This window comes from Theobroma cacao, chromosome 8 (assembly GCF_000208745.1).
Source record: "Theobroma cacao cultivar B97-61/B2 chromosome 8, Criollo_cocoa_genome_V2, whole genome shotgun sequence".
NCBI lineage: Eukaryota > Viridiplantae > Streptophyta > Magnoliopsida > Malvales > Malvaceae > Theobroma > Theobroma cacao.
In genome coordinates this window covers 18,543,735-18,608,045 of record NC_030857.1, presented here as the reverse complement: position 1 = coordinate 18,608,045, position 64,311 = coordinate 18,543,735, and the positions used below count along the sequence as shown (strand labels likewise).

Sequence of the window (64,311 nt, the reverse complement as noted above, 5' to 3'; positions counted from 1 at the left end):
AAAGCCTAATAGAATAATCTAAAAATGGTACCGTTCATGGAACGGGTGTCCCGGGGGTGCTAATCCTTCCCCGGGCGTAACCGTACTCCTAAACTTAGATCTAAAAAATGTAAACCAGTTTAAGGTTCTTTTCGGTGGGCTTAAAATTAATTTAAGGCTTCATCGATTAGAATCGAGTCAATAGGTGGCCAATCGCACCTAGTAAAAAAGATTGGTGGTGACTCCTAGTTTTTAGAGTTTTCATCACGTCTGGCGGTCAAGTTCACGGACCCGCACGTTACGACAAAGAGGATGAATATTCTAATATATATATATATATATATATATATATATATATTAATTCATATATTGAAATTGTTGGGTTTTCATATGTCATTTGTTAAAAGGCAAAGTATTAAACAATTATTCTATTTATTTTCTGATGAGTTATGCTTTTTTTTTTCCATTGGCAATACTTATTTTTGTAACATATTATTACTATAAACCCCAAAAAAAGAGGGTATAACTTATAAAATGAAATGGGGAAAGAACTAATTGATTCTTTTTTTACTATTTAGTACTTATTGCCTTTTACCTCTATACAATTTCATTTAAATAAAGTCGATAACCTAAAAGAAAAAATCATTAATCAAATTAATAAATAGTTGAAAAATAAAATCAAGATAAAAAGACTCACAAAGATCCATGATGTGATTCCTACAAAAAAAATTTTGCATAGATAAACACCGTGGTTCCTTTCTGTCCCTTTTCATGGGATATTCTTTCAACTGCATATGTGCCAGAAATGTAAAACAAAAACTTTATAAGACAAGGAAGAAAAGAGGAAAATGGAAATGATGAATATTTAATAAAATATATAAAAAAATGTTCCTAACAAAACACAAAGCCATATAAACATATATAGTTAATGGGGAGCTATTATTTGTTTTGCCTTATTGCAATCAAGAACAGGGGTTGCAATTTGTTCTTTCTTTGTCCTTTCACCTTGCTTTTATCTACGACAATAACAACATTCATAAAAAAAAAAATAAAACAAAAAAAATATTAATTCCAATATACAGTGGAGTACATAGTAAAAGTAAATTGGGGAAGGGTTAGGGTTTGGTACCCCAGGCGAAGACGTCCTCCATCACCATAGAATCAACTTGCAAAAATCAACAAACTCAATGCAACAGTCCTAGACTCCTGGATCAGTTTTCAAATAAATCTCAGCAAGACAAAGGTGATAAAATCAAAATCAGAAGCAAAGCTTGCAACCAAAAACAACCAAACACAGTCGCCAATCAAAATAAAAACAAAAAAAAAAAGGAAATCGAGACAATCAGAGATAAAAAATCCAATAAAAACAGCATCAATAAAAAGGATGGAGCAGAATGCCGTTCATTTCAAAAAAGGATCAAGGCACCATCGAATAGGCCACAACAAAAAACAAAGGGAACTTTTAGTAACATGATTGAAAGACAAAATCAGCAGAGAAAGAATTAAGGCAAAACCATCAGCAGATCTTCAGTCTTGCCTACACCTTCTTTGGCAAGCATATCGACAATACCATTCCTAGATCTTGGGTAGTGAACAATTTTCCATTTCTGAATAATCAATCCAACTTTGAATAATATAATATTGTTTGTAGTTTAGAAATACAATCAAAGAAAACCAAAAAAACAAAGTAATTAAATTCCATTAATCTAAGTTAAAGAGAATGATTAAAGAACATATTTTGTAGATTAATCCATCTTTCAAAATTGAATACTTGAATAAGATAGATTTTGCTATAAATTTAGTAATGGGTAAAAATAGGTACAAATTGTTGTGGGAAACGATACTTGACTTACCTTTATATTACTTGTAGGATCACGTGCACTTGTGTGTATTAAATCGATAATAATGCCTTACTGTTATTTTCTTTTCTCTTGATTGTCAAGTACAAGATTCACAAACATGAAAGATTATTGGGACGAGCTGCAAGGTAGGAAGATTGCTTGAGTTTGTCTCCCTTCATCTCCCTATGAAACATGCGTCATTACATCTAGTTCTTCTTTTGTACAAGTGACACTAGATCTAGCAATTCATGTTTTCCTGTCTTAATCATGTCGACACGAAATACAGTAAGACTAAATACAAATGTTATTCGTATTAGTATCTGAAATACATATATATATATATATATATATATATATATATATACGTATACATAATTNATACGACACGATTAATACGTTTATTAAACGTATTAAAATTTTTTATATGACACAATATGATTATTATTTTATACAAACAATGATCACGGTCGTCTTTTATTTTATTTTTTTAATTTACAAAAAAAATAATGTTTTTGAATAAGTAGGCAAGCAATTTATTTATGCAGTAATTCTCTTGGGCTTTTTCTTTTATAGCTTTTTGGCCTTTAAGACTTTTTGGGCCTTTGAGCTCGGCCTCGTTATCTCAACCCTTCACCATTCATTTTCTCCATGACAAATGGTCTAAGTAGACAAGCTTTGTGATCAACCACAAGTGCTTGGAAAAATTGGGGTTAATTAAACCCAAAACCGAAATCCCATAATTACTAGCCCTCCTGCCTTATGCTTTTCTTTACTTTGTTTTTAGCCATTTACTTTCTTACTTTTTGAAAAATGTTATAATAAAACAAAAATAAAAGCAACAAAAACAAAGTCATAATTGTTTCTTTAATATAAACCCATTAGTTTTAAATTTGTAAAAACCAATATTTTATAACATACTTATATTATATAAAAGTAAAAAGTTATGCATTTTGTTATCTGAAAAAAAATCATATTATTTATCTATAATCTCTTAAAATATTATTTGCTTTTATATTTAAAGACACTTTTTGTTTATTTATTCCGTAAAAGTAAAAAGCAAACAAGTAACGAAAGCATTAACTGCACGAAATTTAAATTAAAATTTTTTCCATTAAATAAGATTAATATATATATCTATATATAACATTACAACAATTAAGCTTGATTTTGTTTAATTTTATTTTTGCTAAAAGAGTTTGATTTTAATTAACTCAAATAAAGCTTCAATTGTTCACTTTTGCTCCTTTTTCATGTGATGCTTAGGTTTCATAATTTCATATCTCATAAAACTCCTACAATAAAAAATGCTAAAGAAGTATATGTGTTTTTTCATAATATTTAATAAATTTTTGAATTATTTTTAAAAAATTGAAATAAATATATATTATTTTATTTCATTTAGTTAAATTATTATATTTTTATTTTAAATTAAATAAATCTTTATTATTAATAATTAACTATTTATTAATTTTAAAAAAATAATTAACTACTTATTATTAATTAAATTTTATATTCATGTAACATTAGTATAATATTGATATAAAAGGTGAAAATATTATCATTATATTAACAAATCACGTCATTATTATTATAACATGTTTGTATGTAATGTTATCATCTCATGATCTAAAATAATAAATTATATTTTAATTAAAAATAATTAATTATAAAAACATACTTGATTTAAAATAAAAATTTTAAAAATACAATTAAACATAATAAAATAATAAAAATTTATTTAAATAATTTAAATTTTATTTTAAATATTTTATTTTTTCCTTTTAATGTTATAATGAAATTACTATCCCTACTTCACATGCATCAATCCATTAGCCCTAGGATTGATGTACACTGAGACATTTGTACACGGGGAAGTATCCTATGAAAACCCAATATAGGAGGAAAGCAGCCGTGATAATCTCCGAACTTCTATAAGTTAAAAAAAAAAAATTCCCGAAAGCAGAAAAAAGAAAATCATGAAATCCCAGATTTTCTTTCCATCCAAACAACCCTTTCTCTTTTAGGGTTTTATTTCATTACTTCTTTTAATATTTTTATAATTATAATTTTCTTCCTCAAGAATCTCTTCCCAAAATTTCTCACTTTCCCGGCAAACAAACACACCTTTTGTAATCCCTTCCACTAACAGAGGTATGCTTTTTCAGTTATTTATGTATCTCATTTAAGCTCCCAAGAACGCTCTCCATTATTTCAGGGTTTCGACTTTGCTTATTTATTTGTCTCTAGCTGTTCAAAGAATGTTATCTGTTATGAACAACGATGCTGGATTCGATCAAAGTTCGGATAAAATCGAAGAGAAAGCTAGGGTTTCTAGCGATGATGCTATTGATAGCTCAAATGAAGAGAATAGATTGAGTTTTGGAGTCTCTAACGATGAAGCTAGGGTTTCTTCGATGGAACTCGATTTGAAAGATGTTAGGGTTTCAGAGAATGAGAGATCTGGCGATGTTAGGGAGAGTGATTGTAGTGTAGATAAAGGAATAGGAGCTGAATCTAGGGTTTATGATGTAACAGATCGAATTGATGAACAAGATGATAGAGTAAATGATGATGAGAATGATAGAATAGAGAATGTGGAGGAGGTGGAGGAGGATAGTGGTTCAGAGTACAAGTCGTTGTTATCTGAGTTTGATGATTATGTAGCCAATGATAGAATTGGTGGAGGGACTTCCAGGGCATTGAGTTATGGGTTTGAAGTGGGTGATATGGTTTGGGGAAAGGTGAAGTCTCATCCATGGTGGCCGGGGCATATATTTAATGAAGCTTTTGCATCTCCCTCTGTACGCCGCACAAGGAGGGAAGGACATGTGTTGGTTGCTTTCTTTGGGGATAGTAGTTATGGATGGTTCGACCCAGCTGAGCTTATCCCTTTTGATCGTCATTTTATGGAGAAATCGCAGCAGACAAATTCGAGGACTTTTGTGAAGGCTGTGGAAGAGGCGATGGATGAGGCTAGTCGGAGGCATGGTCTTGGTTTGGCTTGCAAATGTAGGAACCCTTATAATTTTCGTCCCACAAATGTCCAAGGGTACTTTGCAGTTGATGTGCCTGATTATGAGCCAAATGGGGTTTATTCAGTAAATCAGATTAGGACTGCAAGAAATAATTTTAAGCCTAGTGAGATCCTTTCATTTGTGAAACAATTGGCATCAGCCCCTGGAGCTTGTGACCAGCAAAGCATTGAGTTCTTTAAAAATAAGGCTACTGTTTTCTCTTTTCGGAAGGCGGTGTTTGAGGAGTTTGATGAGACGTATGCCCAGGCATTTGGCGTGCAGCCAGCACGGCCTTCTAATGCTTCAGATGATAAATCAAATCAGCCTGTTAAGCAGCCACCTCGAGGTACGTGTGTCTACATGCTTTATGCTGATTTTGGAAACTGTTTCAGGTTTTGATTCAATGTAATTCTCTACTATCAGTTCTTTCTTTTGTGGTATTATATAAATTTCAAATGTTGTGTGGTTTTTAAACATTGCAAGTTTCACATGGTTAAATGTGGTATTCGCATGACATTTCTTGGCTTTTAGTGCATACTTTGTTGAATTTGTATGGTTTGCCTCCCATTTTTGTTTGACTGAATAATGCATGGTTAGACTAGATGTAAGCTTTTAACAAGTGTATTGCATTACTAGTGGTATTGAATACTTGCAAATTTTAGGCAAGTATGATATTATATGTTTCTTTATACAATCATGAAATGAGTTTGTTTAATAACTTTGATCTCTCCGAAACTGTGTTTTTAACTGTTGTAAAGATAATGTTTCATCAAAATATTTCTTGTTTTATATTGAATCTTCTGGAAATGGTCTCTACTGCTCTTCATTGGAAGGGTCATCTTAGGACACAATAATTATATACTGGTTTCCTTATGATCTTGGTGCTGCAACAGCTTTTCTTTGGATTTTTAGCCTTGTGATTGATGTGTAGGTCTCTTTTTTACACCGTATCTATGATGGTCTTTTGTTAATGAACAACTGCCAAAGAAACAAAAAGTTGTGCATGAGGTTTGTAATACTTTATGGTTTATTCATCATTAACTATGTTTATTGATATTATACAAGAGTGATCTGTGAAGTCTTCATGTCCCTCTACATCCAGCTATCCAATTATGATATTTGCTGGGATAAACCTCTGGTTATTTTTGTTTAGCTGTGAACACTGCCATGTCTCTGTTCTTATGAGAGTTTGCTTTTTTTTTTTGCGATTTCCAGCTCCTTTGAGTGGTCCACTGGTGATCGCAGAAGCCTTGGGTGGTGGGAAGAGTTCTAAAAAGCCGATGAAAGTTAAGGACCATTCAAAGAAAGACAGATACCTATTCAAGCGCAGAGATGAAACGAGTGACTTGCAAGTCCCTCAAATTGGCCAAGGGCAAGCTAGTTCCCTGATACAATTGACTTTCAGAGAGGGATCACCAACATTTCTAGCCGGAGATTATGTTTTGCAGAAGAGGGCTCCCATGTCTCAGATTCCACTAAAACAAGAGCAGACTGTCTTTATGAGCAGGGATGGTGCAAATTCGAGTGGAGATTTCTCTGGCAATGAAGTTGTAACTGTAAACCAGACTTCAGCAAACTGTGCTGCTGTAGATGGAAAGCTATCTCTGAATAAAATTGATGGTGCGTTGGCGTCTTTTCAGCGGGAAGGTGATGCTATGTATGATCTTAAACCTGAGGAGGGTGGAAAGTTATCCAGATTGTCTGAAGGTGCTCAGAAACCTGATCTGGGCTTCACGGCAAAACTGGAAGGAGGCCAGGGATTAGATCAATTTCAAGATGGTTACACTGGTGGGCATCCTGTCCTGGTTGATGTAAAGCGCTCTGGTGCTATGAGTTCTGAGGGTGGGGTGAAGAAAGTGAAAAAACGCCCATCGGTGGATATAGGTTCTGACAATTCTGCTTTGGGGGAGAAAAAGAAGAAGAAAAAGAAGAAAGAGGCTGGCCCAGAAACAAACTCTGATCATCCACAGAAGCCTTTTGTCCTTGGGAAAGGTGGGGCGAAAGCTGCCCAGATCAGTTTGGGTCCTAGAGAAGAGTCTCAGGTGAACCATCAGAAGAAAGATGTTGGTCCTGCAAATTCCTCATTCAATTCTGTTGGGGCTTCCACGACAATTGGTTTGGGAAATTCTGGGCTTGAACTTGCGCAATTACTTAGTGATTTGCATTCCCTGGCTCTTGATCCCTTTCATGCTGTGGAAAGGAATAGTCCAACCATTATTCGGCAGTTCTTTTTGCGATTCCGAGCACTTGTTTATCAAAAAAGCTTGGTTCTGTCGCCACCATCTGAGATGGAGCCTGCTGAAGTTCGTGGCACTAAACCTCCTCCTTTTGTTGGAGCCTCTGACAACCTTCCTAATGAGAATGTTAGAGACTCGACTCCTTCAAAACCAGTGAGACCCCTTGTCAGACCTGATGATCCAACAAAAGCTGGACGGAAACGTCTCCCATCTGATCGTCAAGAAGAAATTGCTGCAAAGAGGTTGAAAAAAATTAGTCAGTTGAAATCATTAGCTGCAGAGAAGAAGGCCAATCTGAGGACAATGGAAGCTCCAAAAGTCGAGGGAAAAGAACAACCAACTGCAGGGCCCCCAGCAAGACCACTCAAAAAACCAGATTCTGCAAGGAAAACAGAGCCTCCACCGAGGGCTGTTGAGCCTACAATGCTGGTAATGAAGTTCCCTCCACAGGTATCACTTCCGTCAGTTGCAGAACTGAAGGCAAGATTTGGTCGATTTGGGTCGTTAGATCAGTCTGCTATCCGTGTGTTTTGGAAGTCCTCAACATGCCGTGTTGTGTTCAGACACAAGCTTGATGCACAGGCTGCATATAGATATGCTAATGGAAATAATTCCCTATTTGGCAATGTGAATGTGAGATACCATGTTCGAAGTGTGGAAGCTCCTGCAGTTGAAGTACCAGATTTTGATAAGGCACGGGGAGATGATACTGCTAGTGAAACCATGCGAGTTAAGGATCCTGCAGTTGAAAGATCAGCACCAATACTTCCACACCAGCCTCTTCCGCAATCAACAGTCCTGCTCAAGTCCTGTTTGAAGAAGCCAACAGCTGATGAGGCAGGGCAGGGAAGTGGTGGTAATGGAGGTAGAGGGACAGCCCGTGTAAAATTCATGTTGGGTGGGGAGGAAACTAGTAGGGGAGAGCAATTGATGGTTGGTAATAGAAACAACTTCAACAACAATGCTAGTTTTGCTGATGGTGGTGCAACTTCTATTGCAATGGAATTTAATAGTAAGAACTTTCAAAAGGTCGTTCCTCCATCTTCGTCCCCCTCTCCAATCCACCCCATTCCCCAATATGGGAAAGCCCCAGCTAATAATTTGCATCACACAGAAGTAGCTCCCAGAAATTCTCACAATCTTAATACTCAAACCATTCCACCCGGTACAGCAAGCATAGATATCTCACAGCAGATGCTAAGCCTTCTGACAAGGTGCAATGATGTTGTGACCAACGTAACGGGCTTGTTGGGCTATGTGCCTTACCATCCTCTCTAAAAATTAATGCTTTGATCCAAAGGAGATGATAGATATCATTTACCCAAAGCTGCAATGAATGAATGCGTGGCATTTTGCTGCAAAATGGAGCAGAAAGAGAGAGGCCTGGGGGTCTTGCATTCTTTTTGTTTCTTCGAAGAGCTGTTGAAGAGAGAGAGAGAGAGAGAGAGGGCGATGGAGAAAACTCATGATGTACTACTACTCTTTGCATACTTCCCAGTTGTGTACTGGTTTCCATAGTGCATGCCCATGTCCCCCTTTTTAATCTTTACTCATTGATCTGCTTCTTGTGTTGATGTGATGAATAGTGAAATGGTAAAGTAGGTGTATCGTTCATGTATTTAATTTGGTAGTAAGAAACACTCACAAACAAGGGCATACTGATATTTGCTTTGTCCTTGGGTCCACACGTCTTGGCACGTTCTATGATCTATGGTTCAAACAGACTCGTTTTGTTGAACAAATCCAAACACATGGATCATGGATGTAGACCGACGGTAGGAGTTAAAAGCCATTAGGATGTCAGGTCTATTACCCATAACCACACCAGACAAGTTAACCAATGCTTATCTCCATCCCTTTCCTCGCGCCCGCCCGGTATCTACCGCAGAGCATCTCTTAATATAGCGCTCGATGTCTACCGTACAGCATCTCTCAATTCACGCTAGTTTAGTTAATGTGTTTCTTTTATCAAATTCTTCATAGTAAATAAATAAAGTAATAAAAATAAACAACAAAGAGATCGAAGAAGATAATTTTGGTGAGATGAGCTTTGGGGTTTATTGTATTTATTTATTGAATATTTTAATTATTTTATAAAACTTGTTAATACGTTTGAGGTTCCAAGATGAAGTGTTCATTCTCAATATTAATAGATCAAAAGTGAATTATAATATAAACTTAAAGTTAATGGCGATTTATCCAAATAAACAACCAAAACCTAAGAGTAGTAGTGATTTATCCAAATAAACATTTGCATATTCATGGCAAGTAGAGTTTGCACCGAGTTTAACAACACAATTTCTTGTATATGCTTGGAATAAAGTGAGCGGGAAAATAAATAAGAAAACATACAAAATTGGGTAAGCAAACTTTTATTAATTTATTGCCTGCCTGGAAAAAAGGAGTACATTTTTCCTAGCAGACCACATGTTCAAGTGATACTAGTAAGTGAGGTAGGGTTTGGTGGTGGCATGAAGGCAGGCAGTTGGGGTGGGGGGGTTCTTAAGGAAGACGACAACGGTGAGTACGTTCACAAGTGATAGAATCCGAACACCTCCTTGTATAGAGTCTATCGAACTTTTTGGATTCGCACAGCCTGTTGCATGTTTCACTGTTGCAATGCGGTTCCATGAGCATATCGAATTTGTCATAGCAAATCCCATGATGCCCATAAAACCCTTTGTAGCTCTCCATACCTGCCAAAACCCACCAACATGAAATCAATTCACACCCTAGTCATGCCAGGAGGAATGCAGTCGGCGGTTATGCAAACGCTGTCATTTTGACCATGGACATGGGGACTAAGTACCGTTCCTTGTAAACACAAAATGCAAATGCAAAGGCAGTCAAGAAAGAGACAGAGGAAGAGAAAGGGACCTAAAGGCAAGGTTAGTGAGAGGATAACCAGGAGAGACAGCAGAGCAAGAGCCTTCCTCATCTTCCAACACAAAAACCCTTTGTTCAGAAGATTGAGAGAGATGGTGATGGCATTCAATAATGAATAATAAGCATTATAGATAGACAGTGTCCTTTTGAGTCTCTTAAAGTAACTCCCAAAGCTTGCAGTCCAGTCTGGAGTGGACCCACTCAAGCGTATAAGACAATGAAATATGCATCTACCTGGGTTTCACCTACCTGGAGCCGACCTACTTCGTCCTTACACTTGCTGTGCCTGTGGCGGCATGTAACTTCCTATCTGCCTTTTTTTATCCTGAGATTACTTGCATTTGTAGGTGTGGGAATTGTAATGGCTATCAAACCATTCTCAGCTTGCATTACATAGAGAAGAACAAACCATGGACGAGAGGGCTAGTTAACCGTTTAGCACTATTATGCTCCAAATAATTGCAAGATATTTTTACTAGTGTAGAATGTTGATATTACAAAATGTCATAGTCAATGGAAGCTGGCTAGGATTACTATTCAGATTTCACTTAATAATAGACATTTTTGAATTGGAACTATGAGTTCGTGATCAATGAACTTACTCAACTCTTTATTAATATGTGAAACTTTCAATCCAGATCGAAGTAAATCTAAATCAAAATTAGTTTCCTTCTTTTAAAAGTAAAAAAATCAATAAAACAAAACCGATACATAAAATTAACTGAGACAGAATACCATAAATCTCATACCAGTAAAAGATATATAAAATTTGAACTTATAAGTAAGAGCATTCCTCCAATGTAAGTTAAAAATGCAGACTCATAACATGTTATGAATCCCGCATCACTAAAAAATGCAAAGAGTCTCAAACTTATAAATAAAAACCTGCCACGCTATAAAAATCTATACAAGTGTAAAAGTATATTGGCCTACATACAAGTAACAATTCCTCTCACGGCAAGAATACAAATTATACTAGTTTGTACCCCCATAAGGATTTTGGAAGCTTATTTTCATTAATGGAAATCTCTAATCTCAAATACACGTGCAGTGCCGTCAATGGAAACAGAAACAAGAAACTCCAGATTGGAAGATACAGACACAGATTGGATGGCATGTTCGTGTCCTTTCAAGGTTTCTACACATTCCCCCGAAAGACAATTCCACAGGCGTATTCTCCCATCACAACACCCTGTAGCCAAGAATTTGGATGCTCCGAGCCAAGCCAAGCATGTTACTCCCTCCTGCACAAGCATGAAGCTCTTTTTGTTTCACCAGATGATAAAACCTTACCGAATTAACCATGGGTAATTCTAACCATGACGCATAGGCCAATTACTAGTGTGTAAAATATTGGTACGAGTTTCATTTTTGAAACAAGTCTACTAACCTCGTGGTTACATATGAAACGCGGGGATGAGTGTTGTACATCCCAGATGGTAAGGTTTCCATCCATGCCACCAGAAACAGCCCAGGGGAAGCTGCCATGTATAATTTTAACACAAGGTCAAACCAATCATGCAAACAGAAAATTTTTACATGGTGCAATAAGGAGGCATGGGCCATTTTGTGTGGTTTATGTGCTATCTTCTCTGAGACAAGAAACAGTACAGACAAAGACATCCATGCAACACTTTCATATTTGCATGCTTCCCTATTTTATGTTTGAGCCATAAGAATGTTAAGAATGTGCTTGTTAAGAGTTCTTTTACCTCACCAATGAACTTTTTAAGGTTTAGTTATTTTTCTCTCTGTTTTCCAAGTAGGCTCGGGGCATTTGATCAGATTGATTGATAGTGTAATTGTGATAAAATCACAACATTCACCAAAATTTTTAAAACAATAAATCTCTAACGAAAACCAGGCTACTATATTCAAAATGGTAAAAGACCCACTATTGGGATTTGACAAATTAGACTTTCTCTTCAAATTAACCATTTTATATGGAGAACATATTTCACATTCATCATAGAAAACTGTGTCTCATTACCCCAAAAAAAGGTGGTCTTTCTCATTTCTTAAATTGCCAGCTCATAACTAATTGATTATCTTTTGAGACCTTCCACTCGATAATATTATTTTCTCCTCAGAGTGGGGAGTATCAACAGCATTTGTTATCTTTTTTCAATGCTCTAATTCAGTTATCAACAAATTTCATGATCTGAATTCAAACTTATGTAACAAATAGAAATTCTCTTGTCAAAGCATGCATGCGCATGCACACACACAGAGATTATCTACATACTTTGGTGAAAATGAAACGCATTCAATTGACTCTGGATCCCCTTCAGTTGAACTTGATTGAGAAGGCCAAGAACTAACAACCTGTGTTGGTGACAACATTTGCAAGCATATTAAACAAATGCAACAAAATACTATAAAACTTAATCTAGTTATAGGTCAAGACAGCCACATACTACAAGGTTCCTATCATCACTCTTTACACGCATTCCCTCAAAAGGAAAAGGTGAAGAAATGGGGCATAAATTTTGCACTCATGCATCAAAGCAGCTAACTAATTGAACAAAAGAAGTTGATAGCTTATTTTTATTTAAAACTACCTTTAAAATAGAGTAGTTAGAGGAAGAATTAAAATGTTACAGTTCAAATTCAATGCCAGCAACGCAAGCATCACATAATTCCGTATTAAACAATTAACTTTTACTAGTACTTATCTTTGGCTAGTAACTGTTAAGAAATATTAAATCATATAGCATCACTTAAATTATATTTTTGGTTGTTGTAGTTGGGGAAAAGAAGGGGTTGCGCATATATATATATATCCATTGCAAGATGGAAATTAAGTAGAAAAATAAGATGCTAAAAAACAAATTCCAGAAAATCCAAAAATTATTGCCTTTATTTGGTGTTAGGCTATCTATTTTCTTTAAGTTGCATCAGGAAGTCATACCTTCCCAGTTGTGATATTCACAATGTGAACAGAACCATCCTTCGAACCAGTAACAGCAAAAGTTGAATCTGAACTTATAGACAAGCATGTCAGTCCTTCAGTATGATATGGATGACCTATAGAGAAAAAGATTTATTATCAACAATATGAAAGAAAACTGTGACAAGTAGTGCAAAAAAAATAATATTAACTCCTTTTACAAATTAAATGAAACTGGTCAACAGAAAAGTGCTGCTAATAAATCTCTTCTAACCAGATTTTATAACATTTGAACTAAAACATTCTAGTACTACAGGTTGTGTTTGCAAACTTGAAAAAGAAATGTATTAATAAAATGGATATGTAGTGATAATATAGAATAGTTTTTATTGCGTGTCAGCATGTGTAAAAAGCAGTTTAAATTGAGCCAAATTGTTACCAGTGGCAACAGCCCTATTTGTCCAAAAATTTACAGAAAGTGAAATAAACACTTTCCGAGAAATATGTCCACTGCGACAGAGCTAGCACTTTTGGATCGTATAATGGGTATCTGTTGAAAATTCCATTGTGCAGAATTTCAGGCTATATCACTAACTTTGGCACGTGAAGATTCCACTGTTTTGAGGTGTAACTGCATGTCATTTTTAGTGTCTTTACTTGATCTCAAGCATGCTTTCCATAAAATATGGTCAATAGTGTTATCTCAGATTGTCTAAGTCTAGAGTTAGCTGTAACCTTATATTCAGTTTGGGTCTCAATAAGGCCACTTCAATTTGGGTTCCGGATGAATACCTCTAACAACATGAATGCTTTCAACACTTCTTGGATTCCATATCCTCAAGGTAGCATCATCAGAACCAGTGCATATTGTTTTACCTGGGTCAATGACATAATATTTATTAAATTTCCTGTAAACAGAAAGAGATGCTAAAAAGAAAGGGCAGAACAAATGCTCTAATAGGATAGAATGAAGAGCTAGTACCATCAGGGGTAAAATCACCACAAGTCACACTGGCTCCATGGCCTGAGAATACATTAAGACAACGCCTGTTATCAGCATTCCACAACCAAACAGTGCAATCCTCAGATCCTGACAAGATCAGATGTCCTTTTGGGTGCCACCTGACCCACTAACAGGTAACAAGCACATAGTTAATTTAACTTTCAATGAAAATTTTCAAAACAAAATCATACAAGAGGACTTAATGTCCTAGAATTTATGGTTTCACCTCAATGCCACCTCCTGGACCCTCAAGCGTGCATTTCAGATTTCCTGATGTATCCCAAATTTTAACAAGTCCATCAAACCCTCCAGATGCAAGTAACTGTCCATCACTGCTAAAGGCTAAACTAGAGACCGAATCAGTATGGCCTGCACAAGCATTTACAAGAGGTTTAGTAGAAGAACAAAGAAATGAAAAAAGCTAAAAATGTAAATGTGTTTATTTTTTCACATTTTGGCAGTAGGGGGCAAACAAGAAAGAACTTTTGGTTTCACCCAAAAACTTATTTATTACTATACGAATAAAGCCTCAAGATGTTTGTATCATGGTCATACCTTGGAGTTCAGAAGCCCAATCAGCATGACCTATTTTCCAAAGGAACCCCCTATCGTCGCTACCCCCGGTTGCCACTAATACTGGATCTGTTGGGCTACAGGCAACCGCATAAAGTTCTCCTGTGAAGAGAAAGGAAAAATCAAGATTAAAAAAAATCCTGAGTAAGATAACACACGCAACATGTTAAATTCACTATCAAATCATGAGTTTTGAAGCTCCTAATAGTTCATTATTTGTTTACTGCTGTCACTCTAAACTCTTATTACCAAATAGAGGATTACTCTCTTAATGATATTTATTTATTGTGAAACATGTCCTTCAAGGATAAAGAAATACAGAGCAGAAAATTAGTCCAATTTTGACATCAAACAAGAGAGATATTGCTTTATCAAGCTGGTGCTTCTGCGTAGTAGAATGTAAATCAACAAAGAACAAAATTCCAATAATTTGATGGGAGACAACTCTTTTACACGATTCTAATCCGCTGGTTCCACATTGATAGATTCATTTCTGTCCATGTGCACACAAGCAAGTTTCCATCAAGAGAAACACTATGCCAAATTACAACCAGCAAACATGAACAATTCCTTTCAAGGAACTGAGCTTGCCCCTTCACTGAAACTTCAAATCCAGATAAACCAGCGGTCCCAACAAAAAGTTAATCGCTTTCAAACTACCGTGAAAAGTTCTTTCAATCAAACAAGTATATGTGAGAGAGTAGATTTTGCCAGACACCCACATCAAGAAAAGAAGAAATAATGCTGAAAAACAAAAAAAATTTACCGGTATGACCGGTGAATATGTGAATCGAATCATCTTGTTCCTCAGTAATTCCGGCATCATCATCGTCCGCGTCAGGAAGATCTGAATTAACGCAGGCGCAAATAACAATAATGAATGATATGAAGAGAGAAATATTACTGAGAAAATATATTGAAGAGGCAAAACCTTCTTCGTCGACATCGACTTCGTGGATTATATCGGATTCGTCGAGGAATACCTCGCCCAGCTCGTCATCTTCGTGGCCTGCCTTGCTCATTTCCTTGCTCTGCTAAATACTGGAAAGATGGTATAGGGTTTTGCCTGGGGTTTTTAACACTTTATCACCATTAATACGTTCTTACAGGCACCCGGACACGGGCTTGGGTTACCCGTCAAGCTCGTGGGTCGGAGATCGGATCTTGGACCTGATTTTTAAAGATTGCATCGGTCGGGTCGAATTTGACTCCAAAATATTATTAATTTATTAATATTTTTAATTTTAATATTTTAATACTAAATTTAATTAAAAGGGACTTAGTAGTAAGGATGGCAATGGCTACCATATTATAGAGTACACCCGATCCCGTTATATTGAGTTTGGGGCGTGTTCGAGTAGTGATTTTACTATCCGTATCGACTTCGAGTACCATGCTTTAAGTGCCCACTACTCAAATCCGATTATGTTAATATTCGAATTTCACGGATACTCATCCCAGACCCGATTCCAATACTCATTTATATATATTTTATTGTTGTTTAAATAGATTATGTTAATATTCGAGTTTCATGGATACTCACCCCAAACCCGATTTCAATACCCGTTTATATATATTTTATTGTTGTTTAAATAATTAAATTAAAAATATCCTTTTTGCTATGTTTAGATTCGAATCCATGTATAGAGAGAAAATAATCAAAACCTTTACCATCTTTACAAACAATTTCTTTTATTAAATGTTGACTAATATATTAAAGCGTATGGTTACTTAAATTATTAAGAAAAAATTGTGACTCATAACCTTTCTCATAAGTTCAATTCAAAAATATCATTCATTATAATTTTAATAATTTTTAGTCAATTTTTGACATGACTTGACAACAATGCCCTTTAAACAATTTCAGATAAATTAAAATGGTTTCAATTTTCTCTATCCCGTCATTTAGACAAAAATTTCAAAATTAAATCTCGATTTTTCTCTCTTGCCAAATACTGTTTATCTTGCCATCCAGCTCTTTCTCATCATCCCAAAGAGCAAAGATGACATCAAACTCTTTCTTATTTTGTTTTTGTTTTTTTAGATGATGGATCTTGGGTTTCTCAAGGATGATGAACAGCGATTTTGCTCTTCTATAGTGGTTGCAGTCAGCATGATGAATGTGGTAACTGGATACTTTCTGGTGATGACTTGCTTCGAAACGTGTGCTGCGATGGAGATGCCTGTATTGATGAGTTAGATAAGATTGGTTAAGATGATGGGTTCAAGGAGAAGGAACAGTTAAAGCATATTTGATGAGTTTTATGGTGGTTCACGGTTTCTTTGTATTTTGGATTGGAATGATTGTTAAGCATGTTTGTTGGGGATTTTATTTCTTTTTATGAGATTTTGAGTTAGAATTGTTCAAGGAATATTTTGTAAAGAAAGTATATTTTGTTTTTGCACAAAGAGGGTGAGCAAGGCCCTCTTAATAAGGATATATTTTGTCATGCTTTGGAAGATTATGGAATTTTGTAACCTCTCTTTTATAAAATGCACAATTTCTTAACCTAGCAAAAACAAAAAAATATGTGTTTCAAATTATTGGGTTTATTCATAAAACCCCAAAGATGAGGAGTTGAAATTGATTAAACATATATGTACATTAAAACATTGTATAATTTTGACAACTTAAACCTAGCTGCGTGCAGGTAAATCAATTAGTTATTAGATATTGCATTACTAGTTTTGTGTCATTGGTATTTAAGTATTGCGGGACTGATTTTTAGGCATTACGTGACTTAATCATTGCGTGACTAATTTTTAGATATTACGTGACTGGTTGTAGGCATTACGTGACTGATTGTAGGCATTGCGTGACTAGTTTTTAGACATTGCGTGACTGATTTTTAAGTAATACTTAAGTCACACGATGTCTTACTAACTAGTCACGCAATGCCTTATTAACTAGTCACGCAATGCTTTACTAACCAATCACGCAATGCTTTACTAACCAATCATGCAATGCCTTACTAACTAGTCACACAATGCCTATTAACTAGTCACGTAATGTCATATCAACCAGTCACGCAACACCTAAAATCAGTCACGTAATGCTTAAAAATTAGTCACGTAATGCTTAAAAACTAGTCACGCAATACCTAAAAATTAGTCACGCAATACTTAAAAATTAGTGACGCAATACTTAAAAACTAGTTACACAATGCCCAAAAACTAATTATGCAATGCCTAAAAATCACAAAAACTACTGAATTTTATTTAACAAAAACAAAAACTTCAAATGATATACCATATTCCATTTAACAACATAATTAACGAATATGCCTACTTGACGAAAAATGCTCAAAATGCTTAAAAGCTTTTTTTTATGTATCAAAAATCACTGCAAAATGCTTTAAAATGCTCAAAGTCTTTATTCGTATATCAAAAACTACTTCAAAATACTTAAAATGCTTAAACGTTTTTTTTTTTTAAGAAATACTCCAGAGATAAATGGTCTAGCAAAGAATGCTCAAAGGATATGTGTTGGTTTAAAACGCGGACCTAAACATATAGATCAGTTTCATTAAGAATAATTTTGTCCAAAATTAATTTCTCTTGACTAAAAATAGTTAAAATTATAAAAAGAGTTATTTTCAAAACACCTTATGTATGAGGGTTATTTTTGAAAAGAACCCAATTATTAATGTGATGATATTAGTATATTTAAATTAAATAATTATTATATTATTAATAATGTTCAAATAATATGAATATCATATCATATTACAAAAGAATATAATAACTATTATATATATACTTTTGATATAAACATATTTACTTTTTATTTTGTGTTAACATTACAAAAATTATAACTTATAATATATATTCTTAAAGAGAGTCTTTAAGATTAGAATAGTATTGGAATCTAACTATTTTTTTTAATTTCATGTAATTAAAGACAAACACATATTGTTAATTTAATTAATTCATGAAAATTATTATTATTAATTAACTTGTAATATTTTTTAATATATATACATTATAAATATTAGGTTCATTTACAAGAAATATAATTACTATATTATATATATACTAATACTTTTAGTATATATATACTTTAAATATAAATATATTTACTTTCTATTTTATGTTAACATTACCAAAATTATAACTTGTAAAATTATTAATTATAGTATATGCACCTTTATTTATGTAAACTTATAATATACAAACCTTAAGAGAAGTTGTGAGAATAAAATAGTTTTGTAACCTAGTTATTTCTTTTAATTTCATGTAATTAAGGACAAACCCATATAATTAATTAAATTAATTCATGAAACTATAATTATTAACTACCTTGTAATGTCTTTAATATATTTACTTTATATATATTGGGTTCATTTATAAAGAACATACTTACTATTATATATATACTAAAATACTTTTAGTGTTTGTATATATATATATATATATATACACTTTAAATATAAACATATTTACTTTTTATTTTGTGTTAACATTACAAAATTATAACTTATAAAATTATTAATTATAATATATAAATTTAATTATCTAAAAAGAAGTTATGAGATTAGAATAGCTTTAAAACTTAGCTATTTTTTTAATTTCATGTAATTAAAGACAAATTCATATAATTAATTAAATTAATTCATAAAACTATTATTATTAATTACCTTGTAATGTCTTTTAATATATTTACTTTATATATATTGGATTCATTTATAAAGAATATACTTTCCATTATATATATACTAAAATACTTTTAGTGTGTGTATATATATACACACTTTAAATATAAACAAATTTACTTTCTATTTTGTATTAACATTGCAAAAATTATAATTTATAAAACTATTAATTATAATATATATATATATCTTTGTTTATATAAACTTATAATATATAAACTTAATTATCTAAAAAGAAGTTATGAGATTAAAATAGTTTTGAAAATTAGTTATTTTTTTTTAATTTTATATAATTAAGGACAAACTCATATAATTAATTAAATTAATTCATGAAACTATGATTATTAATTACCTTGTAATGTCTTTTAATATATTTACTTTTTATATATTGGGTTCATTTATAAGGAATATAATTATTATTATATATATACACTAAAATGCTTTTAATATATATATATACTTTAAATATAAATATCTTTACTTTTTATTTCGTGTTAACATTATAAAAATTATAACTTATAAAATTATTAATTATAATATATATATATATACACACTTTATAGTATATAACTTGTAATGTCTTTTAATACATATATTTTATATTTTATATTATATTTATTTATAACAAATATAATTAATATTATATAAATTAATAATTACTAAACAATAAAATAATATTGATTTTTGTAATTTAATAATAATAATAATATATTAAGAGTATAAACCCTAACCACTTTTTTCTTTTCTTTCTTTCTTCTCTTCTTTTCTTCCCCTAACTAGCCACTCATTCTTTCTTTCTTCCCCCAGCGAGTTGCTCATTCTTCCTTTCTTCCCCCAACCAGCCATTCTTTCCTTCCCCTAGCCAATAGCTCCGATCCTCTATTATTGTTGCTCCATTGTTGGTACCCATAAAGAACATTTTAATTTTTTTTATTTTAATCGAGTTTTAAATAAGTTAGGGTAATTATAGGTTAGTAAAAATGTATTATGGTTAGGGTTAAAGTAGTAATTTTTAAAATTATTTGGGTAGTTAATAGGATTCGAGTATTTGATTTTTTATAGGGTTAAGATTCAGGTACTTCTAAATTAACGAATACCCTACCCGTTGACAACCTTACTTATCAGACCAAGCTCAATCTCAAGCTTTTCAAGATTTCAACTGGGCTTGACCCAACCAATGATGCCTTTCTTAGGTCGTAGGCTTTTATCTATGTTTGAACTAGATTTTGAATTCAAACTCAACCTAATTCTCTCTAAAAAGATTATTTTATTAACAAATAATAACATATTTTCACAAATTTTGATTTTAAAATATTAAAAAATTAAAATTAAATAAATGAGTTGGTCACCTTTTCTCAAATTTGACTTTTAAAAAGACTTGACTTATGAACATCTTTACACCATATTTTGATAAGTTAATGTTATTCTATACGCATTTTAAGAATTTAATCATTACCAAATGATATGAAAGTAAAAAATAAATTAATAAATTCAAAGATATTTATTAATATAATATTTTAAAAAAAATTTAAACTATTTAAAAAATTCTTTTATTATATTTAATTAAGTTTTTTTTATTTTTATTTTAATCAAATAAATTCTTACTATTAATGATTGACTTGTTAAAATGTCACTTGTTATGTTTTTTATGCCACTTGGTGCTGACATGTTATAACAGATGATGACGTAAATTTTTTCACCTTTTACATTAGTGTCATGGATATTAAATAACAAATGATATTTTGATTAATTATAATTGATGAACTATTAATCATAAAAATTTATTTGACTCAAAATAAAAATATAAAAATTTAATTGAATAAAATAAAAGAGTAAGGATAATGAGTATTTCCTTGAAAATCACTTAAAAGGTGACGTATTCTTTATTGATCTCTTTATACATAATTGGTGAGAACAACATAAGATGACATAAAAAATACAAAAATCCATATATAACATAATTTGATTATCTCAAGTTCAAGTATTATTTACATAATTGACACATAAGATTATGTTTCCATAAACACAATTGATCTACCAAATTAAATTTTTATAACAAATCATGTTTAATAAATTTGTTCATTTAACTAGGAATCACATGTTTTTAAAAATATTCCCGTACTTATATATTTGAAACCAATCACGTCAACGTCATACCATATAAAAATAAAAATAATCATTTGTTAATAAAAAAATTATTTAAATCAAAATAAAAAAAGACATATTTCAAAATTTTTAAATAATTAAAAAAAAACCTTAGCAATATGGAAAGTGGAAACGAGAGCGCAGCTTCAAGTCTGACGAAAGCGCCCAGCATGCCAGCCTTTCGCGGCCCCACGCCACGCAACAAACGCGAAACGGCAAAGTCCATCGCGTCTGGTATCTTCTTCGGTTCCTGGATCCTTGTATTATATATGAGACTGAGAGGAAGCAAAGCAGATCGTTTTATTGATAAGAAACCAGATTTATTTTTATTTATTTATTTTGTTCATAATTGAAACAAAAAAGCCTTAGTCGATAAGTAAGCTGCTTTGTGGCACGTCGACGCGTCTTATCCTCGTAATCAAAATGAAATAAAATAAATTTAATTTAATTTCGGGGCAGGGCAGGTCTAACTCCGCTTCGTCATCCAACAGGATCACATCCAATAAAATTATAAAGTTAATCCCAGATTAGACATCCTAATTGGGAATTACTTTTCCTCCTCTTGCAACCTTGCATAAATAAAATACTGAACCCCCTTCACTCTGTTTCAAAGTTCTTTTTCCCTAACCCCGTTTCTGCTGTGATCTCATCCATTTCCGCCATGTCCGTGCTCGATTCCTTCTTCAGCAAGGGCTTTAAAGCTGCTAAATGGTAATTTGATTTTGTTTCCGCTGTTTGATGAACCTCTTCAATTGTTTCTTTACGTAATTATTTAGTTGATCGAATTTTTGAAGATTTTAGCTTAATTTAATGTCAAAAGATTGATTGTTTTTGGGTGGCAAAATATGCAGCAAAACTCTACTCAAGTTAACAATTCCGCGGATAAAGTTGTTGAGGAATAGGAGAGAGATTCAGATTAAGCAGATGCGCCGGGACATTGCCAAGCTTCTTGAGACTGGTCAAGAAGCTACTGCTCGAATTCGGGTATGTCATTACTTTAAAAAAAAAAATTTATTTTGGTTTATTAAATATTATTTAGTGAAGTGCATATAGGTTCTTGATCATCCGAATTTTGCCTTTTTTTTTAGAAGGTAGTTCATATTTCCTGATAAAGAAGTTGATAGTTATTAAGAAGCAATGCCTGGATTTACATTACAGGTGGAGCATATAATAAGGGAAGAGAATATGATGGCTGCTCAGGAGATCCTTGAGCTGTTTAGTGAGCTTATTGCCGTCCGTCTTCCTATCATCGAGACTCAAAGGTTATTGCTTTAACTTTCTGCATTCTTTTTTATTGTTTCCTTAATCCTTTAATCTTTTTTCTTTTTTGAAAAATGCTACAGCACTACATTCCATAAACCTAGTAACTTGTACCGGACTTAAACACTCAACAGATGGTTCATGCTTTAGGATTTACATTCAAATAACTATAAATGAACATCAAATGACAAATATCATTAGACTTGATTTTATACGACCACAAATTCTGTTGTAGCAGGTGCTTTTGATTCCAGTTGTAAAGCTTGCATTCTTGCCTTCTCTCTTTCTTAAATTGACTCACACTCCCATATTTGCCCAATCCAACTTGGATGGCAACAATTAATTGTAATCTTCTCAATCATTTGGCCATGCTCAAGTAAATATGTAACAAAATCCACATCAATTTTAAAACCTCCAAATCCTACCACCTCCACCACTTTAAGACTCAATATGGGTTTCCCTTAACATTACTAGCACTATGAGCATGATTGTATGTAGAAGATCTCCAAATTTTTAACTCCAATGAGAATTTGAATTTGCATTCCAATTGCTTTGGTTTCTGAATTAGTTTGGTAGGCAGAATTTTGCAATGCAGCTAGGTGGTGATGTCAACTTTATATCAGATTTAGGTTGAAGGATGGGGCCGGCTATTTGTAGAAGGTGGTTTTGGAAGTTGAGTGAAAATTAGTTTGACCAAATTGTTCAGTCTGAGGATTGCATCAATAAAAAGTAGAGTAACTTAAGCCCTAGGTTCTGTGGCTAAAATAAAAATATCATATTCTAAATTTTGATTTAAAAGTATCAATTTTGTTGAAACTCTTGACTTGTTACCCTTTATGTGTTTCAACATATTGTGGTTCAATAAATGAGTATAAACTTTGATGAGCCACTGATGCCTAATGTTCTGCTTTTATAAGCCTTTTTAGCTGGTTACATATGTTATGCAATTCTTATAGTTCAAATAGCCAGCATCCTGACAAGTAACAACCACCCCAACTTCCTTTGTGGGAAATGAAAAGGAAAAGCAATAGAGAAAGGAGTGGAAATTGGGGGGAGGTAGTAGGTGAACTGGCATGGAAACATGGCTGCCAAAGTATTATATTTGGTATGGTTTTGAATGTTTGATTCAATAAATTCTTTATAATCGCCATGTTACCTTACTCCTAGGCATTGCCGTGCCAATATTAAAATTTGGAGCTGCCTTTTGCAATTGCATAGGTGAAGCATTAGCACCACTGCTTGAGCTCAGGTGCTTTTTGATCAAGCCTGGGTTGTTATTAGTATGTGTCACTTAAATAATGTAGAAGCTACACTTAATGCTCTTCACTAGAAGCACTTTTACAGTGGTCACCACAATGCTGTCATTTTGTCCACTTGTTGCTATGACTAACTTTGTTGGCTTAGTGAATCACATTGTGCCCAAAATGCTGTGTTTATTTAATTTGGATCTTACATCTTTTATATCCTTACACAAGAAGTTGACAAGTTATAAAATTTTTGAAGTTGCTAAAAAAAATAGTTAAAAACACACTGCATTTTGTAGAATGAAATCTTAAAGAGTCATCCTTTTTTCAGGGAATGTCCTCTAGATTTGAAAGAAGCTATATCTAGTGTCTGTTTTGCTGCACCTAGATGTGCCGATCTACCAGAGTTGCTGCAGGTTCAAATGCTATTTGCATCCAAGTATGGGAAGGAATTCATATCAGCTGCAACTGAGCTGAGACCGGATTGTGGTGTTAATCGTCAGGTATTATAAGTTTTAAGGTTGAGTGCGTATTGTCGCTTTGTATTGTTATTCTTCCAGTTGATATCTTTTTTGTAAATTCTAAATGCAGTTGATAGAATTGTTATCTGTACGAGCTCCTTCACCGGAAGTAAAGTTGAAGCTTCTGAAAGAAATTGCTGAAGAGCATGAGTTGGATTGGGATCCAGCTTCCACTGAAACTGAGTTTTTCAAACCACATGAAGATTTATTGGTAAGTAATTTTTAGACTGTGTTTACTCTTGTTCTCTGTTCCTGTCTCATTAAACATGCCTTTTCTTTGGCAGAATGGCCCAACACAGTTTGTCAGTGGGTCTAAGTTGCCCCTTCCTGCAGAGAAACATGATGAAACATTAAATTCTGCCACTGATCATGCCCAAAATGAGCAGCCTGATTCTGATTCAGACTTTGAGCCCTTAGATTTTCCTGATGTTCCTAAGGTGTCATTGCGGCCAAGTGCAAATGCTGCATCAGCACCAGCAATTAGTCCACCGTCAGCAGCTGCTCCAGACCCTGAAATTGATCATGGATCATCTAGACATTTTGGAGCTCCTGGATATGTGTTACCAATGTCACCTTTGGAACATGAGACAGTGATGGAAGAAAGTTCAGTCACTAAAGAAAATGAAATGCCCAATGATCCAGCTGGAGCCAAAGAAAATAAACAGTTTCTGCCATTCATTTCTCCCCCATCAGTATCTTCATCAATTTCTGCAAGACCAAGCAATCCACCATCTGCTATTTCAAAAATAAAAATTGAGGCTAATGTTGACTTACAGGATGTTTTAGCTGCTGCTCAGGCAGCTGCTGAAACTGCTGAGCGTGCGGCAGCCGCAGCTCGATCAGCAGCAAGTCTTGCACAGGTCCGAATTGCTGAACTTACTCAGAAAAAGGACCAGGTCACTGAAAGTAGCAGCTCTGAGAACCCTTTCCATACAGATGTCCCTCATCAACCACCTAGTACAGAGAAGCCCAATTTTGATCACCAAAACTCTTTTGGTGATCCAGCCGAAGTTTTATACTCTCCAGACTCCCATCATGACCAGGAGCGCCAAGGATCAGAGGTAGCAAATCTTCCTTCACTTGACAAACTCAAATTGGGTTTTGATTCACCAGTTTCCAGTGATCATGCTCTTGAAGGAGACCACCCTCAAAAGCAGCCGCAGAGGTTGCCTTCAATGGATGATGAATACTTCTCATATCCAAACCTTTTTTCGTCACAGAAGTCAGACCTTGGTTCTGGTGGTTCTTTTAAAGATAATTCCCATACTCATTACTAAGCTTACTCTCCCTCTTGTCCATCTTATTATCTTTAGGCCTTTCCTTTGAGTGGATTTGATTTCCAACAGTTCTACCATACAGTATTAATCTTTTATTATTGTTATCATTATTATTTGTAAAGTATTGAGGTTATCAAGTTTCCCGAGTGTAAGTTGCGTATCATGGCTGTCCTGGTACTCTGCGATTGTGGCATAAAGAACTACCAGCTGCCCGTTGAAGTTGAGAAGCTTTTGAGAAATCAACTGATGTTTACAGATTTGTACTTCGTTTTTAACTGTTAACCATCAAAACCTACCCCACCGAAATTTCCTAAGAAGGGGTAATGGAAATTACTCCCAATTATTGAATGGTTGTGAGGCATGCATTATAAAAGTGATGGTGGGGAAGCCGAACCCCATGAGGCAGGTGTTGCAACTAGTGATTTCAAAATACAAGTACAACAAAGTTTAAACCGTGCAAGCTATGAACATGCGCTGCCATTCAAAGGAAAAAGGAAAATTAAATCCCCTAGAAAATTGCATGCAATGGTATATCCCAAGACCCCCTTTGGCATGCCACAAACTGTTTGGAAGAATTAAAACCAGGAGGAACATGAAGTGCAAATATGGGTTAGGCTGCTACTGTTTTTGAAACATCAGGGGGCTCAGTTCAAACTGCAGCAGAAAGATACAAATTGCACCTCAACAAAGCTGACTCATATGCACAAATGTAATGAATACAATGCGGAATTGGGCTTACAGGAGACATAAATCAGGATATGGTGTCATTAAATAAAAAAGAAAAAAAATTATCATAAAAAATAACTAGTAAAAACTTTTTCCCTCTTTTTTACTGTAGCTATGCCATGTCACCTTGGACCGGATAACTCAACCGCATGCAGATTGTCAGTAGAGTCAACGATCCAGTCAGAATTAGGATGAGGGGCAAGTTCCACCTCCTGCCGGAGAACTTCGACCTTTTGCCACTCATCCCACCTCTCAGCCAACCCATCTCCTTCAAGCATTCTCACTACTTCTGACATCTTCGGCCGGTCCATTGGGGAACCTTGTGTGCATAGCAAAGCAACCTGGATTAACTGCTCTACCTCAGATTCTACATAATTGTTCTGTAGATCAGGATCAACTAGCATTTCCAACTTCTTCTCCTTCAGAAGTCCTTTGACCTGAAAGAATAATAGTCAACTGAATCAGCTAAAAGGAAGCAGACCACGAACCTATTGTTCTATTTATTTATTTAAGCAAGCATGAATCCCTGGCAAGAACTTTGCAAGGTGTCTAAAGACAACACTTCCTTCTGGCATCTATTGGCAAGAAGGAATAGTTCTTGCAACCTCATAATTTTTCTAAGCAACTTTATTTTATTGACCTTTCCATATCTGATGCATTGCAACTCAAGCATGCAAAGCCTAAATAAAGATACAACTGTTTCTTGACTTTTAGGAAGATTCATTTCTCTTGCATATAAATAAACAGGCTCAAGGCTTTTACCAGCTAGGCTATCCTAGTTTGTTTTATCATTCTGCAGGGCATCGGAATTTGAACTAGGATCAATCCATCGAGTTTTCACATAACCCAAGGATCAAGACATGACTAATATTGAGAATTGGGCAGGAATCAAGGCAAAAACTGAACAGTAGCTAAATTAGTATTAAAGCAGATAAGGGAACAGAGTAAGCAAATCAGTGTGATGACTAAGATAGTCAAAAGAAAACATCATGTGCATACCCAATCAAGCAACATGACATCATCGTCATTTGCAAGCCGAGCAAGATCAAAGGCCCGCTGTCCAGTGATAAGCTCCAGAAGCATGATCCCATAACCAAAAACATCAGTTTTCTCTGAAGATTTGCCAGTAGAAAGATACTCTGGAGCAATATGTCCAATTGTGCCACGTACAGCAGTGGTTACATGGGTATCCTTATAGTCCATAAGTTTTGCCAACCCAAAGTCACCAACAACAGCTTCAAACTCCTCATCCAACAAAATATTTGCAGCTTTCACATCACGATGAATGATCTTTGGGTCACAATGATCATGCAAATAAGAAAGACCTCTAGCAGATCCCAATGCAATTCTCTTCCGTGTTGGCCAATCAAGCGGAGGTTGTGATGGAGGGCGTTCTGTAAGAATGCATCAAGAATACAATAAACCATACTCAAGATGAAAAGCAAAATTATATGTTGCACAGATTCTAATCATAACAATTTCAATAAATGAATCCCCCACCCCACCAAAAAAAAAAATTGAGGAATTGGTGCACAAATGCTTGTGGGCTTCACCTCTTAGGCATGATGCAACACTTCCATTAGCCATGTAGGGATAAACAAGCAACCGTTCAGTTGGAGTCATACAAAACCCACGCAGCCTGAGGAGATTCCGATGCACAGCCATGCTGATCATCTCCACCTCTGTTTGAAACTGTAACTCTCCACCAGGTGTACGCTCTTCTTTCAATCTTTTCACAGCCACCAGTGAACCATCAGCTAACCGTCCTTTGTAAACCTTACCAAATCCACCTCTACCCAGAATGTTTTTGTTACTAAAACTGTCAGTGGCAACTTGTAGTTCTCGCAGGGAAAACCTCTTAAGCTGCCCCAGATGGACTTCTGGATCCTCCTCCGCTGCAATAGATGTAATTTAAACTGGTGAATATTGTAACTATTACCCAAACTTGAACCTTTCAACCAGTGAAATTTCATTTATAGCACTAACCAGGTACATCAAAGAAAAATTCCTGAGGTTTCCGCCGACGCCACCATGCAAATGCAATTGCAGGAGCAGCAAACAATAAGGCAGCACCTGCTGCAACTCCTCCAGCTATTGCACCAGTGACACTATTCCCGCCTAAAATATGATATGATGTAAAAAAATTAGAATGCCCAAAGCAAAGCATACTAGCTACTTCCTTTGCACTAACCATGAGTTACCACAAAACATCTTTTTGCACTAGAACAACCAAGGTAAAGCATCAAATCAGAGGCAATTTCCAAACAAACAAAAGTCTTCATTGAAAGGCACTATTGTTAATTACATCTCATCAGAATCAAAGTTCATAATGATACAGTTCATTCACTTATGGAACTAAAGCACTGGATGTGCAAACTGGTACTCGCCCAGAAAGGCAGGGACATTACTTTCAGCTCATTTGCTGATTTGTGCATGCCACGATATTACAGAATATAGTGGGAATAAAATGCTAAGCAGAGATTGGCAAATTATAAATTGTCAAATGGAACTAAAACAGTCTACATGACAATGAGAGTAGTAAAAATATACCACACAGAAAACCCATAAAAGGCAGTTCAATAGATTCTAAAGCTATGACATGAAAGGAAGATTACTTGGTGAAGAAATTGGCGGTGGTGGAACAAAAGGAGGAGGAGGAGAAAAAGGAGGAGATCCTGGGCAAGGGCGACCGGTAACCGGGCCACACAGATCCAAGTTGTTAGCAAAACTGCATATGGAACAACAAACAACTAAGCATGATACCCAAATTTTGTCAGCCAAAGAAAGCGGCATTCAAATCACAAAAAAATAACCTGATGGGAGTGAATAGTGAGAAGGAGCCATTATCAGGAACCTCTCCAGATAGACGGTTATTAGATAGATCCCTGCATTTAACAGTGCAATTTGAGAATACATAACTTTTGCAATCATTATGATGTCTCAGAAGAGAAAAAGGGGGCAGAGTAAAGGATCATGACATAAGAGGTAAGGTTGGCACTCACAGTACTTGAAGTGATGTGATATTAGTTAATGACATAGGAATCGGACCGCTCAAGCTGTTGTTATTAAGCCGGCTATCGTCGCACAAACATTTCAACAAGAAAAGAAGTTAAGATCTAAACTGATGAAGATTATATTAAGCAAACTTTCCCCTACACCAGCTGTATATAATCACACTTAAACATGAAAAGCTCTTTTTTTTAAGCATCAATTGCTCAACCAGTTTCATGTATAATTGTGAGTGATGTTTGGAAATTTACAAAATGCTGAACTTGCAGACTCATATTTAAAGGTTGAAATTAACCGTGGAAATTGTTGTATTAGCTTTTAAATGTCAAAGAAGTTTCAACTCCTCCAGGATTACTTTTAAACTGAAAATTTAACTAAACAATATGCACTGAAAATTTGACCAGACAGTTATAATTGATGAAGAAATGCAATGCAATGAACTTGTATGTGCTATACACAATATCAAAATATTCTTACCGAACACTAAAGAGAGGGTTACCATCTTATACTCGATTATTTACTTAATACCAAATACTAGTAAATAACTTGTTTCTACTTGTTTAAGTATAGCTCAATTTGTGTACCAGGTACATGATTCTAAAAATAAAAACTTAGATTCTTGGTATGACATGCAACTCAACATGTAATAAATCAGTTGTACCAAAAAAGGAAGCTGCAAAGCAAATATACTTACAGGAATCGCAATTTTGACAGCCTGCCCAAAGACTCTGGAATAGGACCACTGAAACTATTCAAATACAGATCCAAGCTCACCAAGCTAGTCAAATTCCCAAGATCGCTAGGAATTTGTCCACTTATGTTGTTACTATAAAGTTCCCTGGCATAAAAATATACATCTCAATGGGCAGAAGAAATGTAATGGAATACTAAGACAAGTAAACTGTACAATAACAACCTAATACTTGGATTTGGATGGAAACCTATTTTATTCGAAGTCTATAAGAACTTGGAAGACTTTCCCCGGAAACCCCTCATACAGTATGAAAAATGTTCCCTTGTCGTGCTCAAGATAAACAAACCACCAATTCAAAAAGGACATAAGAACATTGTTATAGTACTATCTATCCTCCCACAAAGCCCACCAGAAAGACCAGCTCAATAACTAGACAAGAAGGTATGACTGGGTCAAAAGTAAAATATAAACTAGCTCCACAATGCATGTTAATTCCTCTATACATCTTCACCTATAGGATTGTGTAAGATGGACTCCTCATTTTGACAAGTGAACCTATTTCCATTTAGTAGATATGCATTGCAAACTTTCTAATCCTAGTCGATAGCTGTTTACAAAGCTCATGGAAAACCCTTGTTTAGCAAAGCATCTTTACCAAACCATAAACATGAAGATCATAATTTGACTCCACAAGGAAAGACAATTTTTTTGTTCATCACAAATGGTGTGCCTCAATCTGGAGGTAGCCAACATGATCAACCCCATATTAAATAAATAAGTCCCTACTACAGTTACTCATAGACAGAGTGATTTCAGCAACCAGTCCAACAGAATCAACAATTTTAAATTTGGGTAAAATACCCTGACCCCCTTAAGTTTTGATCGAAATTACACGGAGGACCATTAGTTTCCGAAATGGATACTCCACCCCAAAACTACAAACATCATTAACAAAAATATTGAAAAGACTTAAATGCCCTTTCATTTTTTTATTAATTTACAAAATTATTATTATATTTTTAATAAAAAAAAATAGGGAGCACCGATCAGGGCTCCCTAGGGGGGGAGCTCTGGTGATCCCCAATGGGGAGCCTTTTTTTTTAATTAATAAAATAATAATAAAATTATATAATTATAATTATAAAAATTAATCAAGGGTAAAATTGTCTTTTTACCCTTACCACGTCAGCTGATGGAAATACTAACAGCTGGACCTACATGTCCAGCAGAAAATATTTTTTTGGGGCAGAGTGTCCATTTTGAAGACTAATGAATCTCCGCGTAATTTCGATCAAAACTTAAAGAGGTCAAGGTATTTTACCCTTTAATTTTTATATCTTTATTCCACTGGCAAAGGAAGACTGCCATTGTACCATGTAGAGGAATTATAGGTTAGCCCTTTCTCAAAAATATAAATTGAATATGTAAAACACATCTGATAAACTAAATGAAGAGGCTGTGACCCTAAACCACTACCTCTTGTCGAAGTAAATAATGAAGCTTATTTAATGCAACAATCCTTATTGTGAACTATTTCTTCCTTCTGTTAACATGGGGAAAGTTAGCAACAGCATATGGTTGTTTACTCAGAAGAAAGAACATAAAGGGTAGACCAATTATACAGATGGAGAACAGCTAGAACTATCAAGGCAAAGCATGACTTACAAGTACTGCAAATTCTTAAGCAAGCCAAGCTGTGGTACGAGCTGACCAGACAAAGCTGCATTGCCAAGATCACTGAACAATGACACAGAAATAGACATTACACAAGTAATCCTTTGCAAAATCAGTAAAACATATATTACAAGTTATAACCAAATACTTAGAAGACATCAAAGAGCGAAAATGCTTACACTCTAATGACACTATTATCATTGTTACATGTAACATGAAACCATGTGCAGGGGTTGACAAGGGTAGGATCCCAACTCTGCAGGACATTGTTAGGATCATTCAAATTGGTCCTTAGGCTGTGCAATGCATCACCTGTTTCAGGAAGAAAGTAAAGATGGTAACACGTTGACATTAATTAATAATACATATGTTAAGGTATATATAGCACAACCAAACCAGCTACAATCAGAAAGCATACTAATTTCCACTCAACAGAAGCTTTAGCAGGTCATTTAACAAGCAGAAAACATTGTTGCCTGAACATGCGTAAACAGTTCCACAGGAAACAGTACATGATATCAACTTTATCATACTTAAACAGTTCCAACAACAAAATTTTATAAATCTTACGGTATGAGGAATCAAATGTAAATAAAAAACGTTCCAAAATTATCCATTTGATCAATACTTGACCAAAAGTAGAAAAAAAAAGGACAGAAGATTCTTTTTCAGTAAACTGTGTGAGTTTAATGACTTCATGAACATAATAGATCTGTTATTAAACCAGCAAGGCATGTAAAAAAACAATTCAAATTGTGCGAAGCAGCATGATTCCTACAGTATCGTCAAGTCAACATATTTTGTACTTGAAAGTACGCAACTGATGTGAACAATTAAATGTCATAATCTGAACATTTGACAAAGGCATCCTAGAAAAGGCATTTTCCTAACACATATTCTCATATCATCCATATACCCATTATAACCAAAGTCACAAATTGTGAAACTATATTATATAATAGTATTTGATTTACTACAAGGATCAGAATCCATAGAACCAAAATAAGCACTTCTAACGTAATCTTCCAAAAGTAAAACACAAAAGAAAAGGAAAAGAAACACTCCAATCATCAGGAAAGCAAGTATATATTCTAATTAAAGGACACTCATTTTCAAACAAAAAAACCAAATGATATAACAAAATATCAGAAATCCATTTCGCAAAAAGAAGAAAAAAACCAACAAATGTTACAAAAGAGTGAGGATCAAACTCCAAAAACAATTGAACACACAAAGAACAAAAATGGGTTGCTGCAAGGAACAGAATAGAAAAACCAAAAAAAATAATAAAAAATATTATCACCTTCCACATTAGCAGAAATAAGCCACAGAGGATGGAGCAGCGCAAAGATCAACCAAACCAAAGCCAAAGACTTAACCTTTTTGCTTCCTCCTTCCATTTGACAAACCCAAAGAAAAAAAAAAGCTGAAACTTTTTTTTTTTAACCTTTTGAGCTTCTCAATCTAAATATCCTTAGATCCAAACAATAAAGAAGACCCCAACAACACAACATTACAACAAAAACCCAAAAACCCTAGCTCTCAAATCCCACCATTACCGCCCAAAAATCTCCTCAATCAAATCCCTTGCTTTGATCCCATTCCCCTCCATTGAAAAGCATGCCCCATAAAAGGCAACCAACAAAAACATAAATACAAAGAAAAAAAAACCCAAACCAAAAATCGTTTCTTTTTCAAACCTTTTCCTTTCAGCAACTTAAAAAAAATAAAAGAAAAATAAAAAAGAAAACAAAAGAAATGAACTTTCCTTTTTGTGTTTCTCTTTCTAAGTTAAGTGAAGAGAGTGAGCTTGAGAGAGAGAGATTTGTTTTTTTATTTTATTTTATGTTACTTTTTTTTTTTTTTGTTGGGAGAGTGAAGCGTGCAGCAAGAGAGGTGACCGAACGGTGCTGACCGTTGCCCGAACGCAGTCAAAACGGGTTCGCGCTATATCGTGGAAAGTGACATGACTTAAGGCTTCGAGGGTCATTTGGGAAATTCAATTCCGTTTTTCGGTCAAAATGTTGGGCTGTGGAGTCCCCCACTTCTTGCCATGTCAGATTCGGTCCTAAATCATTATTTCTTCGCATGTGTCTCCCTCCTCTGTTTTTTTTATTTTTATTTTTTTTAATTCATAATTTTTTAACTCATTATTTAAGTATAAATAATAATCTTATATCCCTTAAGGTTCACTTTATTAATTTGTCAATTTTATAATAAATAACTTTAGGTTTGAGTCTTCTATGTGACTCTTAATTATCATTAGCATCCTCGTCTATAGTTTTAACTCAAAATTATGTTTATTTTTTAATATAAAGTATAGTACGATATTGATAATTATTTATGTCTCTTTTTAACTAATAACAAACAATATTGAATTTATTTTTCATAAAAAAACAAGGAAAGGAAAAAGTTGCAATGGCATGTCAAATGTCAATTAAGGGTAGAGGTATGCATTTCCCTTTGATTTAACTTGAATCCCAATAAACTTTTGAGAAAGAAAATAGTTGGAACATAAAGAAGGCCCAATTTAGAAAAGTCTAGTTTCCCAATGAAGTCATAGTTAAATTTAAAAGAGAGCCCTAATGGAGTAGTAACTTGATAAGGTAAACTTTAACTCATGTAGAAAAATGGAGTAAATTAGGCCTAAATTTAATAATAGTAAGAGAATAAAGCTATTTCTAACCAATGAAGTTGACTTCACTTTGGTGTGATCTCCTTGATTTGAGCATTCCTTATATGGGTTGTAACTTATGAAAGGGAAGATGATGGAATAATCCTTCCTTTTTTTGTTGCACTAATATGTCAAATGCTTACTCCATATTATTAGTATTCGTTTAGGTTATCTTGTACTAATATGTCAAATGCTTACTCAATATTATTAGTATTCGTTCAGATTATCAAACAAGTAAGGTATTCGGTAATTTTGAAATACCCCACCTCGAACCTTATTAACAAGTAGGTACATGAACCCTGTTATTATTTGGTTACTTTTAAAATTTTCGACCCAAAACCCTACTACCTTGTTCACTACCCGTTAATCATCCGAACTCGTCTAAATACTTCATTGTGCAAAAAAAATTTATTAATCTTTTCATGGGTATCTAATTACCCGAACACTATTTGATACTAATTATATTTTACATATATGCAATTCATTAATAATTAAATTTATAAAAGGAAATAAATATTAAAATTCAAAAAATAATTATACTTATATAAATAATATATAATATGTGTATATGGGTGTTGGGTACGGATACCCCGATAATACCTTGACATTAACATAATAAGATATTGGGTATCCAAGGGGTGATACCCATATTCTACCTAAACTTGAAACAGATAGTAAACTTGCTACCCATATTCATTTAAAACCCGAAAATAAGGTACATGTACCTTATATAATCGAGTCAAGTACCTAACCAATTGTCGTCCTTAACATTGGTTAAGTAATTATTTGAAGGTAAGGTTCTAATTACTATGGTTTGACTAAATAATCTTTTAACTTTGATAACTTTTCTCCAATCACTTCTCTTTGCCTATGACATGATGATAATCCTTAAGCTCTATCCGTAACACAATCCCAAGAGTATTTTCAAATAAATTACAACTACATAAATATTTTCTACCATCACACTTGTAAATTCAATAAATCATAATAATTAAATCAAAATTATTACAAAAATTGTGTATTTCAATGGTTAAAATCTGAGTTTTTACTTTCAAGATTTTAAATTCAAATTTCAATATAAACTTGATCAAATTTAAAAAACGAGAGTATTAAAAACTTTAATGAATATAAAAAAATACTCGAAATTATTTTAATCCTTATGTTAACTTATATAAAAGAAGTATTCAACTTATTTCTTTCCACAAAAAAAAAAAGTGTAACAGTATATTAACAACAATAGTAAATAATGCCTGAAACAAAAGGTGTGATGACATTTATGATATTCTTAATAATGTGTCATGTCGCATTCTCTCTTGTTAGGTTTAAAGTGATAGGGGGAATAATTATTTACCCTTTTGTGTGACCAAAAAGCATCAATTTATTTAAAATCATTAATGTGACTAAATTCAATCCACTTTTGTTTAAATGAGCATGCCATTTATGAATGACATAATGTGACTAAATTAGCTTATAGAATGTGTTATTAATTTGGTACCAAATTCAAGTTGTCACGAATTCTACGACAGTAAAAATAAAATGATTTTTAAGTTTATAAATAAAGGTCTTTCTCTACTTATCAAATATATATTTTTAATTAAAAGTATTAATCTGTGACAAATAGTATCAAAACAAACCTTAAAAGTCAAGATAAACTTACAACAGTATAAGACTTATAATGCGATTTATAAATAAATATGAACTTTCCTTCACTTAAAAGATATATCTTTTAAATTAAAAACATGGACGATAAACCTATTTATAACATAAGTAACTTGAAACGAGCGATGGGCCCACCCGTAACATGAATAACCAGGCTTTTTGTATTAAAGAAGAAAGTAAAGTAAGTGTGGTGAGATTAAATAGGTTCATGCCAACATAGAAAAAAAAAATAAGCAAAAAAAGTGGGGGGCGTGCTTAGAATTAATTAAGTGTTTGTTGTCTTTGAATGGGGTGACTGTGACCCTTTGATCAAAACTGGGAGAAACATCCGGCATTTTACTAATTAATCCATAAAGTCCAAATCAAGAATATTATGTGGGACTAACAATTACTACCTTTTTATAATTGCACATCGAATTTGTTGACTTTATATTATATCAATACCACACACTCATAAATATTTATCAAATCAATGCATTTTGGGACTAAATAACTAAATAATTTTTTTTTTTTATGTAATCATGCAATTACGTTGTAGACTGATCAGCTTTGAATTGTTGACTTTCATAATGACCACTTTTTTTTTTCTTTTGGAAAAGTATACTGTTATTTGTTTTGTTTGCTTATCATACAATTAAAAATTATCTAAATACCATTTGAATATTTAATTTAGAAGTAATTACGTGTATCACTCCCTCAAAAATTTAGATTCGAATTTTATTTTTAAAATAAAAAAATCATTATATATACGGCTTTCTTACCATTGGCACATAAGTTATTTTTTTTTAAAAAAATTACTTAATATAAAATTTGAAAAACTCTTAAATTATTTTAAAAAAATTAAATTAAGCTTTTATTATTCTATTGTGTTTAATCAAATCTTTGTATTTTCATTTTGAAGCAAATAGTCTATTATAACTAATGACTGACTAATTGTCATTAATCAAAATGACACTTATTGTTTTATAGCTATATGATAACAATGCCATCACGCCTTATTAACACACCACATCATCATTCAATCTGATATAAAATGATAAGTAGTATTTTGACTAACAAGAGTTAGTTAACCATTAGTCATAATAGTTTATTTGATTAAAATACAAATATAAATGATTGATTGAATGCAATAAAAGCATAAGGATTTTTTTTTAAATTTTTTTAATTGATTCAAAAACTTTATTAAATATTATACCTTTATAATTTTTTTAAATGCGAGATGAAAATTTTTAGTAAATAGTTGCATATTTAATTGATAATATTTAATTACGTGTGATATCTTAATTTATCAAATCTTGACATGAAAGAAGATATTTATTAAAAATAATTTCTTGCTACTAGGGAAAAACTTTTAAAAGAAAATGTATGAAACTAGAGCACATTTGGGACTAAATTTGTGTATTTAGTGATGCATAGAATGTACTCTTACGTGACATTGAAGCATGGGTATATGTGAACATTTGAGCATTAATGAATCCCAAATTAATGAAGTGTAAGGTTAGTGGCTTCATCATAATACTCATTGCCCCTTTTTCATATGTTTGACATTTTCATAAGTCTTAATCATGGAGCATGGAAAAAGATTTTTTGCTTTTATGAGATTTCACTTGGAGACTTCCGTTAATACAAATAACTATCTATCAAGTACAAAATTACAAATTATAATTTATCCATAAAAAAGGAATATTAATACCTTTTAGCATTTGCTTATTTACAAATCAAACTAATACTATATTTATCAACTTTTTCTTTTGTTTTTTACTTGATAATCAAATGTTATGGAAACAAGAAAATAAATGCAAAACCAAAAAGAAGAAAATCATCTTATATAAACAGCTGAGCTAAAGGATTGACAAGTGTTTTAATAAGATATATCGATAAAAATTAATAAATTAATCAATTATTAAATGAGCACGGATCAATTTCTTAATCCTGTCGTGGAATTTAAAATTTTTTTATTATTACATAAAAATAATTAAAAAATAACCATTAATAACAGCAACATCAATCATACAAAATTTTAGTTTTCCTTTTGGCTTCAATAGTCATAGCCTTTTTTTTTTTTCTATTTTAAGGGAAAAAAAATCTCATAATACCCACACCAAGAAGCCAATAATTCAAAATAATGTATGTTTGAGGTTTTGATTTCAACAACCAAAGTCCGAGTCTCTCAGTAAACTCTAGTACTATGGTGAGTACACTATATATTCTTTATGAGAATCCCTTTTTCTCCACAAGAATGATTGATCATTTGTGGTCTTGTGGGTGGGACTCAAGACTTCTGTCAATGGCCTAGAACAATACCAAACAAAATGCTATAATTCAAAGAGGGTTGCCAACTTGCATTCTATTTGTACACCTTTTTCTGTTTTTTTAAATTAGTATATTAAAATAATTCCTTTATTGGGTACCCATAATTTGTGAAAAATTTTCATTTTGCATAATGAAATGTAATTTTTTTTCGAACCATGGGTAATGAATATTTAAATTGAAACCAAATGAACAAAATGCATACTCCCTCAATTCCAATTGTTTAACACATATTTAACTCATCACAAACATTAAGTAAAAAGGTTATGATCATTTGCAAAAAGGGATAGAAGAGAATGAGGGTAATAATGATAAATAAAATTTTTTTTGCCAAGTTGTAAAACAACATTACATTTATTTTTGATTGTAATGTGATTCCCTCTATCGATTGTAATGTAATATTACATCATATTATTTTTTCTTTTATCAAAAACTTTAAAGTAATTTTTTCATACACATTGCAAGAAATGTGAGTAATTTTTCTCATACAAAAGCATTCAAAAATAGAAGGAAAATATAGTTTTGGAACTTCATGAAAAAGAAAGATGGAAAAAAAGGGGATAAAAGAGTATGATCTTTTTATATGTGTAAATTTTACTGTATTAAAAGTAAGTGAATAAAGAATCTGTCAAAAATCTCATACTTAAAATGTGGGAAATTAAAGGATAAATATTTGAAAACCCCATGGCTCATAGTCATGGCTGATATTTTGACCACTGAAATTAAGATATTTTTGTTTTGTGCTCTTCCATGTAGGGCAAATGGAGGCCTTTTTCTTCCATGGTGCATCCCCAGGCCTGAGCCAATTGTGGGAAACCAAAATTGGCTTTTGATTTTTTTCAATTAGAAAACACCAAACAGTCACTGTCCTCAGACATTTGTGGAGGGGACCCTCCCAGAGGAAAAAGGCCAGTGCCTTTTTGTGAATTGTGAAAGTATGGAGGAAAATTGGTCTAATTCATGTGTCTTTACACGTGTTCAACTCTTTTGTCCTAATCCTTCCCTTTGTTTGTGTTTTCTTTTGGACTTTGGGGATGAGGATACATTTCACTCCTCCTTGTTTAATTTTTTAATTATTTTTTATTTTAAATTAAATCAATTTTTATAATTAATAATTTATTAATTTTATTAATTAAAATTTTATTTGTTATTTTATATCACATGACGTTAATGTGATATGTTGGTATGTTATAATAGATGATGACATGACATGTTGATATGATATAATGATATGATTATGTGACATTTTAATCCGCCTCACACTATAACAAATTTGATTTAAGATAGTACATTTTTAAAGTGTAATATTAAAAATATTTTTAATAACACTTTTTTTTATAAGTTTTATAGATTTGACTAAATATATATTTTTAATAAGATTATGAATAAAATGTAACTATAGAGATTGTATACATTAACAAAGACTGCACATTTTTATACTGTTACTAAATATGAAAAATATGAAACTAAAAGTTTAAATAACTGCATTTTTTAAGACTTATTATAAAAAAAATATGTTGTCTAAAAAAGTGTAATTAAAATCTAATTTTCTTATAGTGACGTTAACAACATATGAGTATAAAAATGATAAGTGGTTGTTTTGATAAATGGCAATTAGTCCACCATTAGTTATAAAAATTTATTTGATTAAAAATAAAAATATATAAACACAATAAAAGAATAAAAATTTATTTAAATTATTTTAAATAATTCAAAAATTTCAAAAATTATAACTAATAATAATAAATATGTTATAAAAATAAAGTCATTCACAAGGAGAGGAAAATTAAGCCATTTCACAATATGTAATGCACTTGCAAGACAAGTGCATACATGAAGGATTTAGTAGCTAGAATGGAGTAGTTGTGATCTTGTATGGAAATACTACAAGTCCAATTTATTATGGAATTATTGTATTAAAGTTTTCTGACAAAACAGACATTAATGATGCATTTACAGGAGTTTGCAGACAAAGGAAATTTGCTTTTCCTCTTGCCCACCATGGAAATTAAACTATTCACACAAAATAATATATCATGGCCATGGGATTAGGCCCCACATCATTCATGATATTTCATACAACTTGCTTTTTAACAAAGGGATAAGCTTAGGTACGATGAAACTGGCCCTAACTTCGCATTCTGTAGCTCCTTTGCCTTCATCAGGTCACCCAAGTTTCTAGCATCAAATTCTTAGAAAATACCACCAGTTTTCTGGATTTAATACAATTCACCTTTTAAATTAAAGGATTAAGTAGGCATGGCCCAATGATCCATGGGCTGGAAGCTTTTATTTGTTTATTTTTTGGAGTCAGTCCCCAAGCTCAGGTAGAAGGGAACTGATCTTGCAAGAAGCAACATTCCAAGAGGGACTCAGGATTCAGACGGATTGAACCCACCTCGGTTAATTGGGTGAGTCACCAATATTTTTTGGCTAAGAGTTGGGTTAAGGATTAAAATTTGAATAGTAAGACCTAAAATTTGGAGTAATGTTAAAAAGTTGGAAAAAGTATCTTGAATTATTTATGTCTATTTTTCACTTTAAGGTTCGTATCATTTAGTACATTCCAAATATATAAAGTTATTATTTTTTTTATCCTTATATCAAGACATAATTTGAAATGTCAAGTGAGTTTATTTGATTGATTATTGCCATCATTTTTCCCTTTCCATAGCAATTGCGTGGGCTTAGACTACAAATGCAAATTGAAGGAATTTTTCTACTTACTTTTGTCCATGAACCAAGTGTACTTGATGTATTTATGGCCATTAATATGAGAAATTCAATTTGAGTTCTTTTTTTTTTTTAATTAGAGAAAAGGGATTGAAACTCTATTTTTTAAATAAAATATCATACACTAACTAATAAATTGAAGTACGAATTCTACTTAAACTTGCTTCCAAGTAGCCTATGTTTTCACGAAGGTTTTGGATATATGGGAATGCGGCTGCCAGTGATGGCACTGAATGCCATGGGATTGATTGCCATCAGGGCCAGAGTGTAATGCGAATCTGCCCCCCCTCCAAAATTTAAAAATTTTTTTATATATATTTTTTAATACTTTTCAAAATAATATTTTATTTAAAAATTAATAAAAATAATTATTTATTTATTATATATCTTTTATTCTCTTCTTCTTTCTATTATTATTATTATTAATTTTCATTTTCATTCTTTTTGTTTATATATTCATAGTTTTTATAGATTTTTTTTTAAATTTCTATAAACTATCAACTATGTTCTTTTTCTTTCTTTTTTGTTATATACATTATATATTTTAATTGTCATATTTTTTTCTGTTATGTAAATTTTATTTTCTATGATTTTAATCTTTAAAAATTAAAAAATTATTATGTAATTTTTAAATATAAGTTTTAGTGTTACACTGTTGACTATTACTTAAAATTTCATCAATGTATCATTTTTTAATTAATTTGGATTGATAGATTAATTTGTCTTGTTTTGACTTTTTCGGTTTCTATCACAACTACAAAGAGAATCTTTTCAATAATGAAAATTATAAAAATAAGACTTTGGAACAAAATGATAACGAGTTTCTTGCAAATAATTTAGTTGTTTATATTGAAAAAAACATCGTTAGGCTTTTCAGTATAAAGTTTTTTTTAAGAATAATATTAAATTAATAATTGATAAATTAGAATTAAAAAAATATCGTTAAGTACAACTTTTTGTAAAAATTATTGTAAGTCTGTTTTTTATTCCTTTTGATTTACTTGTTGTATAAAATTATTGTCTATTATGAATCTTTTGATTGTTAGCTAAGTTTAACATAATAGTTTGAAAAATTTTTAACCTTTATTTCTCTTTATCCTTGACCTCTTCAACAAAATTTAGCTAGCTCTACCCCTGATTGCCATCTTCCCTATAACGTAGATGGAAGGTGTAAGTTGAGTCCCATTATCTCCCAACTAAAGTGTCATAACGTGCGAGTCCGGGAACCCGACAGCTAGACGCGAGTGAAAACTCTAAAAACTAGGAGTCGCCATCAATCTTTTTTACTAGGTGCGATTGGTCATCTATTGACTCGATTTTAATCGACGAGGCTTTAAATTAATTTTAAGTCTATCGAAGAGAACCTTAACCTGGTCTACAGTTTTCTAGATCTAAGCTCGGGAGTACGGTTACTCTCGGGGAAGGATTAGCACCCCCGGGACGCCCGTTCCATGAACGGTACTATTTTTTAGATTATCCTATTAGGCTTTAATTTTAAAGTTCACTATATTTCTTTAGTTATTATTCTCTTATTTTATCTCATATTTAACCTAAAATGGAATGCAAGTGTGAGGCAAGATGAAATGCATGGCGTGGGATAAAAATATGTCGGACGAATAACCTTTTATCGAGGACGTTCTCCTGAATCCGCCCATCATACTAGTGGGATCCGGGGTGTTCTCTCACCTAAAAAATTATCCGAGAAACTCGCATTCGCAAATTCAACGAATAGTTCCCATCATCGGGGTCATTATATGTTTTCTTTTAAAATAATATTTTCGTGTATAATGAACCTAATACGGATAAAAGTCTTTTATTAAAGATGTTTCTCGAGCCCTCCCATCATACTCGTGGGATCCGGGGACATCTTTTCACTTAGAAAACTTTTTTGGAAATACTCGCCTTCGCAAGATCCTTGGAAGATCCCCTCATCGGGGTTTAAACTCGAAAAATAGAAATATTTATATGCAATGATATGCATGATGCAATATGTATATGCTATGCTAATGCAATTGTCTATTTTTATTATTTAATTATTATTTTCATTTTATTATATTTTTTATTATCATATTTTCTATTTTATTCCTTATTATTTTCTTTATACCTTACATTTTAATTATAAATTTCTCCTATATTTTTCTTTTATAATTAAATAAATTATTTATGATTCTATGTTATTTTTAGTGAACTGAAAAACTTATTTTTTTTGATGATTCTTTTTTATTTTATTTTATTAATATTTTTATATTTTTATTATTATTATATTTTTTCGTAAGCAATCTTTTATTCAAACCTAGTGCCTAAAATCTTATTTTATATATCTATATTTAATTCTTTTTTTTTCTTTGTCTTCATATTTTTTTATAATATTTATTAATTCATAGTTTATGCCACTTGAGATTTATGCTTAATTTTAAATTAGTTGTTGTTTTAGATTTTTTATTATTTTTATTTATTTTTTATTTTTCTATTTATTTAATGTCATGTATATTGCATTTTCACAAATTAATTATTTACTATATATTCGAATTATTATTATTATTTTTATCATTTTTTTATCTATTGTTATTTATTTATTATTTTTATTGAGTAATTTTTGTATAGTCGAATTCTTTATTTATTAAAATTTCGGGATCTTGAAATCGAGGCCCTCCCATCGTACTGGTGGAGCCTTGATTCGGATTTCGAACCTAGGGAATATGGGTCCGGGATTGCGGCTTGTCGCGTCCCAACTGATCATCCCATCAACGGTATCACATTGAATAATATTTTCGTTAATAATTCTTTATCTTATCCTATTTTCATTCTCTCTCCATTTGTATAAAACTATCTTTTTCACCTAATTTGATATTTTCATATTTTGTTTCATCACATTTTAATTCTAGTTCTTCCTAATTTATTTTTCACTCCTATTATCTTTACATAAATTTTCATAGCTATGTATCCCATAAATATGTCCCACATTTCATCCTTTCCCACACTTATATTTTTTTTAAACAAATATTCTAAATCCAAATATGTGCATATATTATTAATCTAAATAAATCTATTTTTACCATTACATGTTTACTTTTCCCATATTTACTACTTAAATAAATTCATTAATCTTTTTAGTACTTAAATGCTTATCTATTTCTCTATATATATTATGCTTGGATCTGTTTTTATAGTTAAATAACTATTTTATCTGATTTTATTATTATTATATAAGGTATACACTCTTATATTTTTACCTACTCTCATTTTTTTTGCCCTCATTTTTTAGTATCATTAAATGTACTATTTTTACCTATTTTTTGGTTTTTTTATATATTTTTTTCAATATATATATTTTAAAAAATTTCTATTATTCTCTTAACATTTAATCATCATTTTTTATATGTATCTTTTCTTTTATTCTACCTAATAACCTACTAAAACTAATTTGTTTTCCTTCCTAACATTGGGCCCAGCACAACCACAAAGACCAAATAAGAAAAGCAAAAGATTTACCTTTTATGAGCTAAAAACGGCCCAAGATAGCCGGCCCACTCTCAAAGCTCTGACCGGTCCCTTTTTGGCTCCAACACTCCACCAGCAAAACGGCGCCGTTTAGGGATCTCCAAAGGCTGCCTTTTCTCTTTTTTTTTTCTTTTCCTCTTCCACCGCTTATCCCACTCTTTCTTCTCTCTAAAAATCAAATTTCCTGACAAACCAAATAAATCCATTTATCCCCCTCACCGTCAACATCTTTTCCTGTGCCAGCGGCTTCTAGATTGGCGGCACATTTCTTTGCCGCTCAATGTCTCCAGCGTCCCCTAATAGCTCTCTGAAAAACTCTCTTTGGCCGATCCCTTTTTGTCGGCTGGGTTTTCCTCTCACAAAACCACCAATCAACTCTCTTTTTCTCTCCATTCTACTGTCGACGCCGATCGGGCCCTTATCTTTCTCTCCCTTTTTTACTGATGCCGATCGAGCCCTTATCTCTCTTTCTTTTTTTTACTAACGCCGATCGAGCTTTGCTCCCTTCGCCTGCGTGCTCAAAACTTTCCTCCTTTAACCAGACGGCAGTCCCTCAAACCCCTATTTTCTTCTTCGATTGAGACACCCAACCAGACCTTATCTACTCCTATGGCCGGCAGCAACCACAGCCAGCTGCACCCCTCAAATCCGGACTCCCAAAAACTCGAACCATTCTCCCTCTCTCATTGTGCATATTATCTGATTTTTTGGGTGTTTTTTGGTATTTTTTTTTTATTGTTGACTGTGGTTGATTGTTTGCTGCTAAACTAGAATATTTGATCGTATTTGCGCTAGTTTTTTTTGATTCATTCTGGTTTTTTTTTGGGTTGTTAGGGATTTTTGCTGCTAGGTTTTTTTGATTTGCACTTTCTTGGCTGCCTCTGGCTTTGCTACAGTGCCCCCTCCCCTTTATACTCGGTTCTTGGCCTTTGGAGAGGGCACGCTCCCACTACTCTACCATACGAGAATTTTTCACGTCTGGTAGGGTGAGGGTGGCGCCTGGCAGGGTGCGTTCGCATCCTGCCAGTCATACCTCTCTTTTTTTTATATTTTTCTTTATTATTTATTATTTTATTTTTATTCATTTTTTGTTTATGATTTTTTTTAATTTTATTATGATTTTTATAGTGTCTACATAAAGCTTTGAGAACCCCTAGCCTACTAGTTTTGCCATCTTTTAAGAAATGCCACAAAATCACAAAGTCTGACCTTGGCCATCTTCTCTTTGTACTCAGAGTTGAACCTTGCATACCATTGAGCAATCTAACTAAAGGACCTATGAGATTGGATCACTTGAAGGGAAAGCTGTAAAACACAATTTATAAAAGATGGCACTGGCTCTAGGAGTGGCGCTAGGTAACTTTTATTGAGAGTCAAAAACAAAGAGAATTAAGAGCTAAAATTTTTTGAGAGGGCCCTTAAGAGAAAAAATATATAATATATACAATATTTTAAAAATTTGTGACCCTTTATAATTACACAAGGCTTTGCTTTGAGTTAGCTTAAATAGTATAAATAATCTGAGAGATGAGTGAATTAGATTTCTAAAATTGTTTATCACAAAATAGATTTTCAAGGGAGATATACCAAAAATCAAGTTGATTGACAATTTAATAGATATTCAATTGAAAGTAAATGAAAAAAAAAATTTTGAGTGTAAGTTAGAGAGAATTGCAAATCCTTTCTTTTGGTGCTTATGCCTTTATTAACTTGCTAATGAGTTCAATTGATTTTTAATTAATACAAATACCGTTTTAAGGTTTAGATATATCTTTAGGGTTTCGATAAAACTTCTAATCAATACTTTTAGAATTTTAAGATATATAATTTTCGTATTTTTCAAGGATTTAAGTGTTTGACGAGATATATAAATAAAAAGAACTCAAATAGTAAGTATAAATTAGTAAAAAGAAAATATCAAAATGAGTAAAAAGAGTAGGATGGAAACTCGAATAGATTTAAAATCACTTGAAGGCTTTGAAAGATTGAAAGAATGAATTAAATGCTTCCTTTCAACTTGTTTCTTGTCTTTATTCTTGGTTCCTTTTCATAAATGGGTTGAAGATGATCAATCCATTTATACCTGGGAAGATTGTTGGAGCCATTGGGGGGCATTTAATGTCTAAAAGAGCCATTAGTTTGTCGAAATTCTAACCTTTGCATTGTCAACGGCTACTTTGAGATCGATCCCAATATTAAAGGATCGATCTTATGTTCATTTTTTGCTTGAAATTCAAGTTTCTATGAGTGGGGATCATCTTTCAAAAGGTGGGATCAATCCTTAGCAAGAGGTTGACGAATTTTTAACTTTGGTCTAGAATAAGATCAATCTCTTTTGTTAGATTAATCAATTTTATGTTTTGAAATGACAAAAAGAAATGACCAAAATTCATTCAAGTTATAGAGCGTTAAAGCGCTCACATCCCTAAGCAATGTCAAGTGAGTTTGAAAAAGAAAGGATATGAAAAAGGCTCTGAAAAATGCATTCTAGTTCAAATTTATCGTTACATGTTCTTCATGTATCAATACATTTAAATAAGTATTAATAGATTTCAAAATCTATTGATACATGTTCTTCAATAGAGTTAAAATTCAAAAGTCAAACTCAATATCGATACATTCTCAAATGTATTTATAGAATTGAGACATAATGCTTATTAACTTAAAAGTATCAATACATCTCACAAATGAATCGATACATTTTCAACAGAAGTGCTTACTGTCTCTAAAATATCGATACATTGGTAAATGTATTGATATATTTTAAGCAGAATGTCAAGATCCCTACAAGCAAGTTCAAATGTATTGATACATGCACAAATCTATCGATACATCTCAACAGGAATTCAAAAATAAAATAGGATGTATCGATACAATATGACCGTTGGAGCCTTGAATGAAGAGAATAACCACTATTTTCATGATAAATGCACCCCTAACTACCTTTAAAACTTCAACAACTATAAATACAAGCTTTTTTAGCATTTATGAAGGTTAGAAGACTTGAAAACACAACTCAAAAAAGAAGAATTAGCCAAGATTCATTCAAAACACATCATACTTTTCTTAAATTCTAAAAGTCTTCTAGTCAAGCATTTATTGAGCTCTCATCTATTTATTTAAACACTATACCAAATTTTCTATTCAGCCTTTAAGAAGCATATTAGCTGTACTTATGTTGCTCTCATTGTAGTTGCTTAAGTGGTTATACCTTAACCAATAGAAAAGGTATAGTAGTTGTGCTTTAACCATAAAACGACATTGTATTGAAAGGTTATGCTTGATCTATAAAAGGCATTGTATTGAACCTTAATCAAATAATAGATTTTAAACTCCTCAGTGAACCTAAGGGAGAGGATGTAGGCAAGGAGGTCAACCCTCTATAAAATACTTGTTTTAATTTTTCTACTCTTGCTTTTATTTGAAATTTAAATTACTTCCACTGATTAAGAAGTCAACTAGTTTGTTTATCTTCAAATTGAGCATTCGAATTAAAAAGGAGATTTTACGCTCTTGAAAATTAAAGGATTCTTCAAAATTTTCAAAATAATCCAATTCACCCCTCTCTTGGATTTATCCATATTGAGCTTGTTAACCTAACACCTTAAACCTAGGAATCAATTATTGTAGTTTTAAAGATTTATTATTAAACCTTATCTTATACTTTGAACCATTCATTCTAAAATCCCTTTGATATTTTAAAAAATATTTTCTTTATTTTAGAATGACCTTAAATACTTGATATATACATGAATTCAATTTCATGAAGTATTTTAAGGTTTTGAATATTTCTTAAGCTTAAAAGAAATCGTTTAATGAATTTTGAAAATAAAAATTCAAAATAGAATTTATTAGAGTGATTTTGATCATAATTTTTATCATTTCAAAATAAGAATATATTTAAAGTTAAGAATCTCTTATATTTTGAAATGACAAAATTTTTAACAGACATAATATAAAAAAACCCCTTAAACTATTCAAAAAATTCCAATAAGTAGTTATTCTTTTATTGTGTCTAATCAAGTCTTTATAGTTTTATTTTGAACCAAATAAGTCTTTATGACTAATAGTTGACTAACTGTTGTTAATTAAAATGTCATTTGTCATTTTATGTCATGTAACATACTAACATATCATAACTGATGATACTATGGTATGTTAAAGCGACATGATGATATGACCATGTGATATTTTTCTCTCTCCATGTTAACATCACGTCAACATTATGTATGTATAAAAATGATAAGTGGTATTTTGATTAATGACAATTAGTTGATTAATAACAATTAGTCAACAATTAGTCATAAGAGTTTGTTTGATTCAAAATAAAAGTGCACGGATTTAATTGAACGCAATAAAAAAATAAGAATTTATTTCAATTTTTGTGAATAGTTTAAGGGTTTTTTGAAACATTTTGTCTTTTTGAGAAAAATTTGCTTACTGAAAATTTCTTTAATCTTTTCAATAGAATTGAAAAAAAAAAAACTCCCCTTAAATTTAATTATGAAAACATTGTGAAGTGCTAATCTTTAAAAAACAATGAAGAGAGTTAAAATATTTTGAAAAGTTCAAAAAGCTCCTCCTCAAACGGTTTCAAGTTTAAAAGATTTAAAAAATGTGTCAAGTTAAAGCTACTAGATCCAATTTGTATAAATTTTCCTTTTCAAGAATTCTCCCTCTTTTGGTCATAGCAAAAAGGAAAGCAACATGAAAGCATAGTAAGGAAAGGACTAGCGTGATCATGTTAAAAATTATAAAGAAAGAGAGTTCGAGGTTTAAGCTTGATCTAAAGATGGAAGGATCGATTTAAAATACAATAAAAAACATAACTCTCTTTTTTTATATGAAAGACATGGTAACTAAAAAATCTTTTAAATAATTCCCCTTAAGAAATTATAACGCAAAGGTGAAAGTGAATATATAGCATTCAAGTGGATGTCCAACATAGTCACTCAAATTCATATGTTCAAGAGTCATTTATAATAATTACCAAACCATCATCAAGCACACACAAATACTATTGCAAGGAATAATTGGGCATTCTCCATTTTTGTAATCATTCAAGCAAATGTCAACTTAAAGAGAGATTTTCATTTAAAAATATGCGCAAAACTCATCAATTTGAATATACATCCATTATTAATCACATTGTCACAAAATATGAAAGTTTAAATACCAAAGATATCCAAACCATTTTTTTTGTAAAAAAAAAAATAATTAGGTGAAAAACAAATGTAATGGATCTCTTTATGAGCATGGGGTATATAGTGTTGTTGTATGCCTTGCAAGCTAATGGGTTGGTTGTACAGAGATACATCAAAAGACTTATAAATGTTGATTAGTTGAAATATAGTCTATGACATGTTATATGCTTTGCATCCCATCAATGTATTATTCCTGAATTGTTGCTACTCAAAGTTTTATAAAAAAAATTGGATATTGATAAAACATAGAGACCAACACATAGTTATGTTCCTTACATATCAATGAAGCATACCGTCTTATAAATTAAAACATGAAAATACTTGAACTAACATATAGGTACTTGTTAAGAACAAATTCATTGAACATAACTCACAATAAAAATATCGTATAATGCTTAAAACCTCTAAACGGCTGTAGAAGAACTACAAAAGATCTTTAGAACAAACTCAGCACAATCAAGAAGTAAACAATCAAAAGTACATAAATTGACACTTTGATTGTTATAAGCAACATCATCCCAATAGAAAACCCAACCAAAAAACTTTTCATGGCATTAAGATTATCTCACCATCAGTATGGATTTAACAATCCATAAAATGAGCCCATAAAAGCCATTTTATAGTTAAGATAAACAACAACTGGTAATTCCTCTACCTATGGTTTTTTTTAAAGGCATTTTTTTATAGCAATTGCGTGGGCTTTGACTTGGGTATTATATTTATCAAGATGGTTCTTAGACGGATCTGAAGTCTCAGTATTTGGTATTTGTTTGGCTAACACCTCATTTAAGCCTTTAAATAAATGATTAGGTGACAAAGACAAGCAGAGAGCTTCCACGAATTAATTATGTGTCATATCTGACATCCCTCCCTGGAGTAGGTAGCAAACCTGTCCAGCCTCTTTAATAATATTAATTACCTCATACAACATTTTCTTTTTTAATGCTCCTCATACACATTTCAGTTACCTTCCTACCCTTTACAATTTAATTTTGCTTTGCTAATTATGAATTTTCTAGGTTCAGAATATCAATTTTTGGGTCAGAGCAGTTAGGATATACATATAAATATGGTATTGGGTTTCAACCATAATGCTCCCTTTGTATTATAAATAAGAAATTCATATTTGAATGAACTTATTTTAATTGCATATTGTGATTTTTTTCAACGTAAACATTGAATTATAATGTAACTTATTTTTTATTAGCAAGTGCTATCCCCTTCAAAAAACAAAAAGGAAAAAGACAAAGATATGCTTAAAATAAAGAAAAATAAAGGCGAATGAGCTGTTAATCGATGGGCATGATAATGTGTTTCAACGAATTGAGGGAAGAAAACTTTCAACAAGACTTCTAAAGATTAAGAAAAACAGAGCATAAGGTTTCCTCATACATAAAACTTTTACATAAACATAATATAAATATAAATAAACATATATATGTAAAACATAACATAAATGAGAAGGTTTGGGAGTTGGGATTACTAATTTTCAAACTTAACTAGATATTACCTATCCCTCTCATTAAATAAGATTCATCAAAACCAGGTCATTAAAACTTATGCATGCATAATTCTGGTCGTTTATATATATATATATATATATGTGTGTATGTGTGTGTGGGAAGAAATTCGAACTTTAAGTTTTAATCATCTTTAAGTATATAAGGATAATAATCAATTTAGATACTATTATCTTTAAACAATTTGAACTAGATATTGTTAAATTAGTAATGATCAAAAGATTGTGCGCTTCTTCCGATAGTGACGGTACATATTATTAATGGATGACTAAGTCACCCACTCCAAGTTCAATTTCATGTTATAAAATAAAGTTTTATGAGTTTGCTTAGCAGTAAATAGGAATGTCAATGAGTAGAGTATTCATTATTTTTCAAGTACTCTAATTTGAACTTTATTATTTTATAAGGTATCTAAATCCTATAACTACTCAATTAAATTTTAAATTATTACTTGAATCTTTATCCTAATATCTTAGGTATTACTTGTTAAATGATGGTACCCCGTTTAACATTAGATTAAAATAAATTTAAACTAACTTTTTATGTATATTGTTAATAAAAATGAAATTAATAAATTAAAAGTAGTTCATAAAAGAATTAAAATTGAAAATCATATTTAAAAATAATAATAAATTTTAATAAGTATTATATTAATTATAAAGAATTTATAAATAAAAAAAACTATAAAACTAAAATTTAATATTAAAAGTTATTATTTATAATTGGATTTGGATAATGGGTATCTTAAGCCATTGCCTGAGTTCATAACAGAGAGTAGTTTTATTACTCGAATCCTACTCAAACCCGATTATAAAAATACCTTAATCTTACCTTTTTTGTTACAGCATGTAAAATTTCATTGCATGAAGAATTTTACAAAAATCATCTAATTGTCTTACTTAATTGAGTCGGATGATATACGATACCTTATTATAAGGTATCCATTAACATCTCTATCAATAAGCAAGTTTTTAATTGCGAAAGCTTATGGGATGTATTAAATAATCCAAATACCAATAGAAATAGTTATAATATGGATTTTGCTTTGATCAATATGGTTTACAACACAACGTGATTTCGATAAAAAGACGAAGCAATTAGGGGATAGTTTTGTACTTTCGTCACACAACGGTTGAAGAGTTTAAAGCACTGCTGACCAGCAGACCACCGAACCCAGCATTTAAGAAGGCTAATAAAAACGAGGAATGGTAGAAGGAAGAAGAAGGTAGCTTAGAGAGAAAACAATGGAAGATGCTTCATCAACTAGGGAGGTGACAGCGCAAGCAACTCCTGGTTACTACCCTTGGTCTTTTAATGAAGTTATAAGGGCTATTCTCAGGTGTTTGGGACTTGAAAACGAATTCCATCAAGACCCTTCAAGTCCAAAGAAAGAAGATGATGGTAAAGTAAATGGTAATACTCAAGCTGGTTGCCTGGAGTCCCCTGTAGTTTCTCCTGAAGCAGGTGCAGATCCACCTTCAACAACAGACCAGTCAGATCCTCCTAGGACACTGGCAGACGACCCACCAGCTGATCCTCCTTCCACCACAGTAAGCTTGCTGACTTCGTTATTTTGTACGTTCAGAGCTTTATGCATGCATTCTTAAGATGCATGGTTCAATTCTATGCAGGAAGACGACCCGGGTCTCGTAATTTCTCTTTCTGCGCCAAAAAGGCCAGGGACAAGTAGTGGCAGTGGTCCTCAGATAAATTAACTTGAGCTCTTATGATCACACTGATTTGTGGGCAAAACAAGCTTGGCAACAATATTGAAGAGAGGTTATCTAGGTCCTCGACTCTTCTTGTCATCTCTCCTTTTTTTTTTTTATGGTTTTTTCTGTGTGCTTTTGTGTGTTTTGAGAGGAGAGTGAAGAGTTGCAACTTGCAACACTAGTGCAAGCATAGAGTTGATTTCAGTATGTGATTATGAATGACTTGTAAATAAATCTCAACCCATGTATTAATTTTACAGAGTATATTAATTCCAGTAACATGCAGAAATTGTGCTTTGGAATTTGGAGATTTAAATTCCACAAGGTTTGGGAGTACTGTTCTTCATTTATGGCAGCAGCAATCAATATTTTCGAATGAAATCTTAATTTATTATGTCATTGTTGGACTGTACACGTATTCAATAGTTTCTTTATGAGAAGAAAGCCCAGGCCACTGCCTTCATTTAGCAATAATACATTGTACAATTTAAGAAACTCAACTGGTCAAGACTTCATCGGAGAATTAGTTTTCGATTTTAAATCAGGTAGCTGTGTCCAAGCTGCAAGGTGCATGCAAGCCATTCTAAACATGAAATGAAATGCCAAGAAATTCATTGATTTAATTAAATAGTTAATGTTACGAATCTCATGTTAGTATCAGATGAGGTGAGTTTTAGATTTATAAATAAAGGTTATAGAGTCTACTCAACTCTCTCTAGTATGAGTGACCCTCATGAGTATTAAGGTCATGAAAGTTCGGATCAAAATGAGTTTTTTTTCTCTACAGATGAAAGAGATTGTGTAATGAAGACGTTACATAATTGAGTGAGATAAAATGTTACAAATCTCAGGTCAATAAGATTTTGTAAACCCATGATATATTCTTTATGTAGTTGTTAGGTACATTTTGTACAGGAGAATAGAAAGGTTGTTGTGCCACCAAGTAGTCCACAATCAATTAATACTAAACAGAGGGCATATAAATTTATATATCTTAGAACTTCTGTATACTAAGGGTTTGTTTACTAATCGAAAAATAACTTGTTGGAAGAAAATTTTTTCTATGTAAAATGTTTTATAGGAAAATTTAATATTTTCTGTTGTTTGAATAAACTATTGAAAACATTTTCTGTTATTTTGGATCATTTTATGAAAAATATTTTTCATTATGGTGAAGTTATTTAGGTGTTAAAATAATAAATAGGAGTTGATTACAAAATAATATTGATATTTGATTTTCACTTATTTAGGATCAAAATTAAGAATGAAAATGAAAATAAACAAAATCAATAATAATATTTTTCAAAACATTTAACCACATATATGTAATGAAAATAAACTCTAATTTTTAAATTTTTTTCATCTTATCACTTTCTTATCATAATTATAAAAATATAAATGTTCATCAATTGTATAAGATATTCAAAACCTATACTTATAAATATGTATTCATTCAATGATGATCATTGAAAATTTTTTTATTATAATTATTAATAAGATTTAAACTTATTATATAAGTATATTCATAAAAAAATGATCATTGAAATATTTTTTATTATAATTATTAGTAAGCTTTATTCCATTTATAAATAAAAAATTTAATTGTATTGAATGGTTTTATTAAAAAATAATTTTTTAAATTTTAATAGTATTGTATAATTTAAATATTAATATTTTATATTAATTTTTTAAGTTAAATATTAATATTTTATTTTTTAAATATTTTTAATTAAATATTAATATTCATGAAACTTATACTCATAAATTTAATATAAAAGTGTTTTTGTTGTTTTCGGATGCATAAGACATTTTTCGTGATTAATTTTGTTGACTTGTAATATATTTTACATCAAAAATTAATTTTTCATATTCTAAACAAATATAAGTATTGAAAACGTTTTTTAAAAAATATTTTACTGCAAATTTGAGAATCCATATAAAAGAACAAAAAGAACTAACAAAAAAAAAAACAAGAAATATGAAAGCAATATCTGCTAGTTTCATAAGTTTTGATGAAACCGTGCAAAGGTAAAATGCCAGCAACTGCCATAAAACGGAGATGACACGATCGCTATATATGTATATATACATATATATATATATATATATTTAATTAAACATGGCAGCTGCTACAATAAAGCAGGCAAAGTTCAACAAATTCATTCATCTTCATTGCGAGTTCCAACACACCAAAACATAAAAAGAAAAGAAAAAAAAAAGAACTTGTACGGTTCCTATATTTTTAAGCTTATTTACACTCCCAAGAAAATTATTCGTGCAAGTACAGAAGTCCAATGTCCTTAGTTATTGACCTTTTCTAAATAACACTTTCAGCCTATACTCTTCTATTTGTTCTATTTTGGTGAGAATCAAATCAGCTGTTGCAAAGCGAAAAGCAGAACCTATCTTGAATAGATATAGAGACTGTTGGGTGTTTGATGGCATTTATCCAACCTCTTTTTTAATTGTTGAAGTAGCTAGATACTTGATGAGTACCCAATTACTTCAAAGTTTAATATGATGGGAAAAACGAGTTCAAATTTATTTGTTTTATATATATATATAGAGTTAGATTTAGGGGTGTGAAGCTTTTATGAAGACTATATTACTTTTTTTTTTTTTTTTTCAATCAAATTTCAATTATGCTATTTATTATATTATTATTTTTAATTATTAATAGTGTACTTAATCTATAATAAATTTATAACAAAGCAACCTTTCAGGAAAATGTTTAGAATCTTAAAAATTAGTAGATTATAATTGGGCAAAATATAATTAGTTTAGCATTATAAAAAATTGGGTATCTAGAATAAATTGTAGATACATTATGCTATTATTTTCATTGAAATAATTGAGCATCACGGTAAGGTGAAAGATGGTTTTCAGTGCTACAGAAGGAGTAGAACAGGGAAGAGGTTTGGATTCGTTAGGTTCAAACATGAAGCACAAGTAAGGAGAGCAATGCACAAGCTGAATGGGATCATGGCTATTTAATCACAAGTTGGGGTCAAACATTGCAAAGTATGGGGGATATGAATCATTTTGGAAAATAAGAAGGGAATGGCAACAGGGAACTAAAGCTAGGGGAGACAGAAGGGTGATGAAAAATGTGGACAAAACAATAAGAAAAGCGTACGTAAGGATGTCTTTCACGCAGGTGGCAAGAGGAAGAGCAGAGCATAATCAGTTTTTGAAAGGACCAGCCCCAGAAGAGGACACATCGAATCCAAGAAGTCTAAAAGGGAGATAAATTCTGAGAATCTTCAATGCTTGCAGAGAAGAAACAAATGTATTTGAGGATCAAGTGACAATTGAAAGCTTACAAGTTTAACTGAATATGCAAAGCTGCCAAAAATTGTAAGGAATTTGGCACCCAATGACTACCTTATTTCATCTCACGACAATAAACAATTTGAGGAGCTGAAGAGAAATATATAAGATTGGCTCAACCAAAGCTTTGCTTCCATTGAAGTATGGTCAGAAGATTTTTCAGTGTCAAGCTATTATAAATGGCTGGCAGCGCAAGGAGTTCATGCCTAGAGCTATAACACTTTTAACAATATTGCCAAGTGTTGGGAAATCTAGTGAAAGTTGATGAGAGAACATTGAGCTGCCAAAATTTTAGTAATGGGATCGTGTTGATTTCAACAAATAACATGAGAATAATAGATGAACAAATTAAATGAACAGTGGCTAATAGTGTTTACAAGGTGTAAGTTAGTAAAATCCAGATGTCAATTTATTCTTTCAAAATCTATTTGTGTTTTTGTTCAGCTTCCAGGATAGGCTTTGTTGCTTGTTATCCTCAAGCTGTTGAGCTTTTGTTGTGAAAACCCAGTACTTGTGTACTGGGGTTATGACTGATTTTTGGTAGGATTTCTGTAATTGTATATAACTTGGATCACTTCCTAAAGCTAGTCTCTTAATAATAATATGAAGTCTACTATCGGTTCAAGATTTGTTACGGCATACTGGTTAGGAGATTTAATAATATCTCACTTTTTTTTTTAAAAAAAAAACCAAGTGTTAGACAAAGCACAACAAATAATAGATAGTGACCGTGAAAGGGGGGATAAGATGCTGGCATGCGATAAATCTTCCACTGAAGAATCGGTTGAAAGTCCAGACCTTGAGGGGAGAGAGAGAGGAAGAAAATGATGATGTTGCATATTATTAGTATATTAAATATTTTATATCAATATTTTTATATTTTTAAGTGTATTTCAAAATTGAAATTGAATTAAAATAATATATTTTTGGATCAGATTATGACGTGCCCAAGCTTTAAAAATCCTATCTAAGACTACTTAATAGTATTACAGGCTCGTGTTTCCAACCCAAACCTTTATATATAAACCTTAGATCCATCCTATCTCTTATTGATATAGGATATGTGATAGACAACTTGAACCATGGACAAGTCTACATGCAAATTATGTTAAATATTTAGGATGAGTGCCCAACTTAAAATTAACTTAATAATTGACGGAGAGGTCTTTCTTATATTTATATATATCCAAGATACCCTTAATTTGATCATATGTAGGGATTGTAGATTTATAACATGGCATGAATCAACGGAAGGGAGACCCATAAAGTGGCCAACTAATGGAGCTATGTAGTTTCTCTGATACCATGTCATCTAGAATTCAACATTATTAGAGAAGGCATTATCCTCATTCGTTTGCCCTTTCATGAATCTCTCTGTGATTCATATCGCGTGATAAATTTGTTGTCTTTACACATGAGGGGGAGTATTAGAGAAGTGATAAATAAATCCTACACTTGTGATTCATATAATTGGGAATGATATTCTTTTTCAAGGCAAAAGTCTTGATTCAAGCCAATTACAGGATATCATCCTTGTTAGATTATCTCACTAGTGTAAGGGCAAATGGCCTCTCAATCACATTTTTGCAACTCACTTTCTCTTTGAACCTAGTAAAATACCTTTAAGAAAAGAAAGTGCAAAGTTAAACCTTCAAACAAATGGATGAGACCCCTCAATGGATCTCTCAAACTCGATGTGGCTTTGCTTTGGGGAATCCAGCTCTTGCTGGCATCAAGGGTGTCATTAGAGACCATGATGGATTCATTAAAGGGGCATTTTCTTCCCCCATTGGCATTGAGGATTCCAACTTCATTGATATTCTTGCTATCAAGGATGGTTGTTCAAAAAATGAAAAAGATATGAACTTAGTGAGTTAACAAATTGAACAAGGAACACCGAGTTAATAAAAGCCAAAACACGTGAAAGATATGAACAATTGCATGAAGACATGTAAAGCCACAACACGCTTTTCATTAAGCAAATATAAAGTATATAGTTATAAAAGAAAAAAAAACATAAAATACTAAGTGATGGGAAGTAATTGACCACTTTTTAGAACACCAGTGTCTTAGTTCTCAGTGGTCTACAAAGCCATTACATGTAGCTAAACTACCTGTTGTAACGTGCGGGTCCGGGAACCCGACCGCTAGATGTCGAGTGATTTGGGAGTTGCCACTAATCCTTTTTTTTTTGTTAGGTGTGATTGGCCACCTAATGAATTTCTTCTATTCAACGAGATTTTAAATTAATTTTAAGTTTGTCGAAAGAACGATAAACTGGTCTACGTGCTATTGTTTAAAATTGGGTTCGGGAGTACAGTTACGCATAGGAAAGGATTAACACCCCTATAACGCCCGTTCCTCGAATGGTACCATTTAATCATGCGTTATCCTAGCCCATTGATTTGTTTTTATGTTCCCTTAATTATTATTTATTAAAATATTTTATTTAATTTTACGAGTTTGACGTGCATGTGATGCAATTGTGTAATGCATGGCATAATATCGAGACAATGCCAAACAAACACCTTTTATTGAGAATATTTCTCGAATCCGCCCATCATGCTGGTGGGATTTGGGATGTTCTCTCACTTAGGGAATTATCCAAGAAATTCGCCTTTGCAAATTCGACGAATAAATCCCATCATCGGGGTTTAACTCGTGAGCAAAAATACCTATATGCCATGGTATGCATGATGCAATAGAAATATATGTTATGCTTGTGAAATTAATTAATTATTATTATTATTTTATTTTTTGAACAAATTAAATATAGTATCTATTTTTACATATTTTAATTTTTAATTTTTATTAATTTTAATGTAATAAAAATTTTTATTTATTTAAAAAAAAATTTCAGAATCTCAATGTCGAGGCCCTCCCATCGTACTGGTGGAGCTTTAATTCGGATTCCGAACCTAGAAAAAATTAGCTCGAGATTGCGACTCCTCGCGTCCTGACCAATCATCCCATCATCGGTATTGAGTTCATTTTAATCCATTTTCATCATCTCTCTATTTTTATAAAACTATTTCTTTAAACAAGTTTACCATCCACAAATGATAATTCTATTTATTTCATTTTATTTATTTATTATTTTTTATAATTCATTCCTATGTTACCTATATAAATTAACATAATCAAATATATTCATTCATTTTTTTTCTATTTTCCATTTTTGCATATATATTGTTAAACAGTTTATTTTCATCATTTTCTTTCTTTTATATTTTTGCTTCCTTTATATGTTTTCCTTTGTCATTTAAAATATTTTTTATATTATATCTTTTATTCTAATTAAGCTAAATTAATTATTCTTCTATCTAAACATTCAACTAAGCACCGCCACAAAACCAGATCAAAAGAAAAGCTAAGAATATACCTTGATTGACGAGACCAGCAAACGCCCACTGATCTGCTTCAACAAAAACAACTTCTCCTTCCTTAGAATGGTGCCGTTCAGAGGCCCTCCAGAAGCTGATTTTTTTTTCTTTCTTTTCTTCTTCTCCCTAGCTGCCAGCGTCCTTCTCTCTCTTTTTCTTCTTTTTTCTTTCTTTTTATCTTCTCTCTCTTGGCTTCTTTTCCTTCCTTCTTTTTCTTTCTTTTTCTCCCTAACCGCAAGCCCCCCTTTTCTCTCTTCTTCCTCATTTTCTTTCTCTTTTTCTTCTCTCTCTTGGCTTCCTCTTTCTCTTTTTCATTTTTTTTCTTTCTTTTTCTCTTCTCTCTCTTGACTTCTCGCCCTTTTCTCTCTCTTCTTCTTCCACCCTTTTTCTTTCTCTCTCTCTCTCAGTTTCTTCTCCCTAGACGCCGACGTCCTTTCTCCCCCTATCGACCAGATCCGAGGCTCTAAGACCCCCTTTTCTTGGCTTTCTCCCCTTTTGGCTTTTTTTGCTTTTTTTTTGTTGTGGTTTTTTTTTTTGTTTGGTTTTGATTGTGGTTAGGATAGTTGGTTGCTAGAACTTAGGACTTTTTTTTTTTATTTTCTTTTCGATTTGCAAGTTGTTGTTGTTTGAAGGAGATGAGATTTTTTTTTTAAATGCTTTCTGCTCTTTTTCAAAATCCTCCCCCTTTCTTTTTCGCAAGTTGTGAATCTTTAAAAGCCAAGTTGTTCGAAAATTTGGACAACNTTTATTTTCATTATTTTTATTTTTATTTTTTGAAATGGGTGTCTACAGTTGCCCCTCTTTACACATTCTTGAGAATCAAGAATAATGCAAAGACGTAGACACCTTTCTTAGACCAGATTAAATATTTTGTTTTCTTTTTTAATAATAAAAAAGCTCCTCATCTCAAAACGAGGCTATGTAACTTAAAAAGAATCTTGAAGTTAATTACCCGAAGGTTTTGAAAATGTACTCGGAGGTTTTAGAAGAAAAAGTTGTTCCTCATCTCAAAATGAGGCCATGTAATTTTGAAGAAATCTTAAAACTAATTAGCTGGAGATTTTAGGAACGTGCCCGGAAGTTTTAGGAACGTACCCTGAGGTTTTAGAAGAAAAAGTTGTTCCTCATCTTAAAATGAAGTCGCGTAATTTTGAAGAAATCTTAAAACTAATTATCTGAAGGTTTTAGGAACGTACTCGGAGGTTTTGCAGATGTACCCGGAGGTTTTGGAAGAAAAAGTTATTCCTCATCTCAAAAGAAGGCCACGTAATTTTGAAGAAATCTTAAAAATAATTACTTGAAGGTTTTAGGAACGTACCTTGAGGTTTTACAGATGTACCCGGAGGTTTTGAAAGAAAAAGTTATTCCTCATCTCAAAATGAGGTCACGTAATTTTGAAGAAATCTTAAAACTAATTACTCGGAGGTTTTAGGAACGTACCTCGAGGTTTTGCAGATGTACCCGGAGGTTTTGGAAGAAAAAGTTGTTCCTCATCTCAAAATAAGGTCACGTAATTTTGAAAAAATCTTAAAACTAATTACCCGGAGATTTTAAGAATGTGTCCGGAGGTCTTGAAGATGTACCCGAAGGTTTTGCAGATGTACCCGACGGTTTTGGAAGAAAAGGATATTCCTCATCTCAAAATGAGGCTATGCAATTTCGAAGAAATCTTAAAACTAATTACCCGGAGGTTTTAGAAATGTGCCCGGAGGTCTTGAAGATGTACCTGGAGGTTTTGAAGATGTACCCGGAGGTTTTAGAAGAAAAAGTTGCTCCTCATCTCAAAATGAGGGTGCGTAATTTTGAAGAAATCTTAAAACTAATTACCCGGAGGTTTTAGGAACGTACCCGGAGGTTTTGGAAGAAAAAGTTGTTCCTCATCTCAAAATGAGGCCACGTAATTTTGAAAAAATCTTAAAACTAATTACCCAAAGATTTTAGGAATGTACTCGGAGGTTTTGCAGATGTACCCGGAGGTCTTGAGGATGTACCCGGAGATTTTGTAGATGTACCCAGAGGTTTTGAAAGAAAAAGTTATTCCTCATCTCAAAATGAGGCCACGTAATTTTGAAAAAATTTAAAACTAATTACCCAGAGGTTTTAGGAACGTGCCCAGAGGTCTTGAAGATGTACCCAGAGGTTTTAGAAGAAAAACTTGTTCCTTATCTCAAAATGAGGGTGTACAACTTAAATTTTCTCATGCCAAAATAACTGGGCTTAAACGTCTTGGATGCCAGTATAACTAGGCTTAAACATTTTGGATACCAAGTAAATTGGGCTTAAGACTCAAATTTTTCTTCACTTAATTGCTTGAAAACTGCATTAGTCTTAACATTTGTTTGAAAATTTTTAATTTTGATGATGCATGGTCATGTGCATGATTAGACCTGTATGCATGATTGAATGATGGACAAATGATGCAATACTTCTCATTTGTTTTACACCATACATTCCTCACTTGGAAGATCCATTTTCTCGACTTTGCATTTTTTGACGATGTTTTTATATAGTTGCTAACTTCCTTGTTAACAAAAGATCACCAATTCAAATTAAGTTTCAATGCTTCCATGCCTTTTGATCATGAAAGGATTCACAAAAATGCTTGTCTCATCATTTAAAACATTTGATCTTCACATCAAAATAGCAGAAGTTACGTTTTCAAATATAAAGAACTCTCTATTACTTTAAAAGCATATTGAATTTTGCTAAAATTGCCCCACAAAATCAATTTTTCATGATTAAAGGTAGTTAAAGTTTAGAACAAAACTAAGTCAAGTTGACATTTTTCCAACGTGCAATACTTGAATCTCTTGAAAATTGATGATTACTGTTTGAAATGATTTTGTATCAGCCAAATGACAATCTGGTCTTTCAAATAGATGGGATGGTTTAACACAATGAGATCTTGGTCAATAATAAAGGTTTCTCACCATTTCATGGGGAAAAGAAAAAAATTAAAGTTTCTTTGTCTAAGCTCACAAATGTATGGTGATTTAGAATCAAATTTTACAAAAAGGTTCCTTTCAAATCAGAATCAAACTTGACATTCTCTAAGCCTCATGATGTATGGTAAGATGATAAATGTCAAGACCAGCTATTACAGGTTTAACTTATCAGAAGGCTATTTTGAAAGAAGTAGACTCAAAATTCAATATGGATTTTTCCAATTGATCTTAAATCTTTAATGTGCTTGAGAGTCTTATACACTTAAAAAGTGTCAAGCCCAACTCTATAAAATATTTGCCATATCATTTATATGCTTGATAATATGCTTGCATACTTAAAAAGCCCCGAAAAATCGTTAAAAGTCGGTAGTGAACCTGGTGGTACAACTAAGTTGAATTAAGTCTTGAACTAGTCCAAATAGAGATTTTAAGATGAAATTGAGAATTTTAAAACCCCAGAATGACTTAATATGGTGATTCGGAGTTCGAGGATTGATTTGGAGTCAAATTGAAATTTTTATGACATAGGGGTAAAATGGTCATTTTACCATCGAAGGGCAAAATTGGAATTTTACACCACCCAACAATTGTCAAGCCCTTGAATTTTACCTGTTATATTTTGGATAATTGAGATATTTTATGTGGTGATGGGAGAATGCTTAATTATTAAGTTTAAAAATGGACCAATGGGATGATGACAAGTGGCAAGTTTTCATTTCTTTATAATTTACATTAAAAACTAGCACACACCTCTCTTATTTCATTCTTCATGTTCGGCCCCACCAAGGAAAAGAGGAAAAAAAGAAAGAACAAACCCTAGTGAGCAAAAATTCAAGGGAAAATTGGTGGATTTCAAGGAATTAAGCAAGTAAAGGTAAAATTTCTTGATTTTAGCTTGTGATCTACCTTTCCTAAGCATTCTTTTTCATTTTTCATGGTTGAGAATCAAGTTTGCATGAGGATACCTTTGCTGGCCGGACATGGGGGGAGGAGTTTTGATCTTGGATTTAGCTAGATTTCATGTTATTCTAGTGTTTTTAGTTGGTTGGTGATGTGTAGCATAAAAAGCAAACAAGAAAAATTCATGTTCTTACATCACCCTCATTGGCTGAATCTTCCTTATGGTATGTTGATGGTGGATTTGATTTTGTTTCAAGTGATTTGGTTAGGAATTAATGATTTATGGTGTAAAAATCAAGTGTGAAAAACCATAGTGTTTATGAACCCATCATGGCCGAATTTTTCAAGAGAAAATGTTGAGGATGATTTTGCTATAATTCATGTTATCTAGCTTATATTTGATGATTTAGAGTATTGGAAGTGAAATGAATTTATTTGGAGTCAATTTGGATGTTTTGGTTAAATCAAAGGTGAAGAGTACGAATTAGGTCGAAAACTGATCCATTATAATCACCCTTGAACCAACGTGAATTCTATTTTTAAGTGACTATCCAAACAACTCATGCATTCCTATAAAGCCTGAAATAGATTTATAATGATATGACACAATATATTGAATTATTTGTCGTGTATTGTGTATAGGTGGTGAGTCCTCTAACAAGGGTAAAGATATTGTGCCAGAGAACCAAGAATAAGAGTATTTCAAACTCCCGATATTGTGAGTAACCTTATTATCGTCTTAATTATCTAAAATAGTTTTTATTCATTTTTGTGATTTTATAGAAAAATGAGTTTAAACGGTAAATCCTTATGTT

At 32.2% G+C, this 64,311-nt stretch overlaps 5 protein-coding genes and 1 long non-coding RNA gene across 8 annotated transcripts; 3 read left to right on the top strand and 3 right to left on the bottom strand.

The window, feature by feature from the left end:
• LOC18593109 lies at positions 3,779 to 8,694 on the top strand. Of its 2 annotated transcripts, XM_018126100.1 has the most exons (3): positions 3,779 to 3,971; positions 4,068 to 5,180; positions 6,050 to 8,694. In XM_018126100.1, exons 2-3 carry the CDS (start codon positions 4,079 to 4,081, stop codon positions 8,347 to 8,349), a joined length of 3,402 nt encoding a protein of 1,133 aa, XP_017981589.1. In that variant the 5' UTR covers positions 3,779 to 3,971; positions 4,068 to 4,078; the 3' UTR covers positions 8,350 to 8,694. The 2 variants fall into 2 exon arrangements, with proteins under 2 accessions (XP_017981589.1, XP_007020229.2); XM_007020167.2 differs by having other exon boundaries at positions 3,779 to 5,180.
• On the bottom strand, positions 9,421 to 10,157 carry LOC18593108. Its single transcript, XR_001928979.1, has 2 exons — positions 9,949 to 10,157; positions 9,421 to 9,767 (listed from the first exon to the last, which is right to left on the bottom strand). It is a non-coding gene; the product is annotated as an uncharacterized LOC18593108 (long non-coding RNA).
• On the bottom strand, positions 10,690 to 15,502 carry LOC18593107 (angio-associated migratory cell protein). 2 transcript variants are annotated; one of them, XM_007020162.2, is made up of 10 exons: positions 15,355 to 15,502; positions 15,190 to 15,270; positions 14,406 to 14,525; positions 14,077 to 14,219; positions 13,830 to 13,977; positions 13,640 to 13,723; positions 12,869 to 12,936; positions 12,203 to 12,282; positions 11,348 to 11,438; positions 10,690 to 11,201 (listed from the first exon to the last, which is right to left on the bottom strand). In XM_007020162.2, exons 1-10 carry the CDS (start codon positions 15,443 to 15,445, stop codon positions 10,974 to 10,976), a joined length of 1,134 nt encoding a protein of 377 aa, XP_007020224.2. In that variant the 5' UTR covers positions 15,446 to 15,502; the 3' UTR covers positions 10,690 to 10,973. The 2 variants fall into 2 exon arrangements, with proteins under 2 accessions (XP_007020224.2, XP_017981846.1); XM_018126357.1 differs by having other exon boundaries at positions 12,869 to 12,984; positions 15,355 to 15,501.
• LOC18593106 lies at positions 21,567 to 25,522 on the top strand. Its single transcript, XM_007020160.2, has 6 exons — positions 21,567 to 21,931; positions 22,072 to 22,204; positions 22,379 to 22,482; positions 24,056 to 24,227; positions 24,316 to 24,456; positions 24,530 to 25,522. Exons 1-6 carry the CDS (start codon positions 21,882 to 21,884, stop codon positions 25,520 to 25,522), a joined length of 1,593 nt encoding a protein of 530 aa, XP_007020222.2. The 5' UTR covers positions 21,567 to 21,881.
• On the bottom strand, positions 26,054 to 33,454 carry LOC18593105 (somatic embryogenesis receptor kinase 1). Its single transcript, XM_007020158.2, has 11 exons — positions 32,929 to 33,454; positions 31,805 to 31,937; positions 31,617 to 31,688; positions 29,952 to 30,095; positions 29,251 to 29,322; positions 29,062 to 29,133; positions 28,864 to 28,976; positions 28,235 to 28,366; positions 27,802 to 28,143; positions 27,248 to 27,642; positions 26,054 to 26,685 (listed from the first exon to the last, which is right to left on the bottom strand). Exons 1-11 carry the CDS (start codon positions 33,023 to 33,025, stop codon positions 26,371 to 26,373), a joined length of 1,887 nt encoding a protein of 628 aa, XP_007020220.1. The 5' UTR covers positions 33,026 to 33,454; the 3' UTR covers positions 26,054 to 26,370.
• On the top strand, positions 52,276 to 53,246 carry LOC18593104. Its single transcript, XM_007020157.2, has 2 exons — positions 52,276 to 52,776; positions 52,858 to 53,246. The coding sequence occupies exons 1-2, from the start codon at positions 52,471 to 52,473 to the stop codon at positions 52,939 to 52,941; spliced, it is 390 nt and encodes a 129-aa protein (XP_007020219.1). The 5' UTR covers positions 52,276 to 52,470; the 3' UTR covers positions 52,942 to 53,246.

Excerpts from the sequence above, each read along its gene's own strand:
- LOC18593104 (XM_007020157.2), top strand. The coding sequence starts at position 52,471 with ATGGAAGATGCTTCATCAACTAGGGAGGTGACAGCGCAAGCAACTCCT. Across the intron at positions 52,777-52,857 it reads CTGATCCTCCTTCCACCACA|GAAGACGACCCGGGTCTCGT; the intron begins GTAAGCTTGCTG and ends AATTCTATGCAG.
- LOC18593107 (XM_018126357.1), bottom strand. The coding sequence starts at position 15,445 with ATGAGCAAGGCAGGCCACGAAGATGACGAGCTGGGCGAGGTATTCCTC. Across the intron at positions 13,978-14,076 it reads GTCCAGGAGGTGGCATTGAG|TGGGTCAGGTGGCACCCAAA; the intron begins GTGAAACCATAA and ends GTTACCTGTTAG. Across the intron at positions 11,439-12,202 it reads TGCGTTTCATTTTCACCAAA|CTTCCCCTGGGCTGTTTCTG; the intron begins GTATGTAGATAA and ends TATACATGGCAG.
- LOC18593109 (XM_018126100.1), top strand. The coding sequence starts at position 4,079 with ATGTTATCTGTTATGAACAACGATGCTGGATTCGATCAAAGTTCGGAT. Across the intron at positions 5,181-6,049 it reads TGTTAAGCAGCCACCTCGAG|CTCCTTTGAGTGGTCCACTG; the intron begins GTACGTGTGTCT and ends TGCGATTTCCAG.
- LOC18593105 (XM_007020158.2), bottom strand. The coding sequence starts at position 33,025 with ATGGAAGGAGGAAGCAAAAAGGTTAAGTCTTTGGCTTTGGTTTGGTTG. Across the intron at positions 31,938-32,928 it reads TATTTCTGCTAATGTGGAAG|GTGATGCATTGCACAGCCTA; the intron begins GTGATAATATTT and ends TTCCTGAAACAG. Across the intron at positions 27,643-27,801 it reads TGTTGCATCATGCCTAAGAG|AACGCCCTCCATCACAACCT; the intron begins GTGAAGCCCACA and ends GCATTCTTACAG.
- LOC18593106 (XM_007020160.2), top strand. The coding sequence starts at position 21,882 with ATGTCCGTGCTCGATTCCTTCTTCAGCAAGGGCTTTAAAGCTGCTAAA. Across the intron at positions 24,228-24,315 it reads ATTGTGGTGTTAATCGTCAG|TTGATAGAATTGTTATCTGT; the intron begins GTATTATAAGTT and ends TTCTAAATGCAG. Across the intron at positions 24,457-24,529 it reads AACCACATGAAGATTTATTG|AATGGCCCAACACAGTTTGT; the intron begins GTAAGTAATTTT and ends TTTCTTTGGCAG.